The sequence below is a fragment of the Castanea sativa genome, chromosome 4, assembly GCF_040712315.1.
Source record: "Castanea sativa cultivar Marrone di Chiusa Pesio chromosome 4, ASM4071231v1".
Classification (NCBI taxonomy): domain Eukaryota; kingdom Viridiplantae; phylum Streptophyta; class Magnoliopsida; order Fagales; family Fagaceae; genus Castanea; species Castanea sativa.
Window position 1 is genome coordinate 42,907,108 of NC_134016.1, and position 54,683 is coordinate 42,961,790.

Genomic DNA, 54,683 nt, shown 5'->3' on the forward strand with positions numbered 1-54,683 from the left:
AGGATGATAATGGTATTTGGGTGGAAGATGAGGCCGGAATGGGGAGAGTGATTGAGACATATTTCGGTACTATCTTCACCAGCTTAAACCCTTTAGACTTTGATCAGATTCTAAATGGCATGCACTAGAACGTGGGAGTTGATGTGAATGGTATAACAGGAGGAGAATTTCGTGCTAGTGAGGTTCAGCAAGCTCTGAGCCAAATGGCTCCGCTTACAGCGCTAGGCCCTGATGATATGTCTCCTATTTTCTACAAGTCATTAATACTACTTTTATCTCTCTCATCCCAAAAATTAAAAACCCTAAAAAGTTTTAGATTTTAGGCCTATTAATTTGTGTAATGTCATCTATATATTAATTGCTAAAGTGGTTGCTAATCAGTTGAAGAAGTTTTTGGCAGTTTCAGTCCTAGATTCTCAAAGTGCCTTTCTCTTAGGTTGTCTTATTATTGATAATATTCTTGTAGCCTTTGAGACCTTGCATTATTTGAAAAGGAAAACCCAAGGAAAGTCGGGGTACATGGCACTAAAGCTAGATATGAGCAAAGCATATGATCGTGTGAAATGGGCTTTTGTGGAAAAAATTATGTATCACTTAGGAATGGAGGGAAGAATGGTTAGAATTATTATGTCCTGGTTAAAATCTGTGTCCTACTCTGTGCTCCTTAATGGCCAACCAGTGGCCAATATCAAACCATCTAGGGGTCTTCAACAAGGTGATTGTTTATTCCCATACTTGTTCTTATTGTGTGCTATGGGTCTTCAAAGCTTAATTCATCAGGCTGAGATGGATGGGAATATTCGGGTGGTGGCCATTTGTAGAAATAGCCCTTGTGTATCTCATTTATTTGTTGCTGATGATAGTGTGTTATTCTGCCATGCTTCAATGGAAGAGTGTCAAAAGATGTTGGACATATTAGAGGTCTATGAGTGGGGGTTGGGGCAAAAAATTAACCGAGAGAAAACAAACATCTTCTTTAGTTCTAACACCTCCCAACCTATCTAGTCTTGTATTCAACAGTTATTGGGGGTTCCAACAATAAGGCAATATGAAAAGTACCTAGGGTTGCCAGCTTTGGTAGGTCAAGAAAAGAAAAGAAGCTTCATTTACCTTAAGGAAAGAGTGTAGAAGAAATTACAAGGTTGGAAGGAAAAATTGTTATCCCAAGCGAGTAGGGAGGTGTTCATAAAATCAGTCATTCAGGCTATTCCAACCTACAAAATGAGTTGCTTCAAACTCCCTAAAGGTTTGATTGTAGAAATTGAAGTTCTCATCCGCAAATTTTGGCGGGGTTATGATGGAGATTCTCAAAAGGTCCATTGGGTTAGTTAGGAGAGACTTTGTGAGGTGAAGGAGTTTAGGTGGAATGGGATTCAAAGAAATTGAGAAATTTAAAGAGACTCTTTTGGCAAAACAAGTTTGGTGGATGATTAATAATCCAGACTCTCTTTACTTCAAAGTGTTTAAAGCTTATTGTTTCCCAAATTGCTCCATCCTTGAAGCCACGAAGTTCGCCACGGGCTCCTATGCTTGGAAGAGTATCCTAAGTGTGAGAGATGTCATATGGAGATGCATGGTTTGGAGGATTAGGAATGACAAATTAGTCTGTATAAAAGAAGATAAATGGCTACCTATGAAGCCCAGTCATGCAATCATCTCCCCTCTTCCTTTGGTCCAACTCGAGGCAAGAGTTTAATCTCTAACCAATGCCAAGGTGGGTGGTTGGAATAGTAATGTAATTCAACAATTGTTTCTCCCATATGAAGCTCAGATGATACTGGGGATTCCTCTTAGTCCTAGAGAACCAGCGAATAGAGTGGTTTGGTCTCTTACTCCCAGTGGTTTGTTTTCCACATGTAGTGCCTATAAATTGTTGACAGCTTCTGCCTCAGCTGGTGATGAAGGGAGTTCATCTCTAGAGCCTTAAAAAAAATGTTGGAAGGGAGTCTGGTAGTTGCGATTACCTAACAAGATTAAGCACTTTATTTGGCAGGCTTGTAACAATGCTCTGCCCTCTAAAGTCAATCTGGTTTGGCCTCAAATCTTGCAATCGGACACGTGTGAATTATTTAATGATGAATCAAAGACAACCCTGCATGCTTTCTGGCAATCTAAAATAGTGGTAGCGATTTGGAGTTCTTGCAACTGGTTATGGACAACAACTACCCCCCTCCCCTGAATTTTTGTGACTTAGTTTATTGGTTTTTGCAGGTTAGTGAGGATTTTAGGAAGGAAATATTTGCTATGATCTAAGAAGCATGGGCGCATTTCAAGATTCGGGTGCGAGTGCGGGTGCAGGTGCGGGACTCGGTAATTTTTGAAAAAATGGAGTGCGGGTGCGGAAATTAAAAAATTATTAAAAATATTTTTATCTTATATAAAAAAAAATAGACAAAGTATATTTGTATCAATTTTAATAATAGTTTATTATATTTACATATCACATAATAGATTAATTAATTTAATGACTAATAACAAAGTAAGAAAAATCACACCTGGTCCCACGTGCATTTTGCAAATTTTTTTTGAATTTCGGCCTGAATCTGCTGGTTTGACGCCAGTACCGATGTGTTTCGGCAGTTTTGCCCGATACGGACCGAGTCGGTGCGAATCAGCCCGATTCTACGCAAATCAGCCCGAGTCGGTGCGAGTCGAGAAACGGAAAAAAAAAAAATTGGACGCGGTATCGACGCGAAGGCAGCGGCATCACTTGCGCGTCACTGCGTCGGACGTGGGTGCGGCGGCCGTTTTTTTGCGTCCATGCATCCCAGGCTGTGATACTATGGTGTTTATGGAACAAACGGAATGCAATTCATTTTTGCCATCATGCTCATCCGATCTCCAGCATATGCAGTTTGGCGGGGTCTATTCTTCAGGAGTCTTTGTCGGTGCAACAAGATCATAGTGAAACACATCCCTCTGTTGTGCTACACCAGTGGCGTCCACCTGACATGGGAGTCCACAAAATAAACTTCAATGCAGCAATATTCAAGGCGTCCAACTCTACTGGTCTAGGTGTTATTGTACGTGACTGGCGTGGAGAGGCAGTTGGAGCTCTCTCAATGACTATCCCGATGGCTTACTCAGTGGCGGATGTGGAGGCTTTGGCATGTCGCCAAGCTATGAATTTTGCAATTGAACTTGGTCTTCAACGAGTGGTTTTTGAAGGAGATTCAATTATTGTGATCAACGCGATTTCTCAAGGAAATGCAGTGCTAGCTTCCTATGGAGACATAATTGAGGACATTCGTTTTTTATCTTCATCTTTTATGTCTTTTCACTTTAGTCATGTTCACCACATTGTTAATTTGGTTGGAGGTCATGCCTGAGGATATTGTGTCGTTGGTAGATTTTGATGTACAATTTTCTTTTTGTAAATAATTGGTTTATATTTTTGTCATTGCTTGTTGTAAGTGCACAATTGCGCCTGGACCCAAAAACACACGTGGGCTTAGGCCCAATGAGCCTTAAACAATGAAATTCGTAGAGTGTGTGCTCGCAATCTAGTTTAGTGATATTCGAAACTTGATGAGCAGGCTAAAAGATTACAGTGCTTGCAAATAAAGACAAACGGGAAAAAATAAACTTCCTCGGACGTGAGCCAAGGACAAATTATATATTATTTGTCTTTTTCTTTTCTCAAAGGCCACAGTTCTTAATATTCGTCCCCCCCCTTTCTTTGCCATCTTTCCTCCTTAAATACTTCTTCTTCTTCCCTCTTTATCCATGTGTCACACAAATCACCCTATTAGCCATCTGTCACATCCACCACCCTCTGAAAGTCTTTAAATTATAGCAAGAAGGCTGACTTCTACTATGCAGGGGTCATTTCCCCATTGATGTGGCCAGGGATGTAGGTGTAGGGTCTTTAATATGGAGGTAGCAGCCTTTTTATAAGATATCTCCCTCACACCGTTGCGTCTGGAGGGCGCTTAAGTCCCCCTCTTAACCAACGGTTTTTCCGGAACTCTGCCTTGATCTTTCTGGCAAATCCCAGGGTCATCGTGGATCTGTCCGGGGAGATATTCGTCCTCGGATGAGTCCTCGAACTCTTCGACTCATGGGCCGAGCTACAGTTCCAAGAGGCTTTTAGTCTAAAACAAACTAGCGCCCATCAACAAAGCCCGAGGCCCAAATACTTACTTAGGTCTTTTTAGTCCCCACAATAGCCCCTCAAAACTTTATTTTTCCTCATCCGAGGAGAAAAATAGGGTTTTGATCCGACCAGAGCTCCCTCCACACGTTTCGTACATCACTATGCGTGTGGGGGTCGTTTCATTCCTAAAAAATGCCGTTTGGCGCTTCGACTTCCAAAACGCGCGCATTTATGACTGCAAGTTACACCCTGTTCCCCACGTTCAACGGTGAGATGAACATCCAACGGTCCTCATCACCTCCTGAAAATTTGGGCGGGAAAAATCCAACTTCGAGGCCGCCTCCCGCACGTCATGACGTTTGGAAATCTGTGCCCTCATTCATTTCTTCAGAATTCAATCACATCAAAGCGTCAATTATCATCTTTTCTCTTCAGAAACCCGTGGAAACTCGCATAACTGCAAACTTGTAAGTCCTTACTTTCTCTACCTTTTTCTCCTCGGATTCTGTCATCGGCTTCCTTCTTAACCATATTCCTTCTTGAAGCTTGCCTTTTCCTTTCTTTTAGATGGGTAGATTTAAGTGTTTAGTTGATACCACCGCTGGGATGGAAGGCTTTAGGGCCAAATACCATATTCCCAGCGAGGTGGGTTTGAAATATTGTCCGGCAGAAGCCGTAGGTGATTCTAGGAAAACGGGAGAGGTCATTATCCCTATGATTGCCTTTATAGAAGGTGGGTTGACCCTCCCTATGAGAAGCGTAACTAGGGAGTACCTTCACAATCATAAGTTGTGCCCAGACCAGTGCGCACCCAATGTATTTAGGGTCTTAGGAAGTGTCGACGCTCTAAATGAGCAGATGGGCTTGAACCTCACTTGGCATGATGTCGTCTTCATGTATGAGTGTCACAAACTTACAAAAGTAGGTTACTACATTAAATCACGGTCTAGTGTAGATAGGCTGATTTCCTGTTTGTCCAAGTCTAATAAAGGCATGAAGGACAACTATCTCATCACCTCAGGCAACTGGCATGATGGCCCTCATTGCCCAGTCGTATGGGGAGACTTAGGTGTGACTCTTTAGGAGTTAATTTCTCTACCCCGAACTTCAATCTCAAAATTTTCTATTTGTTTATTTCCTTTTACACGTCATCCATTTCAATTTCTCATATGCATTGCAGATCTAACCATACTTGACTTTGCTGGTATTCTTTCTTGCAGATAAACAACTCGTGCGCCCTTATTTGAGTCACTGCAACGTTGCTGATCTGAATCGCGTCCTGCGCTCAGAAGTATTTATGAGTGAAGACTTGCAATTTAGAGCGGCCCACTTAATACTAGGGTACGACCTAATATCCTCGGATTTCCAGGAGATAGAGAACGCGATTATCGCGGGGGATAGGAGGCGTAAGAGAATAAACGTGGCAAGGCCGCACTTTCTTGCCGACTATGACATTACCGACGACCCCAACACCATCCTATACACGCAATCCATCGCGGCGATCCCTCTCTCAACGCACTCTCAAGCAACTGCTATTCCGGAGGAGCAAGTATCCTCTTCGCACACGTTGGACGACGAGATAGAGCGGTTTCAGCTCGAGGACGTTGAAAGACCCCAAGGGAACCAGTTTGTCGTGCTATCTGACGAGGAGGAAGAGCTCGCCGAGGCCTCCAAAGTTGCAGGCTTGTTAGTTGCCCATCCCGAAGACGATTCCGAGGAGGAAGAGATGGACGTGCTCAGCGGCCTTCTAACTAAGAGAGGCGAGAGAGTCGCCCAATAAAGAGCAGGAAGGTCTCAAGTTCCTTTGACCTTGCCACCACCCCCTCCTCCAGCCGATCCTAAACCTCCAGCTGAGGAGCCAAAGAAAAAAAGGAAGGGGGAGGCCGAGGAGGCTGCTGGCGAAAAATAAAAGAAGCCAAGACAGCAACCACAACAAGCCCCGCAGCAGAAACTGGACAAGGGCAAGGGACGTTCCCGTTCAGTTGAGAGTGGGGAAATTAGGGATATGGCTGAGGTGCACTGAGCGCCGGCTACCTGGTCCCTTGACTTGAGATTGGACGGAGCACCAATCTCTTGCCAGTCCAGCATTAGGGCACTCCAGCAAGGCCACACCCACCATCTGGCCGAGGCGTTGGAACGTTCCCTTCTGCTGCCCAAGGATATGGATGCTTTGGAGAAGATGAGCCAGCCTCAACTATTCCTTTCTTTAAAAAGGGACTTAGCTCTAGTATGTTTCTCTTCGTGCACATACTTCGTTCTTTATAATATTTGGCTATTTGTGAATGTTTTACTACTCCTAACCTTCTGATATTTTGTCACAGGCCGTTCAAGAGGTCTTTGCTGCTGAAAAGTTCGTGAAGGATTCTCCGAAGAGGGTCGGAATGGAGCAAGAAATTCGTCTGGAGACTGAGAAGTCCTTAGGCCAGGCCTTAGCTGAAAACGAGAGACTCTCCTCTCAGTTGGCCAACTTGAAAAGAGAAAGAGACGGCACCGAGCCCAATCTGAGAATGATGAGGACTCAAGTGGAGGGGCAGCGCAAGCTTCTTCATCAAAAGGATGATGAGCTCTCCCAAGCCCAGAAGGAACGCTCGGACTTGGAGAAGGAGCTTGAGCGACTGAAGGAGGAAGCTAGCACCTTCAAGCATTCTCTGGAGGCTGCAAAGCAGGCAAGTTATAAGGAAGGGGTAGCTGCAACGGAAGACCAGCTGACAGAGGCTTTCGCGGCCGTGTGCCGAGAATACTGTTAGCAGGTCTAGGGGGAAGCCCTAAATGTAGCAGGAGTTCCTTCAACCTCCGAGCTGAGGAAGTCTGAGAACATTTGGCTTCCCCTGGACATACAGGAGATAGAAGAGGCTCCTGCTGCTGCTCCTGCCCCTGAAACAATTCCTCCTGCTCTTCCTTCTATGATTCCAGAGCTCATTTCGGATCCTACAGAACCTTCAGGTTCCAACAAAGAGAAGGAAGGGAGTGGTGGTGCCGAGAAAGGCCTGAGTCAAAGTGTAGAACCTATCATCCCTCCAACCACTACAACAAACAAAGGAAAACAATTTATGTCTTCCTTTGAGCTGGAATTAAAAGACACTGTGGCTACCAGCACTTCTCAGCAAGACCCTCCTCTGAAAGCTTGGGGCCATGCGTAGGGCTTATTTTTTCTTCCTATACTTAGAATTTTCCATGTAGTGATATAAATCAACATAATTAAAGAAAGACAGTTTTATTTGATTTTGATATGTATTGTGTTTATTTCATCTTTTCCTTTTTATGCTTACCATAAAAGTTCTTATTAGCACACATCAAAAGAAGGAATGAGATAAATAAGTCCACTTTCAGCAGTTTAAACAATTAAAATTTTAAACAGTAGTACACATATTTGCCTTGTGAAGCAAAACGTTCAAGAACCTAACAAAGACTGACCTGGTTTAGCTGGTAAGCAGTACCTCCTTTTGCAAACCCATGTAATACTTAGGACTTGTAATTCGAAATGCTAATTCTAGTAAAGTATGGGGTCCAAGGATCCTACCTTATCAAATTTCTGCCTGACACTTAAAGATATATAACTTAAGACTCCATTTTAACCACGATTTTATTCAACAAACAATCAGATATCAATCTTAACAAGGTATGGGGTCCAAGGACCATACTTAACCAAGTTTCTGATATTTCATAACAGTAACTTAAGGTGTTAATTTCCCTAAAGTAGAAGGTCAGAGGACCCGGCATAACTAAGGTTCTGCTTAACAAATAATAAGATATCAATTTTCACTAGGTATGTAGTCCAAGGACCATACATAACCAAGTTTCTGTTTGATATTTCAGAACAGTAACTTAAGATGTTAATTTCCCCAAAGTAGAAGGCCCGAGGACCCGGCATAACTAAGGTTCTGTTTAACAAATAATAAGATATCAATTTCCACTAGGTATGTAGTCCGAGGACCATACATAACCAAGTTTCTGTTTGATATTTCAGAACAGTAACTTAAGATGTTAATTTCCCCAAAGTAGAAGGCCCGAGGACCCGGCATAACTAAGGTTCTGTTTAACAAATAATAAGATATCAATTTCCACTAGGTATGTAGTCCGAGGACCATTGGAACCCCTTCCACTTATTCAACAGTTGGAAGAAAGGCCTGCATCGATCAGCTGATCGGGAGATGAACCGGCTGAGAGCGGCGATCATTCCGGTTAATTTCTAAACTTCCTTTGGATTCCGAGGTGGCTGTAAGGTTTGAATGGCTCTGACCTGTGCTGGATTCACCTCTATCCCTCTATAAGTGACCATATAACCTAAGAACTTCCCAGAACTCACACCAAAAGAGCACTTCGAGGCATTAAGACCCAACCTGTACTTTCTAAGTACTTGGAAAGTGTCGTCCAAATCTTTCAGGTGCGCAGATATCGCCTTGCTCTTCACTACCATGTCATCCACATATATTTCAATGGTCTTTCCAAGCTGGAATTCAAACATCCTGGTCATCATCCTTTGGTAAGTAGCCCAGCGTTCTTCAACCCGAACAGCATCACCTTATAGTGATAATTCCTTGTTGGAGTAATAAATGCAGTTTTCTCCTGATCTTCTACCGCTAGTGGAATTTGGTGATAACCTTGGAAGGCATCCAAAAAATTCATCCGAGGATGTCCGACTGTGGCGTCCACTAGCTGGTCGATGCGAGGCATCGGGAAAGAGTCCTTTGGGCAGGCTTTATTCAAATCTGTAAAGTCTACACATACTCGCCATTTTCCACTCTTCTTTTTGACCACGACCGTATGCGCCAACCACTCTGGATAAAAAACTTCCTTGATAGCCCCAGCCTTCTTGAGCTTGAGCACCTCCTCTTTAACGGCTTCGGAATGCTCCTTCGAGGAACGCCGAGGGGGTTGCCTCCTAGGAGGAATAGCAGTATTGACGTTCAAATGATAACAAATGAAGCTTGGGTCAACACCTAAAGCCTCATAGGGGTCCCAGGCAAAAACATCAATGTTGTTTTTTAGAAAGTCCACTAATTCCATCTTCTCCTGGTGTGGTAAACGTATCCCAACTTGGAAGAACCTTTTGGGATCATCCGATACCAAAAACTTCTCAAGGTCTTCGCATACGGCCTCCTTTGCTGTCACCGCGTCGGGCGCACCCAGAGTCATTAATTACTATAGGTCTTTCACAGCCGAGGTCGAGGACTGCGGTTCGGTCTGATGCAGTATTGCGGCCGATATGCATTGCCTGGCCATCAATTGGCTGCCGAGAATCTCTTCAATGCGCTCCCCCGAAGGGAACTTAACCTTAACATGCAAGGTGGAGGAAACGGCTCCCAAAGCGTGCAGCCAGGGCCGGGCAAGGATGGCTGTGTATGGGGAATATGCATCGACAACGATAAAATCCACCTTGACCGTCTCGGAGCCAGATTGCACGGGCAACCGAATCTGTCCCTTTGGTATAACGGCTTTCCCTTCAAAACTTATTAACGGCGAGTCGTAAGGGGTGAGGTCCTCTAATTTCAACTTTAGCCTCTTAAATAAGTCAGGATACATGATATCCGCGCCACTACCTTGATCAATCATTACCCTTTTCACATCATAATTCCCTATCCTCAGAATAACCACTAGGACGTCGTCATGGGGTTGGATGGTCCCAACCTTATCCTCCTCTGAAAATCCCAAGACGGGCACACTTAGCTTCAGTCTCTTCAGCTTGGAGCCCCTCTCCTCGGCTTGGGAGTCCGAAATGGCCATCACCCTAGTAGGACATGAGCCAGTCCTGCTCGGCGTAGCAAAGATAACGTTGATCGTTCCCAAAGGAGGCTGAGATGAGTTGTTCCTCTGATTATTCGAGCCAGACTGACTGCCCTGCCTGTTAGGTTGGTACAGGTGCTGCTTTAACTTTCCTTCGCTAACAAGCTGCTCCAAGTGATTCCAGAGGGTCCGACAGTTCTCGGTTGTATGACCCACATCTTGATGGTATTGACAAAAGAGATTTTGATTCCTCTTGGTAGGATCCCCCGCCATCTTACTGGGCCATCTGAAGTAGGGTTTCTTACGGACCTTCTCCAGTAGCTGGTGCACCGGCTCTCGGAATATAGTATTAACTGTCTGAGGTGCCACCGAGCTAGACTAACCGGAGTAATCTCTTCTCAGCTTGTTGTTGTGATACCTGTCCGACCTGAAATCCCTTCTCTCCTGCGGGATAACCTTTGCCTTACCTTTCCCCTGCTGTTGGTCTTCCTCGACCCTTTTATATTCGTCAATACGGTCCATGAGGCGATGTACACTCCGTACGGGTTTTTTGGTCAAGGACTTCCTCAAGTCATGATCGGTTGGAAGGCCCACCTTAAAAGTATTGATCGCCACCTCATCAAAATCGCCATCTATCTCATTAAACATCTCCCAATACCTGTCGAAATATGCTTTCAACGTCTCGCCCTCCTTCATAGCCATAGACAACAGTGAGTCCAACAGTCGAGGTACTCTGCTGCATGTAATAAACCTTGACGCAAATGCTCTGGTCAGTTCTCCGAACGAACTTATAGATCCTGATTTGAGACCGTTGAACCACCTCATAGCAACAGGTCCCAAGCTAGAAGGGAAGACTTTGCACATCAAGGTCTCATTGTGAGAATGCACAGCCATTCTCTAGTTAAAGTGGCTCACATGTTCCACCGGGTCAGTCCGGTCGTTATAAATGGTGAAGGTGGGCTAGGTGAACCTCCTGGGGAGCCTCCCATTCTCAATCCTACGCGAGAATGGCGATTTGGAGAGCTGGTGCAACGTCTGGCTCATGGCATCATTCCCTAAGCCCCTAGAGGGGAGCTTCTTGCTCCTATGACCCAATAGGCTATCCTCTTCGCAAGAGGATGTTCTGCTGGGGGGCGACCATGATCTCAAACTGTAACTACTTCCCCGGGATTTCCCGGAAGAGACACTGGATGAGGGTGAAGCACGCCTCCGCTTGACGCGACGCAGCTTCTTCTTAAGGTGATCAATCTCCTTCTGCATGGCTTTAGCACCATCTTCATGGGTGGTACTGGCGCCTCCAGTGTGAGTACGACTCGTCCTAGGATACTCGGTGTGAATGCTACCCTCTCGATCCCTCCGGCGTTCAAGGCGTTCAAAAAGATCCTCCGGTTGCGATCCCTGAGATTCTGCATGGTGTGAGCCTAAGCCTGCCATAGTGTTCCAGTTCTTTTCAGCACTAGATTCCCACAGACGACGCCAATTGTAAGTGCACAATTGTGCTTGGACCCAAAAACACACGTGGGCTCAGGCCCAATGAGCCTTAAACAATGAAATTTGTAGAGTGTGGGCTCGCAATCTAGTTTAATGATATTCGAAACTTGATGAACAAGCTAAAAGATTACAGTGCTCGCAAATAAAGACAAACGGGAAAAAAGAAACTTCCTCGGACATGAGCCGATGACAAATTATATATTATTTGTCTTTTTCTTTTCTCAAAGGCCACAGTTCTTAATATTCGTCCCCCCCTTTCTTTGCCCTTTTTTCTCCTTAAATACTTCTTCTTCTTCCCTCTTTATCCACGTGTCACACAAATCACCCTATTAGCCATTTGTCACATCCACCACCCTCTAGAAGTCTTTAAATTATAGCAAGAAGGCTGACTTCTACTATTTAGGGGTCATTTCCCCATTAATGTGGCCATGGATGTAGGTGCAAGGGATGTAGGTACAAGGTCTTTAATGTGGAGGTAGCAGCCTTTTTATAAGATATTTCCCTTACACCGTTGTGTCTGGAGGGCGCTTAAGTCCCTCTCTTAACCAACGGTTTTTCCGGAACTCTGCCTTGATCTTTCTGGCGAATCCCAGGGTCATCGTGGATCTGTCCGAGGAGATATTCGTCCTCGGACAAGTCCTCGGACTCTTCGACTCATGGGCCGAGCTACAGTTCCAAGAGGCTTTTAGTCTAAAACAAACTAGCGCCCATCAATAAAACTCGAGGCCCAAATACTTACTTAGGTCCTTTTAGTCTCCACACTTGTCTTAAATTAATTTCAATTAATAAAATTCAAAATGCAAAAAATATTCAAGATTTTGTAATTAATTACATACACTATTAGGAATTAGATTTTCATTAAATTTATGGTTAGACATATGGTGTAATAAAATCAGAAAAGCTAACTGAGGAGGTTAATTAAGTTTTAAAGACAAGATATTTCCTAAAAGATTAAAATCATATAGACTTGGAATTAAAATTTGAACTTGAAATTAAAATTATATGCTTTAAACAAGAAAAGTCTTAGAGAAGAAAATCATTCCAAAATTAAAAGTCAATTAAGTCTTGGGAGATGATTCAAAGAATAAAATGTTTCCACGGATCCTAATCAATCAAGAGTCAAGACTTAATGATGAGAATAAAGATGGAATGTTTCTAGGTCATAATCAATTAGGTTTAAAAATCTTTCTCAAATATAATTGATCTTAAATGATTAAGTCAAATTAAATCATTCTTATAAGGCAACTTAAGTAACCTTCAATAATTAATTCAAATCATATTTGAAATTAAATCAAAGAGTCAAATAAGGAAATATGTTTGGGGATAATTAAGGACTATGTCATTTCTCAAAAGACTTTAAGGTTTGAATTAACGAAGGTTGAATTGAAGGAACATTTCTTAAACGACTTTAGAGACGCTTGAGTATTTCCAGACTCGTGCCAATGTTTAGTTCAAATCGAATCAAGGAGGTTGAGTACCGCATATCTTGCCCACACGATAGCGAGAGCTGATGTGGCAACACAAAAAGGGAGTACAACTCACGATGCTCACACCTACCATCACTCTTTCCAGATTGATGTAGTCTACTTAATACCAAATTATTGATTTAATATTCCATACGTACATAATTATTTATGGCGCAAACAAGAACTAAGCCATAATCATCAAGATTCATGAATATCTAGCAATATTAGCAAAGGACAAGGGAACACTATAAGGGAATGTAATGATCATAAAGGAATGGAAATGAATGGAATGGAATGAAATGTATTTAAGTAAGGGAAAAAAATGGAAATGAATGGAATAGAATAGAATTAAGTAGCCTTGATTGGATGTTTTAAAATAAAGGAATGGAAAGAAATGAAAATGAATGGAATGTAAGTAATTTTGTTTGGGAGTAACATGGAGGGAATGTAATGAAATCATTATATGACAATATTACTATTAGACTTCTATTTTAAAATAAAGGGTTGAATATATATATATAGGGGTATTTTGGGAGTTTTAGTAAAAAAATCATTAAATCTAATTTCATTCTCTCTCATTCCTCCCAATTTTGGGGGGAATTAAAATTTGAGGTTTGAAGGGAATAGAGAAGAATGAGTGTTTCCTCCAACCCATTCAATTCCCTCCCACTTAAACTCCCAGACATGGGAGTGGATTTTTTCATTCCCTCCATTAAAACTCCCAAACAAGAGAAGGGAAGTATATTCTAAAATTATTATTTTCATTCATTTCCATTCTATTCCCTCCTTCCAAACGAGGCCTAAGAGGCAGGGGATGTTGTGGGCTACCACCTAGGGGCTAGGGCTGTAAACGAGTCAAGGGGATGTTATGGGATACCACGGTACCACCTATGATAAGTCGATAACACTATGGTGTGCATTGCATGGGAAATATTAAAGTTGAATACAAGTAGGGACTTCATCCATTCGAAGTTGTTGTTTGTTATTAGGACTCTTTTTAAATAATGGTCGTATGTTCTGGTATTGTAAAACAAAGCACATATTTTTAGAATGTGTTATTTTTTGCCCCATTTGTTTCGCTACAAAATGTTTTTTTGTTTACAAATTTTCAAGTGTTTGCTTTATTGTAAAATTTGGTCAAACTTGGAAATATTTTCTATTGACCATAAAACTTTTTGTAAAAACTTGGAAAATGTTTTACCAAATTATTTTTTGACAAAATATACAACCACTCTCTCCTTCACTTATTTTTACAATTTTGTAGTGGTTGACATTTCAATTCAATGGTGACTGGTATTTTGTAGTGGTTGGTGGTGGCTATTCTTTGAATCAGAATATTGAATGGTGTCGGGGAGGCTCTAATCACGGTTGAGAGGTGCCAATGGTGGTTGGGAGGCACCGGTTTTGGGCCCATCTAGTTGTTTGTGGTTAGATTTGGTGGTTTATACTTGAAAATTTTGGTTTAGATCACCCGAAATACCTGTAATTTTACAGTGAAGCAAATGGAGTAATTATCACTAGCTTTAGCATATCTCTATGTCTTATCTCATTGTTCCATTTAAATTTTAAGCATGTAAGGTCATTTATAAGACAGATAATTAAAGAGACATTCTTACAATCCTTTTATCAGAGATATCTAGCCTTGGCCTGTTAGCATGCTTCCGGTTATCCCTCGAAGCATGACCAAATAATCACTTTAATATTCACTTGCATCCCCATTATTCTATCTTTTGTCATGATAGGCTTCATGTGGGAGAAGAGGTGCAGCTCACAGCCATGGAGGTTGTATCAGAGATCTTTTACTATGATACCAAAATACTAATATTCTAGCTCCATTCTGAATTTTTGTAGCAGTTGCTTGTATATATTGGAAATACAACCAAAATATTGGAATAGATTTTTAACATAATTTCTACAAAAATCAGCAAATTATATAACCATTGAAAGGTAAGTCTCAAGCCTTGTCATCATGCTGGCATATTCATAGGCCGAAGAAAGAAAGTTATTTTACATTTTGCATATCTTTTTCCTTTCAATCAGCATACATCCAAGTAAAATTCGTAGAAAGAACAGACAAGTAATATGCACAAATTCTTCCTAGTATTAGTTGATTTATGGCCATATTTCATTTTCCATGGGTACGACCATACAGGAACTATGCATAATACATGAACAAGCTATTCCCAGCGGCACAAGCAATTAAGTTTGTGGTTGGATGCCATGCCAAATGTAGTAGCTTAGAGCTTAAGTTACAAGAGAATTCATTAGTACCTGAGCTTGAGTGTTCATGCCCTGCAAAATCAGGGAAAGAAAAGATAGGTTTGAACCCCAGATGGAAGCAGATTAAATGCACATGTTGAGTAATGCAAGGAAAAAAAAGGAAAGGCAAGGAAAAACAATTGCAAATCCCAACCAAGGCGATAAAGTCCACGTGTCAGATTGCTTAAAGATGACCTTCTAGTCCTTGGAGCAGCATCACGAAGTGGCTTCCTGTTTTTAAGTTAAAAAATGAAGTTGAAAATTGGGTCAATCTGTCCTAATTCCTAAATAGCAGTTAAATCACATTGTCATCCACCAAGTGACATATTGGTCATTTTTATGGATCATCCTCCGCTATTGTTGAAATAATCAGCTTATAAGAGGCAACACACACACTCACATGGTCACATAGAGCATAAATGGAAATTTTCCAGGAAATAAAAAATGAAATGAAAATTAAGTATAAAACAGTAAGCCTCCACCTGATATTGGAAAGTAGGAAGCAGAGGAAAACAACAAAAATCACTTAACAAAGAAAACCATTTCCTTGTATTTCCTTTCCACAACCTTTTGAGAGACATCAAATAAAGCAGAGAGTCCATGATCATCACGCATGTGTGAGTATTGGCTATCGTAGTTATATCCCATGGGCTTTAACAATAGCTATTCATCTATTAAATGGCTTATGGCTTAAGGAAAGAATTTGACAAAAAGAAAAAAAGCAAACCTGTTGGAATTTTTGCTAGCTTCTATTGTGATCCCTTCTGCACCTCCAACACCGTGGGAGAAAATACGTAAAAGATTGCTAAATCAAATACAGAAAAAATTGGTTACTTAAGCTACTTTATTTAGGGAGAACACATGCCAAACTATTTTTTTGATAAACAATACTATCTAAGACACACACACACACACACACGTATGATGATGTTTCCCATGCCACGATTTGCAACTACAGTTTGGGTATAAAGGAAAAACCTGTAAGATCCAGTTGCAAAATGAATTCCATCTCCACTGAGGCAGCAGTCAAATTTATCAAATATGGAGTCGTTATTATACAATTCGCATAACTGCACAATATACAGCTACTGTCAGCTATTGGGACTGCACTTTGTCAAACTCATAGTAAAAGAAACCTACAGAGCATAAACTAACACGAAGAGTAAGTTAACAGCATCATTGGAGGACACTTCCTTTGGCTCTAGAGATGACATCAACATTTATTCCTTCAGGAACTAAGTTCAAGGATTGTTATGAATTAATGTTGGTAATTTCATGTTTGAGGAGTTTTCTGAAGCTTTATACTCAAGTTGGGATGTTTTCAATCCAGTCATTTGGTCTTGTAAGTGCTGGACATAATTCAAAAGTCATGACTCATGAAAGGTCTAATTGTGGTGCAAGTTGAAAAAGAATATTTGGATTTAAAGAAAACTCAGTAAAAATTTTCAACAGGGAAGCTCCTATCATGACTTCCCTATTTGCTTTGCATTTACTTTCTGGAGGCCAGCTGTTGGTTATCTTGTATGCATCCCACACCAACATGTGTATGTATCCTTGTCACCTAATTTATATAGAGGATGACAGGCTATATGGTATGAAGAGATTACTGAGCTATTAAAAATAATTAATCAAAGGCCATGTTTACAGTGCAGGTGGCAGGGAATAGCATGGGGCAATCATTAGACACCTTAGCCACATTATCTTAAAAAAAAAAGGAGAAAAGAAGAAGATAAAATGAACTACATAGAAAGGAAAGACAAAAGGAGTCTGTGGAGCTGGCACCACACTCACCTTTCAATACTTAGGGTTCAAGGAAGCACCTTCTAAAACAAAGTCCGAGCCCTCTCCTAAAAATAATTTCTAATTTCAACAAATAAAAAATGTCATTCAAGACACTTCCAAGGCTGCTTTATGCCTCCTATGTAAAATACAAATAGGTGAGTAGGGGGTGCTCAAGCTGAGGTGTAGTCTTGCAGGAAATTTATCTTGCAACATTCAACAATCTTCATGATGGAAAATTCAATCATGATGATGAAAACTGTGCTTCTGACAGGTAAGATCAGGAGCAAATTGTTGGCCCAAGGTTCTATCATGGGAGTAACAAAGATCTTTCAGGAAAGAACTGAAGCACTTCCAATCTTTAAAGTGGAACATCACAAATAATGCTTAAGCCTCCTACAGTTATGTTCTGGTATTCTATGAAAGGAACAGCCAAGTTTTCAAGAATAAATACAATTCCTTTACAACAAGCTGCTTCTCATAGGTAAATTCATCCTGAAAGATTCACTCCACATGTATTCATGCATGTAAGATCTATTCAAAATCCTTTTATGTATCCTCAGTTATATATTAAAAAGGCAAACAACATTATTAGCCCAAAAAAAGAACATACAACATAATGGCTGTTTCCGCAGAAGAAGGGAGAAAAAGAAAAAGCTCAATTTTTCATGACCCACAAGTAAAAAGCCTTTTTAATGATAAAAAAATATAACTCGACCTGCTGGAGTCGAACCAGCGACCTTGAGAATGAATCCTCTGCTCTTTCCACTGAGCTAAGGTCGACATTTGAGTTACAATATGCCAAGACACAGCAAGTATAACAAGGCAATTGGTGGTTTCTAGGAAGAAAAGAAAATGAAAGTAGGTTCTCAGTTAATCCTCATGAAAGCTAAAATAAGTAGCACTTGTTCCCTTTGCTTTTGCTTATTGCATGTGAAGTGGAGTTGTGGAAAATCAGTTCATTATTACAACTGAGATTGAAGGTGCAAAGTCCAACAGAAAATGACAAAGATGGTTTCAATACACAACATTCTTTGTCAGCAAACATGGACATCCTAACATCCATATGAAAATTTGATGCATATTTTCTAATTGAGATCATTGTTAATTGTATTGGCTTACTTACCTTCGGGTGCAAGTGGTCATGAATCTTGAATGTTGCAACTGGCGATGAATCCATATGACTGTCCCACAGCTGCAACAAGAAATAAAGCTTCAATTAGTACAAGGTAGTGAACTACCAGGTTCTCTTTGAGGTGGTTATCTAGAGGACAAAAACCAGAAGATGCATTTGCCATCAAAATTATTAGTTGAAATACAGATCATCAAAGAAGTGTCATGAATCTAAGGACTGTGTCTTTTAATCACAATATATGAAAAATATTAACATAAACTAAAATGAATATAAATATAGCAGCAGGCAAGAAATTAGAAAACTAGGTGTTACAGAAACTAGGTGTAAAGGAATGGGGATAAAAAATACAGTCATGAGGAACACAAAGTGTTCTTTAGTCAGTATAAAATCTATAATGTGCATGCTCATGTCAAAATAACAAATCAAAATAAAATAAGAAGTCAGTAAATGATCTTTCTTACTTAAAAGAAAAGGTTTTGTGTCCCCAAACTAAAGTGGTTGTCCATAGACTTGTCACATCATACCTAAACAGAAGAAGATGAGGTCTAGTAACTAGATGTAAAAGAAATTTTTTTGCAATCATGCCTAAAAAAAAAGATTATGATGGAGACTTATGATCATATAATCTCCTAAATCCATTAATAGAATAAATGAAACACAGACGAGATTCTGGAAAAGGGAGATTTGGAATTGAAGGGGTCATGCTCAATTTAGTGATAGGAGTAAGACCTTTAGATTCATATAATCACGACTTAAGATATGCCTCCCATCATTTGAAAACTTTATATCAGAGATGGATGCGATGATCTCTGTAAAAAATGATTTAAACCCATGGGATCCTCCATCCTGTAATCTGCAAAATTAAACCCCATATGACAAGTATCAGAGCATCTTCCGATGCATTCTGGAATAGTAAAAAATGACTAGAGAAGTGTAAGATCAGAACTCATGATACATGAACCATGGAAATGAAACAGAAATGAGCAGAAACTCACAGGATTGCACTTTGATCACATAATGCTGAACGCCGCATGTCAACTAGATGAATAAAACCTCTTGAGCTGCTGTATGCAAGCAGATTACAGTGAAACGGATGGAATTCAGCCGATGTTATGACCTCTGAATTAAAATTTAACAGATTGATTAGTAGCAGGTAACAGATTGAGATACTATTGGGCCGCATACGTGAGGAACATAGTGAAATAAATCAAATCCCTATGGAACCTTTGATTCCCCTTTTTGGATAGGCAAATGGCATATGAGCACATTGAGGTTGTAGCCAGTGATTTACAGTTGACGTAAGAAAACAACACTATAAATGTAGATGGATTATCTTCATGGCCTACTCCATATTTGTACAAGCAAAGGGACTTCTGTTTTTGCAGTCACCAAGAAATCTATGACACACTAAAATTAAATTATTTGCTGCTTAATCAAGTCATATTTCTGTGGGTGAATTCTCACCCTATAACTCAATAAACCTATGAATGACTTGTTCTGTTTAGTCAAAATTATATACATGTTTGTTGAACAATGTTGGGTGCACTGCACGTTATGTGGTCCAGCCCAAATTTGATAAAAAGCTCATTAGTGAGCTTGTTGAACAAGTCTAGACAAGTTAGCCTTTTCACATTAAAGGCAGGAATGTTCGTATGGGAAAAGTTGGAAAACACTGAGAGAGAGAGAGAGAGAGAGAGAGAGAGAGAGAGAGAGAGAGAGTGAGCAGTCCAAACAAGGAGTGAGGGTGTGCAAGCTGTGAGAGAAAAAGAAAAAAATGCAATTTTTTCTTTGCTCAAGACACGAGGGAGAAAAATTGGGGGTTTTCTCTAGGAGGGGATTTTGAGTGCTACAACCACAAAGGGATGAAGTATTCAGAGTGGAGATCTTGCTGCTACATTGATTACACTGGATCAAAATCTTTTGCGGTAAGATTGTAATTATTCTTGGAAATATATTCTTGTACTTTCCCAATTTATTGAACTCGATTTTTGGGCAAAAACTTGAGCATTGTAATCTCTATTTACTAAAGTGGTTTTGTGGGATTTGCCCATGGTTTTTCCCTCTACTGAAGGATTTCCATGTAAATTTGGTATTCTTGTGTGGTTGTTTTGTCCTTAGATGCTTGCGTGGATTTGTTTATTTTCTCAATTGCTTGGGGTTATTTAAATTTAATTCACACAAAGACAGTAGTAAATCCCAACAAACAATGCCATCCCTTGTGTCCACGTGGCATCCAATAGAGAACAAGTTTAAAATGTTAATCATTCCCAAAGAAAATGCTACTGCATCCAAACCATCAAACTCGAATTTTGAACCAAATCCAAAGGTCACGACTGATCCAAACAAAGTAATGATTAAAACTGTATGAAACATGAATTTTCTCAACGTTCAAGTCTACACACAACCAAATACATCCCCATCTAAATCTGATCATCCTAAACCTTCTCTACTGATTCCTAACCCCTGACAATTACAACTTAGCGTTCAGTAGTAGAAACAAAATTTCAGTACGTTAAAAGAACAAATAAAGGTTTGTCAGTAACATGATTATGTAGTGCAACTTCTTTTGCTGCATCGTTCATAACCTACTACCCTTTCTTTCTAAACATTTCACTATTCATTTAAATACAATGCACAATGAGGAGAGTAAGAGACAAATAGAGGATGCAACGCTAGAGTATTGTAAAAAATAAATAAAGAAGGTGGCAGGAAGTAAACTAGAGATTACATTTTGGGGATCAACAGAATTACCCGTAAGATCCTCCATGTTTGATGGCTTCATGTCAATGATATTGAAACATTGATTACTAATCTCAATGTTCCACAAGTTTATTCTGAGGTCGTCTGCAGAGACAAATGTCTCACCATCACTGTACAGAGATTACAAAACCAGATCATCATCAGTCGCAGAATAACATGTATATTATTAAGTTTCTAATTCCATGTTACTAAGAGTTCCTGAAATCTGGAAAAGGTAAGTAGATCAGGAAAAAAGTAATGGCTGGATTATGTGTCTAACTAAAATTATAAAGCCTTTTCTCATATCCTCTGTATGAGCTACAAGGCAATCTCTAAACAAGAAATGTATTGCAGGTACAACAACACAAAGACAGCAGACACAAACTTTACCTATTAGTTGAGATGGAGTTGATGTTAAAATCATGAGCATGAGCATACACCCTTCGACATCTTGTACGAGCAGTGTCTTCAATATCAGCTATCTAATTACATAGCAGATTACTATAATAAATTTAAATACCAAAGAAAACTGATGCAGTCAATCTGTAATAGATTTACTAAAATCCACAGATATCTACCTTGGAGTGCACTTCTTGAGATGGAAACGTGTTAGAACCCATCTTTTCTGTCCATTCCAGAAGATAGCCATTACCAAAAGATGGATTGTCTTGCCCACTTATAAAACTCCTTTCAGCCAAAAGTGCATTCTCTGAACACACGGGAGGATTTGGGTTCATTTCTTTTACTTTCTTCACTCTATGTTCCTTGACCTGAACTCAAAACCACCAAAAGAACAAGTTAGCATTACCAAAGTTGCTTTGGCATGGTAATGGAAAATGCATCTTGAGAGGTTGAATGTTGTAGGATGCAATAGAAGAGTAAAAGACAAGAACAAAAAGAAATAATGTTAGAATATTTTATAAAACTAATTTACTGTTTTCAGCAGTAAAAGAAGGTTCAAGTAGAAACTTTAGAGATAGAGATACTTATTCTAGAAAAACGCATACCTTCCACAGCTTAATTGTCTTATCATTTGTTGAGAGGATAAATTGCGATCCATTCTGTGTATCACACCATCTTAATTTGTTGATCTTCTCTTCGATTTCCAAACTCTTCAAATAATCAAACTAAACAAGAGGTAAATACCATCAGGGTCTGCAACTCACATGGACAGCAAAAACCCACCTTTACACAGAAAATAGCCATGCAATCTACCATAGAGCATACCTCGGGCTCATGGCTCTGAAACTCAGTCTTATATTGGAATTCGGGATGGCTTGTGAAACTAAAATCCAACTGCTCCAACTCATTCCGAGAAAGGTGCCCATTCGAAGTCTAATAAGCCAACAATCAATGATAAAAAGATCACAAACCCAATTTTATCCAACAACAGATGCCAAACAACCAATACATCTGCCAGCCTAAACAAGAAGATAGCCCAAAATGAATAATTCATAGGGGAGAAAAAAAACAAAATCTTGCTAATTCTCAAAGCAAAACAACCATTTTTTTTCCACAATTGCTGACATGGTAAATTGTGATCGGAGTAATATCACTTTCACATGTTTCCACCACTGACATTACTTTTATTAGCACCAATAACAACATGCCACCTCAGCAATCGGGAAAAAAAAAAAAATCCCCCCAAACCCCAATTGTATGATTAATTCTTACATATTTCCCATCCTTTCTTTCAAAAATCACAACACGGCCGCCTCGATCTCCAACTGCAAGGTAATCACCACTCTTCTCGAATCCCATTGATGATATGATATCAACTAAAAAAAAAGCCACATCTTTTTTTTTTAATCAACAACCATAGAAAATACCCATAATAACCAATTTATATTAAAACAAAACAAAGCCTCTAACTTTACCACCAAAGAGTTCTAAAAGTTAGTTAAGATTACAGTTAGTTTTAGTTTCCGAGAAAATGGACAAAAATTAACACAACCACATCTTTCCTAAATTTTCTAATTAAACAAAAAGAGACTTCAAAAAGGTTAAAGCTAAAAAATTCTTTGCCTACTGTTTCTCAGTGAACAAACAGAGAGAGGGAGAGAGAAAGTAACCGTCTTGGAGGTCTTCTCCGGGAGCTCGTTCACCGAAAACCTGAGAGAATTTCCAGTCGAGTGGAGTAGAAGAGTGAGAGTGTTCTGTGCTCAAAGTCATGGCTGGCTGCTCTTACAAAAGAAACGACGACTTTTGGGTTTCGGGTATCACGAGCCCGCCATTATCGAGAGAGAGATAGAGTGATTCTGTTACACTAAGAATGTATTTGGGTATTTTCGTAATGTTATCAGTTGAAAGTAAAGATTCTGATTCCCTGACATTCTTACCTTCTATTCTCTCCACTCGAATTTTTTTTGTACACTTTTTTATTTTTATTTTTATAATTATTTTTATTAAAAAGAGCCTGGCATCGTACAAGTTTTTTTTTTTTTTTTTTTTGGAATAAAAAATGGCTATGACGGCAACGGGTAATATTGAGCTATTGCTTGAACCAGTTTTCTTTGGATGCAGAACGAGAATTTTTACTATCAAGTTATATTCTGTGTAATTTGTGTAAATTTTTTATGACATAAATTTAGTTTTTTTTTTTTTTTTAACATATCTTGAGAATGAAACTAGAGAGGGAGTGGTAGTTGTTACGTATGAAGAAAAATAAATAATTTTTAAAAATAAAAAAATTAATATTTTAATAAAATGAAGTGTAAGATAAATAATTTGACTTTAGATGTTTTAAAAAGTATGTATGTAATATAGAAAAAAAATATGCTCTTATGCTAAAATAAACAGAAATTTCTGTCCGATAAGAACGCTCACATTGTTGATCTATCTCTAAAGGCTTATTTATGTTCCTTGGGAAGTACTATTATGTTTTGTAGAAGACTCTTGTTATATGGCCAAAGAACAAGATTAAGTGGAATTCTCTTAGATAAATCACGAACCAAAAGGGGTTTGTTAATGAGTCGTCTTTACCTATCCGTTTGTGAATGTGACAAGGGAGGATGCTTTGAATTGTATTTTATAATGGTTTCTTTCTGATAAAGGCTTGTTTGGCCTTCAAAAAATAATATTAAAAAAACTCTAAAAATCGTCACTCATGTAAATTTGAATAAAAAAGTATATAATATCGTATATTTTTTTGCAGATATATTCAATATTGTACACATTTTATGTATCTACAATGTAAATTTAAATTGCAAGTGCAAATAATTTTCCAACCAACTATACCAACACGTGGAGCCAGGTTTTGTCTATACTCATAGTTTCTTATATCTCCTTTTCAAGTGAATCCAGCAACAACATGCGCGGCTTTTTCTTGTTTCAGATTGGAAGCTCTCATCGAAGTAATAAAAGATCAAGAGGCTTCAATAACGCCTAAAGAAATAATATTTGAAACAGTACAATCCGATTTATCTCTAGGACAAAGAAACAAAGCAAGATTATAAAATCCCATCCATTAACAATAACAAAATTATTTATAGTCATTGGTTAAATTGATGGAAACCTACCAACAAACAATAGAATTAAACAAATTTAAAAGTGTCATACAAAAAATATAAAAAGTTTGAGGGGCCAATCATATATCTTTTAAAATTTTAGGTAAATTTAGGTGTAACAATCTAACATTTAAGAAATTTAGGGGGCAATCATATAGCTTTCAAAATTTTAGGTAACTTTAGGAGTAAAAATCTAATATTTAAAAAATTTAAAGGGCCAACCATATATATTTTGAAAATTTTGGGGTAATTTTCTAATAGTTGAGATGTTTTTTTTTTTGGGGGGGGGGGGGGGGGTGTTCCCCACTCTTCTAAGTGGTTCGAAGTTTATATATAGTTATTTATATAAGAAAATATTTTATTTATAATAATAATAATAGCAACTACTAAGACTTGAAGTTGAAGGTAGCTTTTATTGGAAATGACCAATTAAACTTGAAGAAATTGCTTTGCAGCAGCAATGGCAATTCATAAGTTAATGGAGATTAGAAGAAGAAAATTTGTTTTAACTGAAAGAAAAGTTGGATGATTAAATGTTGCATTTGGTTCATGCAAATATGAATTGCCAAAATCCAAATCTATTTTCTGTTGAAATGGTAAAATTTTGAAGCAAAAGATAAAAAAGAGATGGTTCAAGTGAGCTCAACTCACCAGGCAATGTGGATCAGAAGCACATCAGCTCGTTATCCTCCCACTGTTGAGGGCGGGAGGTCTTCGCTGCTCTGTGAAACCAGCCTCACGCTATGCCCTCCACTCTAGGAACCACAAGACCCAGGCCTTCGCCCAAGTCACGCGGTCCAGCTCTCAACTTGGAACGGGCGAGCCAGGATTTTGCACTTCTCGATCCTGCCTAACGAGCCAAATCATTGGTCCATCTCCTTATATACCCTCGCTCGAGTTACAAGCCAGCGCTACCAAGCTCGGTGATCAAGAAGGCACGTGACAACTATTATAAAGTTATGTAGTAGATGTAATCTAAGCAATGTGGGACACTAAACAAAAAAATTTATTCGAGGGGCATGAGTGACAGCATATGTGACTGGCTACATGAACACTCATCATCCCTGTGGTAGGATTCACTTGGACTCTTGAAATTTTGGTTGTTTGTGACAGTTTTTACCGTGCTTGAATGGAAAAGATATATTATTTCTCATCAGATTTGTTACAGCATTACACTGAGCAGTTAAAATCCAAGCTACTTTGATACAGAGGAGAACATTTGAAGTTGTGATTGTTCAGATAGATTTGATAATTATGCAGACATGTGTTATGCTAATGACCCGGATGTTTGAGATGAATTCAGTGTGATTCAGGTGTATGCTCTGCACAAATGGAAGCTTGAAGATTCACACATGGCTTTGAATACCAATATCGACTCTATAATTGCTATTTCTCTGTGGAACAGTGGGAAGTTCAAACATGGTGACTTCAAAGTTTAGCTATAAGAGAAATCCAGGCTATCTTACGAGTAGTACAAACAGCTAGGATAACAAATAATAGGCTCTCAAAAGATTCATATTTCCTGCCAATTTTCAGATTTTAAAACCTACATTATGAATGTGCATTGAAAGCAGGGATGGACCTAGAATTTTAAGCTAGTGAAGACTGAAGAATAAAGAAAAAAAAACTCCAAATAGGCATCTATATAGTATTAAAAAGAATTATAAATATACAAAACCGTTATTTTTAAATACATTAAGATATAATCATTTACCAACAAAGACAAAAACAAAATAATGTTTTTTTTAATACTAAGCTGGCTAGGATTTTTTTTTTTTTTGAGTTGAAGTTAGAACATTCACAGTGGTGATGCTAAAAATTTTAGCTTTTAGTACCTCAAAAAGCTATTATCTATTTTATCACTTCACTTTATAATGCACTCAATATCAAATGGTGCAAAAGAAGAGGTAAAAAATTTCCACAGCCATCTTGAAAAATAGGAAGAAGGGTCGCTCTCTGAGGTCTTAGGATTTTTCTCTCTGGTCCTATTTCCCTGTGGAGCTTTTTTGTCCCTGTCCCCGTACAGGTTTCTTTGCCCCCTCTTGCCTCAAACGGTTAGTAGGGCCTCTTTCCTTCTCACCATTTGCTCCTAATCCTTTCCTTCTCACCATTTTCTCCTAATCCTTTTTTTCTATTCACATCCAATGGAGTCCATTGAAAGTTTATGGAAGAAGCTCTCACTATCTGATGTTGAAGAAATCGGAGTTTCGTGCCCCAAAAAGGATCTCCCACAAAGGTTCATACTTGCTGCTAAGTTTTTGATGAAACGAGTAGTCAATGTCGAATCGGTGGCCTGTACTTTTCGCCCGCTGTTGAGATCGAAAAAAGATGTTCACCTCAAAGACATGGGAGAAAATAAGCTGTTTTTTATTTTCGAAGATGAATGTGACCTGGCCAGAGTCATTGAACACGAACCATGGACTTACGACAAACACTTAGTGGTGTTTGAAAGGGTGGTTGAGAACGTACCTATCTCGGCTTTAGCATTTCGTTCCTCTGCTTTCTGGATTCAGATTCATGATTTACCAATCCAGTGCCTTAACTCGGTAACGCGAGATACCATTGGAAGGTCATTGGGTACTCTCCTACAAATGACTGACTTGGAAGAGGAAGGCGGCAAAGGCAATTATTTAAGGGTCCACGTTAAGGTTGACATCTCCCAACCCCTAAGCAGAGTCCGCAAAGTCTGGTCTGAAGGTAAAGTCAACGGAAGGGCAGCTTTGAAGTATGAGCGTCTACCAAATTTTTGTTATTGGTGTGGGATGGTTTCTCACGATGACTGCGACTGCGAAAGATGGCTTCGTAGTAAGGGATCTTTGAAAAAGGAAGATCAACCCTACGGTGAATGGATGAGGGCTGAATTTAATTTGTCTACTAGGAAGACATCCATTACTGTCCCAGGATTCAACCAAAAAGTTTCAAATCGGCACAGTCTCCTACTCATCCACAGGAACACCAGTCCGACATTATTCCGGCAAAGAAATCTCTTGCTATCCCCAAGCAACCAACGGCGGCTCCTCCTAGCACGGAACCGCTAGTTTCAAAAAAGGAAAGTATTAAGCCTCACCAATCCGTTACGGATTTTCAGGAAATTGCTGGAGTAAATGAAGGAAGTAATGGCTCCATTCCATCCCAGTCCGAGGTGATAATGCTTAACGCCATAATGGAGTCATTAAACAGTAGTAAAGCGAAAGAATTAAAGCGGGAAAAGTCAGATGTGCTTGAAAAACAAGTCGAACAGTATGTATCACTGGCCTAACCTTCTCTAGTTGGTACTGGGCCTCCTATGGACATAAAGCCCACTGTCAAGCCAGAGAATTCCCTTGGCCCAAAGTCACTCAAAACCACTTGGGTTAGGATGGCCTGTGACACAAAAAAGAGCCCTAGTGAAACTATTATGTTAGATGCTGAAGATAGAAGAGAGACAACACAACCCGAAGACCTCCGACCCTTGAAGCGGCAAGTATTGTGCAACGATGAAGCTCTTGATTCTATCTCAACGGTGGTGGCTGTTGATCAGCCCCGCCAATTGCCATGAATTGCATAAGTTGGAACTACCGTGGATTAGGGAGACCACGTGCAGTTCTCGAACTCACCGAGATGGTGAACAAATACTCCCCTTCAATAATTTTTCTTATGGAAACCAGATCAAAAGATAGCTTTCTCAAGAATCTTCTTTCTAAACTGCATATGGATAATGTGCACATTGTCCCACGACACAACACAGGGGGCGGCCTAGCTCTTTTTTGGAAGAAGGGGACTGATCTTCACATTCTCGATTCTTCTCCTTCGCACATAGACATAGTAGTCAACCCGGGAGTGGATGACGCTTGGCAGTTCACTAGTTTTTACGGAAATCCGGTAACAGCCAACTAGGAACACTCTTAGGCACTACTTAAGCACTTATGCCTCAAAATGGACCTTCCATGGCTCTATTTGGGAGACTTCAACGAAATCGTCAAGGTGGAAGAAAAATTAGGTGGGTCACTACGTAGGGAAAGACAAATGACAAACTTTAGAGCAGCACTTGACTTCTGCGGTTTGCGTGATTTGGGGTATGTGGGCTTTCCCTTTACATGGTGTAATAATCAATTTGATGGTGAGGTAACTTGGATCTGGTTGGACAGGGGAGTAGCTACAATGGCTTGGACTTAATTATTTCCTACAGTCAAAGTTCATCACATTTCAGGTTCTTTGTCAGATCATTGTCCCTTATAGGTTTGTTCAAATGATGAAAATGTCAGATTTTATAAAAAGGGGAGACCGTTCCAGTTTGAGGCAGTATGGATGAAAGATAAGAGTTGTGAAGGTGTGATAAAAAATGCTTGGAATGGGACATCCTTAGGCAATCCGATGGAAATTTTAGTGAGGAAAGTAGATTCATGCCGGTCTTCTCTTCAGACTTGGAGTAAACTATCCTTTGGAAACATTCGTTGATTATTGCAACAAAAGAAGAAATTATTAGCTCAGGCCAAAGCACTGTCCATGGCTGGAACGAATCATGATCATGTCAGAATTCTTCGAGGTGAGGTTTATGACTTGATGGTTAACGAAGACTGCTTATGGCACCAGAGATCAAGGGTGGACTGGCTTAAGGCAGGGGCCATGAATACTAGCTATTTTCATAGCCGTGCAAATCAGAGAAATAGGAAAAATTACATCTCCAAACTGGTGTTAGACAACAGTGCAACCATTGAGGAAGAACAAGGAATCGGCGAGGCCTTTGTGGGGTATTTCTGCAATTTGTTCCAATTTGCACCTACGGCCAGTTTCGATTCAATTCTACAAGGAATTGAGCAAAAAGTCACAGATCAAATGAATGCAGAATTGACGTGGCCTTTCTCTGCTCTTGAGGTGGAACAATCCCTGAAACAAATGAAGCCTTTGACAGCACCGGGACCTGACGGTATGCCCCCAATCTTTTTTAAATCATATTGGAATATAGTTGGGAAAGACGTAACTGAAGCAGCTTTATCTGTTTTGAATACTGGTGTCATGCCTCCCAATATAAATCATACATTTATTTCCCTCATCCCTAAAATAAAATCTCTAACAAACCCTAGAGAATTTCGCCCCATTAGTCTTTGCAATGTCATATATAAAATTATATAAAAAACAATTACAAACCGTCTAAAGAAAATCATTCCCAAACTTGTATCCGAAACCCAAAGTGCCTTCATGTCCGAACACCTTATATCCGATAACATTCTCATTGCCTTTGAAACCTTACATCACCTCAAAAATAAAACAAATGGCAAGTCTGGGTTAATGGCTTTGAAACTAGACATGAGTAAAGCCTATGACAGGGTTGAGTGGAATTTTCTAGAAAAAATCATGGAGCGTTTGGGTTTTGATAACAAATGGATCTCACTCATAAATTGTTGCATTTGAACTGTTTCTTTTTCCATTTTGGTGAATGGTGAACCACGCGGATTGATCCACCCTAGTAGAGGTCTCCGCCAATGAGACCCTTTATCACCTTATTTATTTCTATTATGTGCAGATGGTCTCCATGCTTTGATTCAACAAGCAAAAAATAGTGGGAAATTGCGTGGAGTGTCCTTATGCCAGGAAGGGCCGAAGGTCTCTCATTTGTTCTTCGCTGAGGACAGTTTGTTATTTTGCCAAGCAAATGATAAGGATTGCCAAATGGTGTTGGACATTCTTGCCATGTATGAACAAGCTTCTGGGCACCAGATAAATCGTGGCAAAACTCAGTTGTTCTTTAGCACAAACACAAAGCAACACATTCGCAACAGAATCTCAGATTTGCTTGGAGTTTCAACAGTTTCTCAATACGAAAAATATTTGGGTCTCCCATCCTTTGTGGGGCGAGCAAGGAAACAAAGTTTTAGCTACATTAGGGAGAGAATTTGGAGTAAAATCAAGGGGTGGAAAGAAAAACTATTGTCCCAAGCCAGTCGTGAAGTCCTCATCAAATCAGTCCTACAAGGAATGCCTTCGTTCACCATGGGGTGCTTCAAACTCCCCAAAAGCCTTTGTAAAGACATTGAATCCTTGATCCGCAAGTTTTGGTGGGGATACAAAGGGGAGGCTAGAAAAACTCACTGGGTAGCATGGAACAAGCTCTGCTTACCAAAATCTCAAGGGGGTTTGGGGTTTAGAGATATTGAAAATTTCAACCTTGCCTTATTGGGGAAACAGGTTTGGCGCCTCCTCCATAACACTAACTCCCTGCTATATAAAGTGTTCAAAGCCAAGTTCTTTCCCAATTGCTCTATTTTAGACAACCAAGTGAAGCACTCCGGATCCTATGTCTGGCAAAGTATCCTTAAGGCAAGGGAAGTGATCAAAAAGGGTTCAATTTGGCGTATTGGAGATGGAAGGCAGGTTCGTATCCGTGGTGATAAATGGCTACCTGATAAGTTTTCAAGCAGAGTTATATCGCCACAGAAAAATCTGCCCAACAATGCTTTGGTATGTGCAATCATTGATGAAGATGGCCACTGCTGGGATGAAGAACAGGTGCTATCTGAATTCCTTCCACATGAGGCTCGAGCCATCCTTGGGATCCCTCTAAGCTCAAGGCAGGTCCCTGACACACTCATCTGGTCAAGCACAAAATCTGGGAAGTATTCGACTAAGAGTGCCTATAAATTGCTCTCTGGAACTACTACCACAGGTCCATCAAATCCGTCAGCTCAAAGCAGTTTCAGGAAACACACTTGGGAATTGGAAGTTCCAAATAAAATAAAACATTTTATTTGGCGAGCATGCTGCGAATCCCTTCCCACAAAGAAAAATCTGTTTACCAGGAATATTACTCGAAATGCCAGCTGTGAACTTTGTCATAATGGTGTAGAGGATGTTGTTCACTCATTGTGGGGCTGCCAGGTGCTTATAGAAGTTTGGTGGGAAGAACCATGCCTCAGGAATCAGCTTGCTTTGCAGTTTGTGGATTTTCGAGATTTATGGATTGGGATTGCTAACAATAACGAACACTTCCTAGCGGAGCGGTTTGCTTATGTAGCGTGGAGTATATGGCACAATCGAAATGCTACCAGGTTGAAGACTACCTGCATACCATATAATAGGATTTATGGAGATATGCTTGATCGTTTCAAGGAATACCAATCTGCACAGGACCAAAAAACGACAAAAAATTCAGATGCAACAGTGCAGATGCCAAACTCAGTCCCTATACATTGGAAGCCACCTCGGAGTCCTTATTGTAAAATAAATTTCGACGGTGCTGTATTTCAGGACTTGCAGATGGCAGGTATTGGTGTGGTAATAAGGAATTCTTGTGGCCAACTCATTGGTGCACTCTCGGACAGAATAAACCTCCCTTCAGCAGTGGATGATGTAGAGGCTATAGCCTGCAGAAAAGCAATTTCCTTTGCTCTGGAACTCGGCGTTGGTGAAGTGGAAATTGAAGGTGATTCTGCAACAATCACTAACGCTATTAACTCAGACTCAAGTAGCTTAAGCCCCTTTGGTCACATTGTTGAGGATATTAGAGCTCTAGCTTTGAATTTTGTCTCATTCTCCTTTCACATGTAAAAAGACAGGGGAATGCAGTTGCTGATAAATTAGCAAAACTAGCCAAATATTCCCCTTGTCCACACTATTGGTCTGATGGCATCCCCGGTGATGTCCAAACTCTTGTAGCTGATGACAGAAGATTCTGTTGATTAATAATAAAAAGCACTGACTTGTTTCTCAAAAAAAAAAAAAAAAATCAAATGTTCCATTTTTTTATCACTTTATTTAAAATAATATAAACAACTTATTAAAATAATAAAGGAAGAGAGAGAATTTGAGTTTTTTAATTGAAGGAAGAGATATAATCTTAATAAAATATTGTATTTTATTTTTAACAACTTGCTACAATCAATTGGTATTTATACCAGTTTACTACAGTTGCAAAAAATTTAGCTTTAGTTTCTCAAATAAGACATGATTTTTTTGTTCTTTGATGGTAAAATGGTTTTTTTTTTTTTTTTGTTGTTGCTTGTAATCACCAACGTGAATGTTTTTATTTTTTTGTTAAATTTTTGGGTTGGATAGTTGCTATTTGTGTGAGGCTACCTAGGTTTATTGAGAAGAAGGGGTTTAAGGATTTGGAAGGGGGCCAGCTACAAAATGAAATATATAATAGCTAAAATTAAAAAATAATAATAAAAAAAATTGGACTAGGGGGGCTTAGTTCCCCTTGGGCCCATCCCCGATTGAACGGTTGTACAATTTAAATTTCAAACTCAAATAATATGTACTAACCTCTAAGCAGGCACAACGCACATGCTTAGTGACTCTTCTATTTTTTTGGGTAAAAGTTAATAATTTGCATCTATTATAATTTGAAAAATATCTTTATTTTTTATTTTTTATTTTTCAAACAAATAAAAAGGATTAGCCTCATCACACGTGCTCTACATGTGCAATGAGACTCTGTTTTTATTTTATTTTTTATTTTGAGTTTAATGTAATTTTTCAAATTAAATTTATTTATTGTTAGTGAGGTTATACAGGAAAGAATTTTTTTAAGAAACTAAAATTTAAGATTTGAAATGAAGTAAACTGCTGGTTTAATGTTTGTTACTTTTTAGGAAAAAATGTTTCAAACGTGCGTGAGATATATTTAAATAGAGAGTATGCTAATTTTTAGGAAAAAAGTTTCTCCGGTAGTTTTTTTTTTTTTAATTTCACTGAATTACAATTTTAACCCCATTTTTTATTTTTTAAGAATAAGAAGTATTTAATTAGATTAGGGGTATTTTTGACATCTTTTGAAACCATAAATAACTTTTTGAATTCTCTTAATAATAATAATAATAATAATGGACAAATTTTAGTTACAAAATTGGTTGTAGCCTAAGGCTACAACTTTGTTTAAAAAAATTGACATTATTACATATTTTGAAAATCTAATCTTTTTATTTTTATTTTTATACAAGATAAAAATTCTACTCTATCATAATCTAAGTGTATATATATATGTGAAACTCCCTCCTGAAGACTTGAACCCCGGCCATTGCCCCTCACAATCTACAAGTACTTATACTTGTGGAGTGAGAAAATCTAATCATTGGATTGCATGTTTTTTATGCTCTTAATACAAATGTCAAATTTTGTGCCAATGAAATATTATTTACTATTTAATTTATAAGCTTATATTTTATGCAAAATTTTAAATTACAAAAACTTGTAATTTAAACAACTTATTGATCTTAAATTTTCTAAAAATTTTGTAAGCATGGAGGATATAAGAAAAAAAATGTAATACAATGGCGGATTTGTCAAAATTTACATTCGTCAAAATTTATATTCAATAAAAAGATATTGAATAAGGTTGTATCCTTAAGTTACAACCAATTTTATAGCTAAACTTTGTCCTAATAATAATAATAATAATATGAAAATGATAATATTTGACAACAAACTTGGTTGTAGTTTAAGACTACAGTTTCAAAAAATATATTTTTACTAGATGTGAATTTTGACAAATTTACCATATTTTCTTCTTATATCCTCTTGCTTGTAAAATTTCCAAAAAATCAAACATCAATAGCCATGTCATTAATCAATTGTTTAAGTTTCAAGTTTTTTTGTAATATAAAATTATTCATAAAAATTAAGTTTATGGATAGAAAAGTAAATAACATTTGATTGACACGAAATTTAACGTTTATGTAAACAGAATGCAATCAAACTATTAGATTTTCAACATATGTAGTTATAACCGGAGCACCACTAACATATACCCAACCAATGCAAAGGAGGTGAGCCCACGATCAAGGGATTTATAGAGAGTGTGGTTTGGTGGAGGGGGGAAAAATGCCTATTTTCGGTATCCAGCTAGGGCCTCTTTTGGGAGATGCTTTGCTGGGATGACATCTTTGCCCAAAATGGGGGGTAGATGGTTGGGACCACTTGATGCATGTTAAAGAGGTAAGTAGAGAGAGACCCAAAGCCTTATTTGTGCAAGTAAGGGGGAAAGTCTCACAACAGAACCAAACAAATTAGGATTTGTTGTGGAATGGGTAGTGGAAGAGAGAGAAGGTACTGGACATGCCTAGATGTAATGGTGGCCGAGCAACCAATAGGTCAGTGTACAACTCTGAAGAGGTGTTCACAGCAGAAAAAAATGGTTGGTGAACCATAGTGGTAAAAGAGAGAAATCCTATCGGATTAGCTCAATATAAATAGGAACATTAGCCATAAATGGAAGGGGGATAGTGACTAAGGCAAGAAAACAAAGAGAATTGTAAGAGAAATAACAGAAAAAAGAGAAAGAGCGAAGTAAAAGAAGAGATAGTAAAACACGACAGATAATGCATGCATCAATAAGCTATCTTTTCCCTCCCTCTTATAGCAAACCCACTCTTTGAAATCCCAAAACAGTAATAAGTAGCCAACTAAGTCCATTCCTCAGAATACACAACTTTGATGGCTTAGCCCAATAGCAAGATTGTTCAAGTTTGGGTTCGGGTTCTCTTTGGTTCACTTCTTGCAGAAGGACCTATCATTCTTATATTCTATTGTGTTATTTTTACATTCTGTTGTATTATTTAGCATTCTACCATATTGATTATGTTAATGTTAATTGCTTTCCTTGTTAATTTTCCCCAATGTAACTTATCTTCCTGCCACAAGATATTTACTCTTGAATCTATAAACACATACTAATATTTGTGAATCAATATACATGTATTTGTTAATGGTTGTTGTCTTTATTTATGGGATGCTGGGTTTGTGCAAAGACTGACCCTTTAGCAAGGTTCTGCTAGAATAGTGGGATAGGCCCAACTCTCCGACCCACAGCCGAACAGGCCTTAGCCCAGTAGCACAAAGAGGCCCCCACATTTCTTAACCCATTTATTGTTGGATAGGAGTTAGGTTTGTACTCATGAACCCAATAAATATCCAAGCTCTTTCAAAAAATGTAAAAGAGATAACTGTGTACTTAACTTAGCCAAAATCATTCAATAAATGTGAATTGACTTGCACGATATACTTTCCTCCTCTGGACGGCATAATATAACTGAAGATAATTATCTACCTATTATATCATAATTAAATATTATATATGGGTCATTAACAATCGTAGAAATGTGAGTTCTAGTTTGCTAAACTGGTAAAATTTCTAATGATTGTATAAGAGATCTGGATTTCAATTCCCACCTACACCAAAAACTGATTGGTGTCTTGGTCTGATAATAAAAAACTATCATCAAAAGCGGATGACGTAGGTTGAAACTCTCGCGAATGTCAAATGTTGAAATTCTCTATAAAAAAAACCAATCGTAGAAATTATTTTAAATGAAATTACAATGTTTCCATGCATTGCATGGGACATCATCTAACATCTATAATAATAATAATAATAATAATAATAATAATAATAATAATAATAATAATAATAATAATAGGTGATACTGAGAGAAACTCAAATTAAAATTTCAAATTAGTGTTCCAATTTTACGTCATGTGTTCTAAATTATTTATTTTTAAAGAGTTTTATTTCTTAATTTTAGAATCAAATGTGGTACCAAATCATAAATATTCATCCAAGTGAGTTATTAAATACAAAAACCAAAGAGTCTAGAATAAATGAATCGTAAAAAAAAAGTGCTTCGCAATAATTAAAAAAAAAAAGGATAATTTACATTTTATACCTAATAATATCCTTACAAATTTTTTTAAAGAATTAACAAAATATAAAAATGACTTTCAATAGTATTTAAATTATATATATAGGAATTATATAATGCATCATATTGTATATCTTTAAATGTATTCATGCATATGCATGGGGTTACAAGCTAGTATATATAAAAAGAGAAACTTCATGTGAGAGAACATAAATTTCTTCCATGTGGCACTCTCCTTGAGGATTCTCTCACATTAAAAGATAAAGATCCTATTTTTACTAAATAGATACTAATTAAGTGATAATGACTCTTTGTTTCCTTTGGTTCATTGTTTCAAGACTAGACACTAATTAAAAGATAATAACTCATTGTTATCTTTAGTTCATTATTTCAAGACTTTTCCTTACTTTTCTCACAAGATTAAACGAACACTTTCCCTTGTATTTCTCTCTCATCCTAAACCTAAGTCTAGGTTTTATATTCTTTGTTCTTTTTGGCGGGCCTTGCTTTTTATTGGACTTTCCTTCTCATGAGCTTTTGGGTACGAATTTGCAAAATTAGGCATCAACACTCTCTATTAAGCTATTATTGTAATAATTTATAGCTCTAAGGCATGTACTTGGCAATTCGCTATGTAATTTATAAAATGTTGTATGTACATATGATGAAGATTTTAAAGATTTGTGGGGGCTACTTCTTTTATTATTAAACATTGCCATGGACAGTGGTATTTTTTTCTTTTATGTTGAGGTCTTTGATTTCTTAAAATTTGTAAAAGGTATTTGTGTCCTTTCCTTTCTTACAATTCATGACAAAGCACCACATAACAAAGGATACCCAGCTTTGGAATTGAAAAAGCGGGTAGGGACTAGGGTTTAGTTTGAATTTAGTTTTACTAACAAACTTTGTAGATTAGTTATAACTAACAATAATAGTATTGATGAACCCAATGGATTATACGATAATTTCTTACAAATTTTTTGAAAATGGACCGCAAATCGCACGGGATATCGGCTAGTTGTATTGAATTGCACAACCAATTGATGAATTGAAAAATTGAATTGTAAACTCAAGTGTAATTCTTTTCATTACAATGCAATGAATTGAATATCTTAGAGCGTTGTTTGTACTTGCCACTTGCATTACATTCACTTGTTGTTACTTTTCCTCTAAGTTATGACTTTACTAAACATTATTCATATAAAAGAGGCTAGGTCCCTATTGTTATGGACTTTTATTTATAAATTTAAGAACATTTGTAGTTGATATTAAAAGTTTCTTCATGTTATTGAAATAAATATTGCGTTGATACATGTGCAAATTTGTGACACAATGACAAGTCTTACGTTTGCTTCCAAAGCTGCATCATATGCGTTTCAAAACAATAAAGAGTAGATCTTCTTCATTGTATTTTGACTCCAACAGGTCGATAAACTCTTCTTGTTTCTTACAAAATCGATCAAATAGTTCAGCTCCAAAATGTTTGCTTATTATACTCTCCATACCAGCTCTTAGGTGCACTACAAAAAAAAGGTTCTATAGCCGCGTTTTTAAAATGTGGCTATAGCTCCAAAAAACGTGACTATAGGACAATTTGGTCTATAGCCGCGTTTTTTTAGGCCACGTTTTTAACCATGGCCTAAAATGCGTAACTATAGGCTTCATGGTCATCAACTCTTGCCCAAGGTAGTCTCCATTCTTTCAATGCTAAAACACTCATTTCTTTCCACGAGTTGCGTCATCTCCTTGGGTGAGGCAAAATACACAGGCAAGTTAAAGGTGTCCACTTGAGCTTCACTAATTAATCCCTGCAAAGATAGGAGACATTATTTTGGTCTGAAATACTAAAACTATTACCGATATTACTAGAAAAGGCCTACAACCTGATGTGTTAGTGGATGCAATTGGTCCTATTTCAATAAAATAATAAATGAATGTTTGAATTATTGTGATTTGTACACAAATTAATTAGTTTGCAAAGTGTATGTAATAAAATTTATAGTATCTCTAGCATCATTCTTTTCATTTTTATACATATGGAACATAAATTGTTCTTGGAACAATGCATAACTAGGAGAAGTGAGAACCTCCAACCTCTACAAAAGATATCCTCATGAAGTGGTTTTCTTTCTATGTTGTTTGCCTAGCAAATTGCTTGTACATTATATTTAAGTTTCACAAAATTTTGTATTTTTAAGGTCCAATTCTAAGTTCATATGCTGACATTTAGTATTAGTTCAATAAATTTACTTGCAGTGATCTATTTGACTTGAAAATTTCTAGTGCAAAAAGTAATAGTTGATCGCTAGCTTACCTCCTTTGCCATACCCATATGGCACTGTCCCAGGAAATCAAAGATTGCGCATGTTCGTGAACTGGAATGAGGAATCCCATTTGGAATACCTGGCATAATAAGCACCATTAGTCCACCCACCACAAGCTCTTTAGCCCTACATTCTAAAAAGGTTGTTACGTCCTTAGCAAATTGGGTTGAATAAGCTTGAGCTACTTCATCTGGGGCACTTGCATAGTGAACCCTCCCCTTGTTCCACGCAGCAGAGTTCTTATTTAGCAGTTCTTCCGGCACCTTAGAGAGATTTTGGAGTCCGTAAGATGAATGCGCAAAATCGAGAGAGAAATTAGGGAATAGCCGACCATGGAAAGTCCCTGGCACTCCAGTTGCAAAGTATGGCCTTTCTGGTGGGAGAGAGGCAAAGCGGGTATTAAAATCATTGGATGTGTGATCATTGAAGAACACTTGAAATTCAGGTATTTGAGAAGCAAAGCCTTGGGATTGGTACTTTTGTTGCACAACTTCTATTATATTTTGCATAGCAATAAAGGTATTTGGCCCAACTGAACATCCCAAATCTGCTATACGCAATGTGCTCTTTGAACTAGAAATTCTTTTTTCTGCATCAAGCTTCTCCGCAATTACATCATATATCATTGCCTTCGCAGCTTTTGCACCTGCCCTCTGCATACTAGGTATGTCAATCATAGTAGTTTTCGACTTTTTTAAATGTCACTTTTTATTATATATATAGTTTTTCTTTCCTTTTCTATTTTTAAACAATCCAACTTTCAAAAAACTGACAAATAAGATACCAAATGGACTCTAGATTTATCTAAATGGACACTAAGTATGCCATTATTAACATATATGTACATGTATATAACAAGAATCATTGGTAAGGTTAAATTGTGGTTATAAACTTATAATTGATTTTGTAAATGAATTTATTGGCTTTTTGGCGGTCTCTCTTTCTTTTTGACAATTATGACTAAAACACGTTAATAGAATACACAACATTTGAAGACATGATAAATTTTCAAAAATAAAATTTTTGTTGAAACTTTTTGCTCCTTGATAAACTTTTTTAAATTATTAGATAGATAAACAACACATTTTTTTAGCCAATAAAGGAAGTTTTTTTTTTTTTCTACATTGCAAAACAAATAAGTTAAATATATTCTATTGGTTAAAAGGGGGGCTTCTTCCATTTGTGGCCTGACAGAAAAATGTTGCAGCCCAGAGATTTATTATCATGCACATTATTTGGCTGGTAAAAATTCATTACCAAATGATATACACATTAGTATGCAACATGCCTAGCCAAATAAGACAAGAAGAGTGTAAGAAATAGGAGAAAAATTAAACTAAGAAGAAGTGGTTGGGACAAATGACCATGGTTGTCAAAATCGTGATATGGTTAGTAAGATCGCATGATTTTACAATCCCACCTCATCAAAACGTTTAGGATCGCACTAAGATCGTAAAAATGGTAGGATCATAAGTAGGATCATGTAGGATCATATAAGATCGTATGAGATCCTACCAAAAACATAAATTTTTGGTTTTTTTATGGGATAAATTTTTTGTTTTGATGAAGCTTTAAGGGTTTTTATTTTTTCATATTGTGATGGTATGCCTTTTTATTTTATTTTTATAAAATTATGTTAACCTAAGCAAATGTTTTCTAATTTCTAGTTCACTTGTAATTAAAATGAAGAAATGCTTATTCATTTCTTAATGAAGAATTTCATGTTGGTTTTGCTACCTTTTAAGTTATAATGTTATTAAATTTGTTTGATCAATATACTAATTTGTGTTCTAATATTACTAAAATATATATTTTATGTATAATTTTATCAATTATGCTTGTACAATTATATTTGTATATTGATTGATTGATTTTTTCGAGCATGCTCTTTAATTGTTGCTAAGTGGTATAACTTAAATAGTTGAGTGTGAAATTGTATCTCTTGATGTCTTTTGCAGTTCTAGTAATGTCTGCATAGATGATGAAATAGATGATAACGATTAGGAATTTAGGACGATGGTTACAAGAACCTTAGAATGAGAATAATTAAATGTTCACTTCACCTTAATATTCCTCTTGCTTTTGGATTTCATATTGTAGTTAGCTAGTTTTCATTTGCTAACTTATTTTGGATTTCAAACTTTGAACTTAGAACTTGGAAAATATTTTCCATATGTTTTGATAAATATTTAGGTATTTTGGTTGCTAATTAAACATTTATTGAACTTTTTAGATACATTGGGTCAAAACTTAAATATATTTGTTTCGTTAGTATAGACTTAGCGATATATGATGTGCAAATTACATCATATGATGCAAATCTTAGTTTTTTTATGGATGAATTTATAATTTACGTGATTATTCAACATACAAAGTCATTATCAATGTGTTTTTTGCTTTAAATTTGAAAATATGTAGGATCTTACGATTCATGATCTGATTCTATGATTTACAATTCCACTTACCTTCAACGATCCTATGTAAAATTTCGATTTTGACAACCCTGCAAATTACTACTCTCACTAATTAGTAAATTAATTTTATAGTATTTGTTATGATACATTTTCTCAAATTAAGGGATAATATTTAATAACGTTTTAATTTAGGTAAAATTTTATAATTTAAATTCTATTCAAACTAAAATTCTATTATAAATAATTCTAAATTTAAATCTCAAACAACAACCCATGTTTTCTGTAAGTGCACAATTGCACCTGACCCCAAGAACAGTTATGGGCTCAGGCCCAATGAGCCTTAAACAATATGAATTTGTAGAGTGTGGGCTTGAAACCCAGGTTAGAAGTGTGTGAGGATTAAATGGCAAACTAAAGATTGCAAGTACTTGGAAACAGCAAGGAATATTGTAAATTAGCTTCCTCGGACATAAGCCAAGAATTGTTCTTATATTATCTCTCTCTTTGTTTCTTTTCTTTTTAGGTTACAAAAAGTCCGTCCCCATTTTCTGTCTTAGATTGCTCTTTAAATACTACTCTTTTGAATACTTTGTACACGTGTTGCTTCACCTCCCCCTTAGCCTAGATATTTCTTTTCTCAGTGCCTTTGAATAGTAACCAGAAGTTTCTCTTCCACTGTTCAGGTGTCACTTCCCCATAAATGCGGCCAGGGTGGTAGATGCAGGGTCTTTAATGTGGAGGTGGCAGCCTTTATCTTTGACATTTCTCCAACACCGGTGCTTCTGGGGCATTCTAGGGTTTACCCCTTTTAACCATTGGCCTTAACCGTGTCATCCCCTAATCTTTACTACGAAATTCCGAGTTCTTCGGTGTCCATCCGAGGGTAAGTTCACCCTCGGCTGGATCCTCGGATCCTCGGCGTATGGGCCGACCCATAGTACTAACAAATTCTAAACTCAGGAGCAGGTCGGCCTTCCTTAACACGGTCCAAAAGGTCCACATTCTCATCAGGATCTTTTTGCCCCCCACATTTTCTTTCTTAAAAAAAACCCCACATTTTGACTTCTACTCCCACAAAAAGTCTATTATCAATATTTTAAGAAAAACTAATTAGTAAATTAATTTTATATTACTTTTTATGATATATTTTCACAAATTAAGAGATCATATTTAACAATTTTTAAATTCAGATAAAACTTTATCATTTAAAGTTCAACAAATTTAAATTTTATTCAAACTAAAAGCCTATTATAAAAAAAATTCTAAACTTAAATCCCAGACAATAACCCACATTTTCTTTCTCAAAAAAAAAAAAAAAAAGCCTTTTGACTTCTACTCCAACTAAAAGTCTATTATCAATATTTTAATATTAATTTATTAGTAAATTAATTTTATATTATTTATTATGATATGTTTCCTCAAATTAAGGGATAACATTTAACAATTGTCGAATTTAAATAAAACTAAAAGTCTATCATCAAAAAGTTTCTAAACTTAAATCACACAACTCACATTTTTTATTTTTTTTTTCCCTCAAGTTGCGTTTTTTTTTTTGAAGGCAAGTTGTGTATTATTAAATTAATATTTTATTAGGATATTAAGCTACAAGATTCTTGGTTAAGAGATTAAATTTAACAATAATTTAATTTAGATAAAACTTTATCATCTAAGTTTTAAAAATTTAAATTCTACTTGAACTAATAGTATATATATATATATATATATATATATATATATAAAGTCATTCATATAATTAAATCTCATACAATATGTCCCATGTTGTATTTTTTCATTTTTTTCCCCAATATGCAACTTACACTTATATTTTAATCTAATAAATCCATCTTACTTATTGGTCTTTACTTCTGAATTTGTGTGCAAGATATTATGTCAATGAAAGTTTACTGTAAAGAAGCAAAACAATGGACACCCATCTATACACACACACACATATGTATGTATACACACACACACACACACACACACACACACACACACACACATTACAAGGCAAAAGTTAGAGAAAGTTCAATTAGAATTTAAATTTAGAATCCAATTTTGTGCCATGTGTCTAAATTTATGTGGGAACTACTCCATAATTAATTATCCACTTAACTTTATGCCATATGTCTGTGAGCGACCGCGACCCCGGCCTGCCAATTTTTTCTCAAATTGGGCCTAACCCGCGTGAACGGGTGGGATCGTGATGCTCAAAATGAACGAATTCACTGTAAAATGTACTCCTCCCTAGATCGAGGGTTTTACATGGAGTCGCCACTTATTTAATTTAAATAGAAAAATAAGAAAACCTTCAATATAAAAAATACTTCTGTTGTATTAATATATGACAATTTACATCAATTTTGTAACGAAAATTTACAATGCTTTTTGTCTTAGATACAATCTAAGAAAAATAAATTACATTGCTTTCTTTCCTAGTTACATTCTAAAAAATGTAAAATTGCTTATACAATAGCATAGTCTAGAACCCTTGATCTTGGTTCGGAGGCTAATTTATGAGATGGGAAGGGATTAAGCACCCATCTCGCCCGGTAAAACCAGTCTCCTATGTTGGGAAATTTAGACCCCGGTTGATAGAATTAACAAGTTTTAAATCAAAGTTGTTAATTAGATTTATTATGCATAAACTTGTTAAAACAAACAAACATCAATATCATGTCAAAATCATATACAGCGAAAAAGTAAATAAGATAAGATATGATGACCCAGGAAAACCAATGAAACCAACCAGTTTCACAGTAAAAAACCTGGGGGAAAACCTTCCTGAAAGGCAATTCACTATAGTAAAGAGAAGTTTTAGATCTAGTACAAAACCTTTATTCCTAGACTCTACAATCCCCGTAGATGAACTTACAATAGATCCCTTCTACCGCTTCAGAACCTATGAACTTTTTAATATATGAACGCCACCCTTTGATGCACGGATCCCAGTACATGACTCACTCTTTTGCACAAATCCCAGTACGTGACTTACTTACTAATGATGCTAAAAAATCACCAATAAGCTACATGCACTCCCAAATCGAAACAACACCTACAAAATGAAAAGCGAAGACCTAACAGAGAGCATCGGTGTGGTGCCGGCCAAAAACCCTCCGAAGGTCAAGTTAGAACTTTTTACAACCCTAAAGTGCCAGAGTCGAGTCAATAATGCGTACCTTGATTTATGAGAGTTTTGGGGTATTTATATTAGTGTAGGGTTAACATCCATACCTTGGCCAAGAAGCCCTTTCCTTTTAGGATAACACCTCTTCGATTCTGCATACCTTATAGAGTTCTTTTCCTTATAGGAGTCTTTTGATTATGGTTAAATGTGTGACGCAAGAACTCTCCTTATTCACGTTTGCGTGGAGATCAAGTAAAGCCATATCAGACTTATCGTGTGATGCAAGTTGATTCCGGTTGGGAATCCTTAAAGCCTAATTAACACAAATGGAGGCCAGATGTTACAGCCGTCCACTATGTTCCTTGTAACATCGACCCGTCGACCATCCACATGTCAATACCGTACCTTCATGTTTCAAGAAGCGATCCGTCTCCTATTTTATCCTCTTTAGTTGCCCCCTCACTCCTTAAGTCCATCACTACAAACTAGACGGACCCATGGAGTGACAGTCTTCCTTTCTCATGGTAACCTATCATGACAGGCTGGCTAGGGTTATTTATGATAAGGGACACGTGGCTTTCATCTATTAGCTGTTCACCCTAAGCAAGGCGTCCCTTCGTATTCTGTGCCCTTTGCTCTATAAAAGCTTGCCTTCTCTTCCTTCATTCTCAACTTCTTATAGAAATTTTGCAATCAGAGCGCCACCGTCGTTTACTTTGCGCACTTGTACCGTCCTGCTAATCTATCCGTTGTCTCATACTGCTTGATTTCAATCCGGTATGTACTCCTTTCACTGAACCTTTTCTTTTTAAAATCCCCGCACTTTCTGTAGATCCGTTAGTGTTTTAGGTTTTACCGTCACATGTAGGTAATGTTTAGTGCGTCGAGTAATCATTCGCTTGTCCGCGACGGGGCGGGCTATGATGAAGGATTCTTGTCAGGTCAAAAAGACCCTGACGCTTCAAGTGAAGAAAGGAATCCGTCTGCTACTTCTCCTTCCTTAGATGACGAAGGTTTGGAGTCGGATAGTTCAAAGGAGGCTTCAAGTGATGGCTTAGATGGCGTTGATCCCCTCGTCCAATCTGTAATTGGTCCTGACGGCTTTATGGAGTTCGTAATGCTACCCCTGCGGACGGTCAATGACTTTAGGTCCTTGGTCAAAGAATCTCATTTCAAAACTATTAGGGCCAAGTACCAAATTCCTGACAACATCCGTCTCCTTTCTATTCTTCTTTGTACTATCTTGACACCCCCCTTGCCTTAAGTGGAAGAGGGGCATGAATATTGACCATATGTAACTTGGACACAAGAAAAGAAAATTCATGAGCATTTAAGGTCTTTGTCAACAAATCTGCAATTTGGGAATTGGTCTTAAGATGTAGCATTCTAATGAACCCTTCCAAAACCTTATCCCTCGCTAGGTGACAATCTATCTCAATGTGTTTTTTTTCTTTCATGGAATATTGGATTTGCAGCAATGTGAAAAGCTGCCTAACTGTCACAGAAAAGAAAAGCTGCTTGAGGATGCTTGACTTAAAGATCACTAAGTAAATACAAAAGCCAAATGACTTCACAAACAGCTACTGCCATGGCTCGATACTCTTGATTCTGCTGAGGATCTTGAGACTGTTTGCTGCTTTTTAGACTTCCAAGAGACTAGGGACTCACCAAGAAAGACACAAAACTTAATCACAGACCTTCTGGTGTCAGGGCAGGAAACCCAATCTGCATCTGTGAAGGCCTTCAGGTGTAGGTCTGACTTGCTTGAAAAGAACAAACCCTGACCTGGTGTTGCCTTGAGGTATTGCAATACTTTATTGGCTGCATGTAAATGTGGTTCTCTAGGATATGCCATGTATTGACTCAAACAGTTCACAGCAAAAGTGATATCAGGTCTGGTTATTGTTAAGTATAAAAGCCTTCCTATTAGCCTCCTATAAGAGCTAGGATCTTGCAAAGCCTTACCTTCATATTTACTGAGCTTGATATTTGGATTTATTGGAATCTTAGCCGGTTTGCACCCCATCATGCCAGCATCATTCAATAGATCTAGTATGTACTTCCTTTGACACAAGCTAATGCCACTTGCTGTCCTTGCTACTCAAGACCCAAAAAGAACTTTAAGTCACCCCAAGTCCTTCAATTTAAAGTACTGATCAAGCAGAACCTTTAACTCATCTACTTCCTGCTTGTTATCACTAGCAATTTAAATATCATCAACATACACCAAAAGAGCAATGAAGGAAGTAGAAGTCTTCTTAGTAAACAAAGAGTAATCAACTCTGGATTGAGTAAAGCCTAGGATGAGTAAAGCAATGGAGAACTTAGCAAACCACTGCCTACTTGCTTGTTTTAGACCATACAATGACTTAACAAGCTTATATACAAGCCCCCCCTTCTGTGGAAGCCTGGTGGAAGGTCCATATAAACATCTTCCTTCAAATCACCATGAAGGAAGGCATTGTTGACATTAAGTTCACATAGATACCAGCCTTGCACAACAACTACTGCAAGGAGGCATTTGACAGAAACCAACTTATCAACAGGAGAAAAAGTTTCTAGATAGTCAAGGCCTTCCTTTTGTGTGAAACCTTTAGCAATCAATCTGGTCTTATACCTTTCCACACTCCCATCAAACTTATATTTCACCTTATACACCCATTTACACCCAATAGTCTTCTTATGAGAAGATAAAGGAATGAGAACCCAAGTATGGTTAGCTTCAAGGGCAGCAATATCAACATACATAGCATCTCTCCACTTGGGATCCTTAACTGCCTAGTGATAAAACTTAGGCTCTTCGATTGATGAGATCATATTACAGAAATGCAAGTGCTTAGGTGATAACTTGTGAGAGGACAAATAGGAAGACAAAGGGTGGATAGTGCTAGAAAAGACCTGATTACACTTGTAATCATCTAAATAAGCAAGTTTATGACTGACTTTAGTAGATTTTCTAAGGGAAACAGGCTGAGTAGGAGGCAAGGAAGAAGAAGGATAGGTAAAACAACATGAGGATCAACTGACAATGAATTGGACTGATCAAACAACACAATAAGGGGGTCAACAGACATGGAAGGGGACTGACCAGGCAACACAGCACGTTGATCAACTGATAAGGAATGGGACTGACTAGAGACATCATTAGTTTGAGTATCAGGCAAGGGAATTGGTAAAGAACCAACTAAAATGGAAGAAGGACTAGATGAGGCACTCAGAGGTGTACTTGCACTAAGAGGTGTACCTGCACTCAGAGGTGGACATGCAGAAACAAACTCAGGACAAGAGGAAACATAAAAAAATTCAAGATTACAAGAAGCAGGTAAAGGGATTGACAATGAAGGGGAATTAGACAGCAAAGACTTATAAGATGGAGAAAAAGGAAAGATCGATTCATGAAAAATAACATCTCTAGAAATAGAGATCTTCCTAGTATGCAAATTAAGGACTTTGTAACCTTTCATATTGAAAGGGTATCTAAGGAAAACACAAGAAAGTGCTCTAGAGTCAGATTTCAACCTATGAATAGAAGGAGTAGATATAAAACATAAACAACCAAAGACTCCAAGATGATCAAAAGAGGGTTGTTTATGAAAAAGAGTTCAAAAGGAGACTTGTTATGTAACAAAGGGACAGGTAACCTATTAATGAGGTAGGTGGCAGTAAGGATGCAATCACCCTAATAAGCAGAAGGAATATTGGATTGGAGTTTAAGAGATCTAGCAGCATTCAAAAGATGTTGATGCTTCCTTTCAACCACAGAATTTTGCTGTGGTGTATATGCACAACTCTTTTGATGCACAATACCATGAGCACTATAAAAATCAGGTAAAGAGAACTCAAGGGTATTGTCTGATTTGATGGCTTTAATACCAGTGTTAAATTAGGTGCAAACCATGTTATAAAATGAAATTAAAAGATGTTTAACATCTAATTTAGCTTTCATGAGGTACACCCAAGTAGACCTAGTAGCATTATCAACAATTGTAAGGAAAAACTTAAAACCATCATGAGTGCAAATAGATTATGGACCCCAAACATCCACATAAATTAAGGAAAAAGGTTCATTACACAGATTATTGTGAGAAGGAAAAGGCAACCTTTTTTGCTTAGCCAAAGGGCAGATGGTACAAACATCAATACATTGAGTAGAAAAAGATGGCAATACATTTTGTAAAGCTAACATTCTACTCAAAGATGGATGGCCTAGTCTCAAATGCCATAAGATTGACATGTCTTTAGTAGAAACAGAAGAAGAAAAAGCTGACTTGAAGGACTTGTGAATGGAAAGATGGTCTGATAGAGAAGGTGTAGTCTTGGAAGTACTCTTCTGTAGCAAATACAAACCATTATGGACTTCACCCACTCCAATCATCTTCCAACATGAAAGGTCCTGAATGAAACAATATTGAGATAAAAACACAAGAAACAAAGGCAATCTTTGAGTAAGTTGACTAACAGATAAGAGATTGAATGAGAAAGAATGAACACAAAGAACATGATCAAGAATAATGGAATTAGAAAGTTTAACAATGCCAATATGAGTGACATGTGCTGATTCACCATTAGGCAATTCAACCACACAATGAGAAAAAGTGGTATAAGACTGAAAAAGAGAGACAAAAAAGTACATGGTCACTTGCTCCTGTATCCATGACCCAAGTATCAACACCAAAGGCAGTTCTATTCACAAGTTTAGCAGAAAATATGGAGTGCTTGAGATTACCTGCTAGGGTTGTGGATTGAGAACATGAAGCTTGATTGAAAGCAACATTATTTGCCATGGCAACAGTGTTGGTCTGAGCATCAGTCCCTCCAATCATAGCAAGCAATTTCTAACATTGCTCCACTGTAAAAGGAAAGGCTTGTTGAGTGGTAATAGCAATAGATTCTTAGGCAGCATCAAAAGATGAAACTTGATTGGCCCTTGGCTTGGTCTTGTAGCTAGGGGGATAGCCATGGAGTTTGTAACACTTCTCCATAGTGTGACCACGCAATCCATAGTGGCTACAAGTTGGCTTCTCCTTACCTTTCTTGAAGGTCTTGGAATCAAGATTCATGGTCTTTGCTGCAAGTGTTGTGGACTCCACAAAAGGACCATTGTTGCTGCCTTGCCCAACTGATCTTTGCTTCTGATCTTGAATTAGCAAAGAGTACACTTTCTCAACAGATGGAATGGGATCCATCAACAGAATTTGTCCTCGTATGTGAGAGAAAGAATCATTGAGACCCATCAAAAGTTGCATAACAGCTTCTCTGTGATGAATATTAGAGATCTTCTCATTCACATTGCACACACACTTCTCACAAGAACAGGTAGGAAGAGGTTCATAATTCTGTATTTCATCCCATAGTATTGAAAGATTGGAGAGGTATTCAGTCACAGACAACTCATCTTGAGAAAAACTTGCTAGATACTTTTGCAGTTGATAAACCCTAGGTCCATTACCCTAGGAAAACATTCTCTGAAGCTTCTTCCAGGCTTCCTTAACAATTTTACGATACACCATGCTTGTGGCAATCCTGGGAGAAACACAATTGATGATCCAAGAAACCACAATATCATTGTATCGTGCCCAGCTTTGAACCAAGAGAGGTATTTTCTCCATGGCTGAAGTCAGAGAAGTTGATCCATCAATCAACTAGAACTTATTCTTGATCCTAAGAGCTCTCTCCATAGATCGTGCCCATGTAGGATAGTTCTCACCTCCAATTAATGGTTGTGAGACTAATATCGCACCAAGACTTTCAGCATGACGAAGAAAGAATGGATGCGATTCGTCAATGGTGATGCTTGTAGAAGCTTGATTAGAGGAAGCCATTGATGAAGCTTTGAGATTCTAAAGAAGAAAACCCTAACTTTTGGGAAAAAGGAATTGAGAATTGAGAAACTTAAGCGGAAGCCAAAAATTGCTCTAATACCATATTAGAAAAATAGAGAAAGAAGAATCTGGAATTGGAGAGTTTTTGTATCTTGTATTAATTGAATAAGGATTACAATGCTATGTGTGTGTGTGTATATATATATATATACACGAGAAAAGATAAACAGGGGAAACTAACTCACTACCAGAATTTCCCTCCAAGCCTAACTAACAGAATTAACAACCACACACGTGCTATCCACATGCTAGTTACTAAGGTTGTATACAGTAATGCAAAACTACATGTCGTATAGGATAAAATAAAAACAAACACACGAACATTGCTTACTGTCGTTTAAGCGGATTTGTGAACTTTCTTCTTCCCTTAATCTTGTAGTCTATCCTGAACCTTTCTATTCTTCTTTGTACTATCTTGACAGCAATTGTTTGACATATATGATTTTAACCTATCTATTATTAATTATTGTTAGATATGTAAGTATATAATCTTAAGGTGTAATTACATCCAATCCCTTGCAAGTGGTACTGGGGAGAACCATTTCAATGCACCAGGATTTAAAAATTACTCATGAAAAGTTTCAAACAATCCCAAAATGGCATCTTCTTTTCTTTTCAATAGAATTTAATACTTCTTTCACTCTGGCTGAAATTTCAATTGAAATTGAAATTCTAATAGAAAATGTTTTTCAGTGATAGTAATACAAGAAATAAAACCAAATATGATTAGAAAGTCCTTAGTTCTGTCTTTGTGTCTTTTGGGTAATAGAATGTTGTGGTTTCTGCACATTTGTGGTGCCACTAGTAGATTTGATTCATTTGAACACTCTGAGACTCAACTAATGGTTTAGTAATTGGAATATAATCTACTAATAGCTTAAGGTTTTTCCCTTGAAAGTTGATACACGAATCTATAATAGCTTAAAATTTTTGGCAGAAAAAGTATGCAAAAATAACAGTCAGTTAAGTAGGAACTATTAAGCTGTAATTTCCCAATATATTGGGGTCAGGTTAGCGGTTTATCTTTCGACTTCTTGGCTACCCACTTCATTCCCGTTCAGTGTCCAGCAGCCTTCAGGGATGACTTTGTGGATTTGAGGGAGCATTGGGTTAGCTACCGGCGACAGGCCTTTCTGATAGCATTCCTCGGTCTGATGATGTTTCCTTCTCAACCAGGCCTCATCAGCTTCTCCATATCACATGGAGTAGTCTTCCTCGTAGCACTTCTTTCATTCCCGCTTTACTTAATGAGACCATTAGGTCTTTATCTGCATGTCGGGAAGAGGGTAGGGGTAGACTTTGCTGTTGTGTGCATCTATTACAACTTTGATTCTGTAGCCACTTGAGGTTTTTCTTTCGGTGGCAGTGGGTGAGGAGGAACCGGGTTAAGGCAACTGTATCCATTCTTCCTTTTTCTGGTGACACCATGTCAAAGTACACGCATCATGGCCATAAGGAAATCTTGTAGACCTTGTGCCTGAAAGTTAAGGGAAACCACCCCAAAAAAAAAAAAACATGAAGCGAATCCCTCAAAATAACCCTAATCAAACTTAACGTTACTAATTCCTGAAATCTAAACCCTGAACCAAAATTAATACAAATTTTTTTTAAAGCTTACCATTAGGGAGAGGACCTAGTGAGATTAAGAATGCCAGAGAGCTATGAGGAAATTCTTGAGATTGAGGATGAGATCAATTGAGATTTAAGCCGAGTCCACGTCCAAAGGGCTTTCAAAGAGCAATGGAAGCCCATAATTATAAAACATTCATGAAAGAAAAAGTGAAAGAATTCAAAGAAATTCATGTCTATAATTGGCTGATGAGAGTAGAGGTCCATGGATAATGCCTTGGTAAAGGAAAAGCTCATAGGCAATGGGAGGAGTGAGTAGGACTTGGGTTAGCCCAAATAGAGATCCAATAGTTGGGCACAAATTCGAAAGCTTAAACCTTTTGAATTAAGTGTAGTCTCTATATGATTCTCAAAAAAAAAAAAAAAAGTGAAGTCTCTATATGACATATTAACTACTCAATTAGAGTTTTTTTAATGTGTTCTCTTTCCAACAAAATACAAGTTAATTAATGGAGAAAAAGTGTTTTAGTTATTTTTAAGGGTCGAGTCAAGTCAGGTTAGTCAGTTTGGCTTTAGATGCATTGAAACCAACCAAAACCCTAATATAACCCGATATTAAGGGCCCGGTACCGACTCAAACATACATTAGAGGCACCCAACATATAGGACAACTTAGATACACACCTATAATTAACCCTATTAATTACAATATAGGACAATGTACAATGGCTTTCAATCGAAATAAGTGGCCGTAAAAAAAACAAAAGCAATTTGATATAATATAAAGATCACTATGGCGATTAACAGCGGAAATAAAGAAAAGTTTCAAGCAAAATAGGAGAGGTGCTGGCTAGATTACTTAACCTACGTTTGGTCTTTCATCCTTCAAACTTCAAAGTTAGATAAAGTAATGCCAACAGAATACCTCCTAGTATGCAATTAATGTACACAAAATGGCTACATATGATCAAGGAAGAGAACAAGATATTAAAATTTTTCATTACCATTTTATTTTGCCAAATCCACCCATTCCAAAGGATTCTTCTATTTTGTATCCCATTAGGCTCCTCACAATGCTCAGCACCTCATGACCCTCCAACTGGCCCATTAAGCTTGGCTGGAAGCTATAGCATAAAATAGACGTTAGTAGTTTGAAATAATAATATAAAAAAAAAGTACAAAAAAAAAAAACCAACTACAAAAACAACAAAGCATGGTTAATACATTAACTATTTTAGAAATGGGTTGGGTTCAAGTTACACCTAATGTAACTTTAAGTAATGTTACACCACTTAATATTTTTTAATTGGATGTGAATTTTGACAAATCCATCGTTAGATCACATTATATTCATATATTTTCTATGTTTGCAAAATTTTAAGGTGATCAAAGATTAATAGTTATGTCATCAATTAATTATTTAAATTCACATTTTTGTAGTTTAAAATAATGCATTAAAAATGAGTTTATAGATCGAATGGTAAATAACAACTAATTGAAATGAAAATTAGTATTAATGTTTTTTGATACAAAATTAGTATGAATGTTAAGAACACAGAAAACATGTAATTCAACGGTAGGATTTTCAAAATATAAATTCTATAAAAAATAATTAGGTAGTGTAATATTGCTTAGAGCTACACCAGGTGTAACTTGAACCTAACACACATGAAATTCCAAAAAGACATTTTTCGCACTTCGAATTAGATTAAACCAAATGGCGGACCACCCAAATTTATTTATCATCTTCTTTTAGAAGTTCGATTTAAAGCTAAATCAGAATTTATTTATTTATTTTATGTGGTTCCGCGAGAATGTTAAAACTACCAGCTTTAGTCAAATGATAGACTAACTTAGTGTGTAATTGGCCCCAAATTAAAAAGCAAGTTTCTTTTACTATTTAGCTTATTTTTGCTACTACTTAGCTTATTTTTGCTACTATTTATGGGTCTCACTGCATTTTTTGATACTATTTATAGGTCCCACTGTACTATTTTAGCTAACGTTTACCTTTATCTACAGTACTTTCAGTACAAAAAATTTCAATTTCAGCAAAATAAGCGGATTTCGAACAAACCCTTAAAGCTAATTTAAGTGCAACAAATATATAAACCTATAATTGATTTGGCCCACTTGAAGTCTAACACTCAAAAACAAAATAAGTACACCATAAAAAAACAAAAGAAGTAACAACCATTTGCCCACAATATTATAATTTCGGGGATAAATTTTCTTAGCAAGGGAACTTTTTCTTTGGGTTCTGTATGGGTTAGAGCATCACATTGGTGGAGCCATAATTTTAGCTATTTTATCTATTTTACCTTCTAACTTTTCAAATCACCAAACATCAGTAGTTTTATTTTAACTTTCAACATAATAAAATAATATAAACAATACAATAAAATAATATATCTACTACAACAAAATAATATATCTATTACAATAAACAACAATTACAACTATTGCCACCGCTGCGGCCGCCACCGCCACCGTCATATGATAGCAAATAATCATTTAATGTAATAATAATTTTTTTTTAACCCCAAATTATATATGTGTGTGTGTGTGTGTGTATATATATATATATTGATACAAATTTTTTTTTTACCAAAACAATTTCTCAATTGTCATGATAGCAAATAATCATCTAGTGTAACAATAATATTTTTTTAGCCCCAAAATTTTGTAATAATTTGTTGTGTTTTAAAACAATTGTAATTTTTATTTAGTAAATTTCATTACGTGATGGACACGTATCCCACCAGCTTCCTTTTATTTTATTTTATTTTTCCTTCATTTTTTCTCAGCCACCCACGTTTCTTTCCCATTCTCATCAAATATCTTTTCTTTTCCCCCACTCACCATCTTGTCTATTTTGCAACTCATCCTTTCCACCTAAAACTAAAAGATAGTTCTTCTTGTTCACCCAAAAGACAAGAAGAAAGAGATATATTACACACAAAATGAGAGAAGAAGAAGCCACAACAGAAGAGGAAGAAGCTTGCAGTAGAAGAAGAAGAAGCCCACTGCAGTAGTGGGTTTATGGGCTTAAGTTAGAATTGAAAATTGCATATTTGATTTAGAATTTCGTAGTTTGTTTGGTTGGTTAGAATTTGGAGGAAAGGAAAAGAAAGAAGAATCTGAGGAAGAGAAGAGAGAAATCTGAGAAAGAAGGTAGCTATGAAGCACGGGTGCGTTTCGGGATTCGGGTGCGGGTGCGGGAGCGGGTGCGGGACTCGGCAATATTTGAAAAAGTAGGGTGCGGGTGCGGCGATTAAAAAATTATTAAAAATATTTTTATTTATATTTTTAATATATTGCTAAACATACATTTTTTACATTATATAAATATATACCAAATTTAAGAACAATGGTAAATAATAACTAGAATACAGAGAATAGGAGAGAGCCTAGTTCAAGAGTGAAGGTAGAGAGTGGGAGAGAGGCTCAAGAAAAATGAAGAGGGAGAGGGTTGGGTCTTGGTTTTTTTCCAAACGGTGCGTTTGCACCTCTTCTTTTTTTTTTTTCTTCTTTTTTTTTTTTTTTTTCCAGCCATA

General features: G+C 37.2%; 2 protein-coding genes and 1 pseudogene across 2 annotated transcripts; 1 reads left to right on the forward strand and 2 right to left on the reverse strand.

Annotated features, from left to right (window-relative positions):
* Positions 1–14,683: 14,683 nt before the first annotated feature.
* On the reverse strand, positions 14,684–22,997 carry LOC142630314 (serine/threonine protein phosphatase 2A 55 kDa regulatory subunit B beta isoform-like). Its single transcript, XM_075804291.1, has 14 exons — positions 22,762–22,997; positions 22,364–22,467; positions 21,917–22,024; positions 21,697–21,816; positions 21,268–21,459; positions 21,080–21,171; positions 20,702–20,820; positions 18,946–19,069; positions 18,680–18,803; positions 17,942–18,010; positions 16,015–16,106; positions 15,764–15,841; positions 15,191–15,267; positions 14,684–15,069 (listed from the first exon to the last, which is right to left on the reverse strand). The coding sequence occupies exons 1-14, from the start codon at positions 22,859–22,861 to the stop codon at positions 14,933–14,935; spliced, it is 1,536 nt and encodes a 511-aa protein (XP_075660406.1). The 5' UTR covers positions 22,862–22,997; the 3' UTR covers positions 14,684–14,932.
* A 5,113-nt stretch (positions 22,998–28,110) lies between these two features.
* On the forward strand, positions 28,111–28,632 carry LOC142632953 (uncharacterized). Its single transcript, XM_075807265.1, has 2 exons — positions 28,111–28,299; positions 28,414–28,632. The coding sequence occupies exons 1-2, from the start codon at positions 28,111–28,113 to the stop codon at positions 28,630–28,632; spliced, it is 408 nt and encodes a 135-aa protein (XP_075663380.1).
* An 8,543-nt stretch (positions 28,633–37,175) lies between these two features.
* LOC142632955 (loganic acid O-methyltransferase-like) lies at positions 37,176–38,811 on the reverse strand (annotated as a pseudogene).
* Between the last annotated feature and the right edge of the window lie 15,872 nt (positions 38,812–54,683).

What these genes read in the sequence shown, in the direction of transcription:
- LOC142630314 (XM_075804291.1), bottom strand. Translation starts at nt 22,861, where the DNA reads ATGACTTTGAGCACAGAACACTCTCACTCTTCTACTCCACTCGACTGG. An exon ending in AACTCCATCTCAACTAATAG is followed by an intron (nt 20,821 to 21,079) that starts GTAAAGTTTGTG and finishes ATCTCTGTACAG; the next exon opens with TGATGGTGAGACATTTGTCT. An exon ending in AAACATGGAGGATCTTACGG is followed by an intron (nt 19,070 to 20,701) that starts GTAATTCTGTTG and finishes ATTTTAATTCAG; the next exon opens with AGGTCATAACATCGGCTGAA.
- LOC142632953 (XM_075807265.1), top strand. Translation starts at nt 28,111, where the DNA reads ATGGACCTTCCATGGCTCTATTTGGGAGACTTCAACGAAATCGTCAAG. An exon ending in ATAATCAATTTGATGGTGAG is followed by an intron (nt 28,300 to 28,413) that starts GTAACTTGGATC and finishes TGTCCCTTATAG; the next exon opens with GTTTGTTCAAATGATGAAAA.